The sequence below is a fragment of the Pseudophryne corroboree genome, chromosome 7 (assembly GCF_028390025.1).
Source record: "Pseudophryne corroboree isolate aPseCor3 chromosome 7, aPseCor3.hap2, whole genome shotgun sequence".
Taxonomy (NCBI): domain Eukaryota; kingdom Metazoa; phylum Chordata; class Amphibia; order Anura; family Myobatrachidae; genus Pseudophryne; species Pseudophryne corroboree.
The window spans coordinates 85,691,033-85,763,121 of NC_086450.1; the positions used below are offsets into that span (position 1 = coordinate 85,691,033).

A 72,089-nucleotide genomic window follows, 5' to 3' on the forward strand; every position below is an offset into this window, starting at 1 on the left:
CAGGAACTGCAGACATGACAAGTCCTACGGCAGGTTGCCCATCAGCATGCACACAGATCTCAATGATATATATTGGCAGCGCTGACCTGATATGTCGGGAGATACTTGTTCAGTCATATCTGCTGTACACTTCCACCAATCCTCTACAGATACATTGTTGAATGAATCATATTACAGGGGTGGGGAACCTCAGGCCCTAGGGCCGTATAAGGCCCTCAAAGCCACTTGATCCGGCCCACCTAAACGAGAGATGACCAGCGCCCGCTGAGATTTTACCACCAGCGGGCGCCCAGCTCCTCAGCAGCAGCCGGAGGCAGGAGCTCACTGCTGAGCTCCAGCTTCTGGCTCAGGCAGTGTACATATGTGGCTGTGCGGCACTATGGGAGAGACGTCATGACATCTCTCAGTTTCGTGGAGAGTGAGGGCAGCGGTCCGGAAGCAGGAGCAGGGCTGGTGAGCATTGTGTTTTTTTTCCGTGCGCACGTGTGTGTAAGCGGCACTACTAGGGGGCATAACAAGTGACTGGAGGCAGGCTAATTTTTAAGTTGATAATTTTTGTATGGCCCCGAAGGATTTTATAAATATCCGAATGGCCCTTGGTAGAAAAAAGGTTCCCCACCCCTGATATATTACAGTGTTTACCCAGCCTTTGGCTTCTTCCCAGACTTTATCTGATCTAGAGTATAATGTTACACATAACTTATCCAGGCAACATGGTAATGGGAATTTTCTTTTGTACCAATAGTCTATTGGACACTTTCAGTGCTATACAGATGGGGCAACCCCATTCCTCATGTCCAGCAGCCAAGGAAGGAAATCTTAAAACCTAAAACACACAAACCAAAGTCAGATACAATGGGTAGTAATGCCTACTAAATCATCCACGTTGTGGAATATGACAATGGGATGAGGAGACAGGGAAACTGCAACTGTATTTTGCTGCATATCTAATCATAAAGGAGCGGTAAGCAGACAGGATGCATGTCCTACCACAGGCTAAGCCCATCTAATTACCACTGTGCCATCTGGGGACGAAGCATCAAAGCATTTGCTACCTGGTAGTTTGATAGACATTGCAATCTGCCCACAACGCCTTAAAATGTACACTCAGTGTGCCAGACTGTCTCATTGACACTTCCTAGGATGAAGGTGCAACGAGTAACCATTGTGGAGGGAGTCGCAAGAAATCCTTTATCGGATATAGGTGACCTGTGGGAGAACACTGCCAGCTCCAAACAAATCTACCAAACGATTAAAACGACTTCAAAAGGAGGGAAAGACTAGGCACCCAAACACAACTGTTCAATGTGCCCCTAGCTGGTCCATCAAGGTTAAAGAGTGAACACAGGTGACTTCAGAACAGAAAAGTACAGCTACCATGCTCAAGTCTGCTGTGCGAGAGAAGTAGTCACAGGTAGACACTGGATGAGTACAACCTCAGTGTCCTAAGGGAGTTCTGTCCACTTGATATTTACTTTGAGTGCCATGGTCTTATGAAAGGGAACGCAGGCAGATCTAGTCAAAGGCATTAAGACAAATCAAGCCAGCTGGTCAAATGAATGTACTTCTGTGCCAACCACCACCAAAGTCACCTTCCTAAAAACTTGGAGGGTGGGAAAAGATTTAAAAATAGTGTCACATCAGTGCACCTGTATTCCATTTCATAGACCCAAAGACTAGGGATAGGTAGACCATCGACATAAGATGGGAGATATCTGGTCAACAGTTACACATAACCCTGGAGCAGCTTCTTCTTGATGCTGGCCACATCGCAACCTGTTAGCTAGACACATCCCTTTTAGGTATCAGAAAGCTAACCCATTCATGTGTCGCCCCTTTGTATGTGCCTAGACCTTTGGGTACACTAAGGGGTCTATTCAGTTATAGTCGGAACTGCCGTCTAGTCGGAAAGACGGCATTTTCCGACTATTAGGTCAAATCGTGACAGGTCGGCAATTCCGGCGTGGATTGTCAGATTAGCAGCAGATGCATGCGTTTTTTAAGTCCCGTTTTTGACAATGTCAAACTTTAAATAAAAAATAAAATTAAAAAAATATCATTTTTGGATGCAAATTGAATACGGGAATGTTGGATCCTTTCCGTCGGAAAGGATCAGACATCAAATGAATATACCCCCAAGTCTCTAAACTGTGAGATATAGCTGTGACAGGCTACTTGGAGGCTACTTAACCCAGACTGTATCAAGTGGTTGGCCCACAATTGACCTGAAGCTGGACTATACTGACAAGTCAATTGATCTGCACCTTAGCTGCCTTTTGAGGAACCTCCACGTGCCATAGCATGCTTTTCTGCAAGGTGGCAGTGGGTCTAGTGGTCTCAAGGCACACTCCAGGGACAGCTGAGGTGGTCTTATTCTGGGTATGAGTCAAATAAGGACTAAAAACCATTAAAGTTTAAAGCATCATGCACCTACCTGTGCTATTTAAGTATAAAAAGAGGTGGGTGAGGGTAGCTAGAAATTCCATCCAGTGCTGTGTTTCATGATTGGAAACAAATCACTGGTCCTCAGCTACTTTTAAGTAGTCTGTATTTCTATATAATTTCAGTTCAATAGTCATCTATAAGCTTTCCTCAGTAGGATGAATAATTCTTCTACTTGAGTATCAAGTTACCACCAAAAACAAGAGCAAAATCTCCAAGAGTTAAGACAAACATATTGAAGAGGAGAGAATCTAATCAAAGAATGAACTGGATGGATCAGTTTAAGGTTCTAGCAGTATAACTAGCTCATTACCTCAAATTACCTGTAACTATTGATTTAGACACAGCTAATATGCAAGATGGGTAATTTAATTGCCCAACTAGGCATAATTTAGAAGTCATGTCACATCAACCCTGGTCAAAATATAACATTCTATTAATAGAATTAGCCTAAAAAGTCTTAATATCCCTTATCAACCTTCTACTTAACACATACACCCAAAATGGTGTTTTAAAGGATTAAGATGCATTTCAGGTCTTCTATATTCTGCCATGATATGCCCTTAGGTGGGCTACCACAAAAGCTGCATTTACTATCTACTTTTGGGAGAGGGTAATTATACCTGCTATACTGCATACAAAATACATTTCAGGGTAACACTATGCAGCTGTTATTTGTGGTGGCACAAAACCAGCATGGTTTTGGAGGCTTAAGTGTACTAATAATGGTTGTCTTAACTGTCCATGAGGACTACTCTCCATGGATGAACACTGTGCTGAAAGAACTCGAGGCAAGCTTACAGATACAAGCCAGTTTATTAGAAAACATACAAGAGGGGGCCAAAAAAAAAAATCTTACGCTGGTTGAGAACGTATCAATTCTGATAAAACTTAAATATGATCATGCAAGAAGTTTCTGGCTAGTTCTATATGGAAAGTTATATAATAACTTTGGCAAAGTAGTGTCAAACTAAACTCAGAGGTTGTCCAAATTAAGGGGGGGGGGAGTTAAACACCAAACCCAATACACATACTTTTGTCATTACATCTATTATCATCATCACTACAGGTACAGCAACAGAAGAGTGACTACTATGGTCTAATACATTCATACAAAATGGCACACGAGGATACTTTACAAAACATTTTAAACATGGAGATCGCAATTAATATTTTAGGCTACCAATCATTGTGCCGACAGGAAGCAAAAACTCTTGACGTCTGACCAGACTGAACCAGACAGTGTTGCTTCGGATAAGAGTAAAACAAATCCGTAAGACATTTCACTAGTTTGCTCGCCTAACATCAGAGACAAAGCTACGTTTACGAAGATGTGGGTTTACAGAAGTTGGAGCTGCAGCCCATAGCAACCAAGTTCCAGCGATCATATACCACATAAATGGTAATCCGAATATGTTTGATATGGCCAACACCTTGACTTTAGTAAATCAAAGTATCTTAATACATTTTGGAACTGGAGAACAAAAAAAAAAAAAAAACCCCAGCAGCCAGTTGTATCACTTGAAATACCACTGGCAAAAGGTTCACTCTGGTCACCAAGTTGCACCTTTGGATACTTCCAGGTGCACGTTGTTAATCTGACTAACTCATGTATAATAAAAAAAAAGCATATTTATTTTAGTTGAGCAATGCTTTGTGCCCTGATAAGTGAAGATACTGAACTACACAAAAGTTGTTTAAAAGTTAAAAATTCCTTAATTCTTTATTCCTGGTTTCACTAGCACAATTTACAGGGCAATACCTGACGTAATGGGGATATGGGAGGAAAAACTACAACAGATAAAAAGACCTCAGGAATGTACATCTAATCAACACTACATTGCATTAATCATCAGCTGCACTGTTTGCAAACTGTGGCTATTACAGTCCTGAACAAGAAATGCCTCCTCTGTATAAGCTGCGGTAACTTTTCTGACTATGGATCATCGCTGCTCCTGAAGATTTTACAGTTCCTCTAATGCACATGGACGACTGTCTCAAAGTAACCTGCAGCTTTCCTGACAACTCCTCGCTCTCTTGCTAAGAACTGTAGCCTGTTGAATGATATAGGACAAGAAGGTTATTACTCAAGTGATTCTTCAGCCAAATCCTATTAGCACAAGACAGAAACAGCCATTAGAAGTTACCTTTTTTTTTCTGTTGTAGATTCAAAACCTTCTGCTGCCGTAGCTGCCACCACCGCTGCCTCCTCCACCACCAGATCCATAGCCACCTACAGAACAGTAAGGTATTAGCTCTAAAAAGGTTTAATTTCCAAAGCCGAAACAAAATCTGAACACTACACACCACCATAGGGGCCGCTGGCACTTCCACTTCCAGAGCTTCTTCCGCTGAAACTTCCTCCTCCACCACCTCCCTTCATGGGACCATAACTGGACTGCTGCTGGCCACCATAGTTTCCAAAGTCATTGTAGTTGCCTGCAAATTGACAAGATTGGTACAAACAGATTTTAAATTAAAAACACATGCCGAGGAATAGAAGGCTTTCAAAAATATATACATACTATTTTTTATTTTTAAACACGTCAACATCTGCACGTGGCTTACTAAACTTCATAAAATTTCAGGCCCAACTTACCGCCACCACCACCGCCAAAGTTTCCGCCTTCATTGTAACCATCATATCCAGAACTGCTGCCGCCACCACCACCACCATATCCGCCTCCCTGGTTTCCATAGCCTGGGCTTCCTCCGTAACCTCTGCCACCATACCCACCAGGGCCACCACCATAATTACCTCCACCTAGATAGAAAGAATAGTACATGATAGGCATTAGGTGAATGTACAGCATCCTGGAAGGGAGTTAAAACAATGGACTTTCCCAATATTATTGAATTTGGAACGGAGCTAGTGGATTAAAGTTCTTTGAAAGCCTAGCGTGGCCAATGGCTGTTAAAGCTATACCCAATAGACAAATGATATCCCAGACTGCTTCAATTAGCTTACATCAGTGGGTGGCCATGGGGTAAGGATGGGTTTTGATGGGGGTGGAAAGAATTTTTATTTACACCCCCATTTGTGATTAAACAAATTCTTAAAATAAGAATTTACTTACCGATAATTCTATTTCTCATAGTCCGTAGTGGATGCTGGGACTCCGTCAGGACCATGGGGAATAGCGGGCTCCGCAGGAGACAGGGCACATCTAAATAAAGCTTTTAGGATCACATGGTGCGTACTGGCTCCTCCCCCTATGACCCTCCTCCAAGCCTCAGTTAGGTACTGTGCCCGGACGAGCGTACACAATAAGGAAGGATCTTGAATCCCGGGTAAGACTCATACCAGCCACACCAATCACACCGTACAACTTGTGATCTGAACCCAGTTAACAGTATGATAACAACAAATGAAGTAGCCTCTGAAAAGATGGCTCACAACAATAGTAATAACCCGATTTTTGTAACAATAACTATGTACAAACATTGCAGACAATCCGCACTTGGGATGGGCGCCCAGCATCCACTACGGACTATGAGAAATAGAATTATCGGTAAGTAAATTCTTATTTTCTCTAACGTCCTAGTGGATGCTGGGACTCCGTCAGGACCATGGGGATTATACCAAAGCTCCCAAACGGGCGGGAGAGTGCGGATGACTCTGCAGCACCGAATGAGAGAACTCCAGGTCCTCCTTAGCCAGAGTATCAAATTTGTAAAATTTTTACAAACGTGTTCTCCCCTGACCACGTAGCTGCTCGGCAAAGTTGTAATGCCGAGACCCCTCGGGCAGCCGCCCAAGATGAGCCCACTTTCCTTGTGGAGTGGGCCTTTACAGATTTAGGCTGTGGCAGGCCTGCCACAGAATGTGCAAATTGGATTGTGCTACAGATCCAACGTGCAATCGTCTGTTTAGACGCAGGAGCACCCATCTTGTTGGGTGCATACAATATAAACAACGAGTCAGATTTTCTGACTTCAGCTGTCCTTGAAATATATATTTTTAATGCTCTGACAACGTCCAGTAACTTGGAGACCTCCAAGTCGCTAGTAGCCGCAGGCACCACAATAGGCTGGTTCAAGTGAAAAGCCGAAACCACCTTAGGGAGAAAATGAGGACGTGTCCGCAGTTCTGCCCTGTCCGAATGGAAAATCAGATATGGGCTTTTGTACGATAAAGCCGCCAACTCTGAAACTCTCCTGGCTGAAGCCAGGGCCAATAACATGGTTACCTTCCATGTAAGGTATTTTAAATCTACCGATTTTAGAGGCTCAAACCAATGAGATTTGAGAAAATTCAAAACTACGTTCAAATCCCACGGTGCCACTGGAGGCACCATTGGGGGTTGTATATGTAGTACACCTTTGACAAAAGTTTGTACTTCAGGAACTGACGCCAATTCCTTCTGGAAGAAGATTGATAAGGCCGAAATTTGAACTTTAATGGACCCTAATTTTAGGCCCATAGACAATCCTGCTTGCAGGAAATGTAAGAATCGACCCAATTGAAATTCTTCCGTTGGGGCCTTTTTGGCCTCACACCACGCAACATATTTTCGCCAAATGCGGTGATAATGTTGTACAGTCACTTCCTTCCTAGCCTTCATCAAGGTAGGAATAACTTCCTCTGGAATGCCCTTTTCTTTTAGAATCCGGCTTTCAACCGCCATGCCGTCAAACGCAGACGCGGTAAGTCTTGGAACATACAAGGTCCCTGCTGAAGCAGATCCCTTCTTAGAGGTAGAGGCCACGGATCCTCCGTGAGCATCTCTTGAAGTTCCGGATACCAAGTTCTTCTTGGCCAGTCCGGAGCCACTAGTATTGTTCTTACTCCCCTTTTCCGTATAATTCTCAGTACCTTTGGTATGAGAGGCAGAGGAGGGAACACATACACTGACTGGTACACCCACGGTGTTACCAGAGCGTCCACAGCTATTGCCTGAGGGTCTCTTGACCTGGCGCAATATCTGTCCAATTTTTTGTTGAGGCGAGACGCCATCATGTCCACCTTTGGTTTTTCCCAACGGTTCACAATCATGTGGAAGACTTCTGGATGGAGTCCCCACTCTCCCGGGTGAAGGTCGTGTCTGCTGAGGAAATCTGCTTCCCAGTTGTCCACTCCCGGGATGAACACTGCTGACAGTGCTATGACATGATTTTCCGCCCAGCGCAGAATCCTTGCCGCTTCTGTCATTGCTCTTCTGCTTCTCGTGCCGCCTTGTCGGTTTACGTGGGCGACTGCCGTGATGTTGTCCGACTGGATCAACACCGGCTGACCCTGAAGCAGCGGTTTTGCCAAGCTTAGAGCATTGTAGATCGCTCTTAGCTCCAGTATATTTATGTGAAGGGACGTCTCCAGGTTTGACCACACGCCCTGGAAGTTCCTTCCCTGTGTGACTGCTCCCCAGCCTCGTAGGCTGGCATCCGTAGTCACCAGGACCCAGTCCTGTATGCCGAATCTGCGGCCCTCTAACAGATGGGCACTCTGCAACCACCACAGGAGAGACAACCTTGTTCTTGGTGACAGTGTTATCCGCTGATGCATGTGCAGATGCGATCCGGACCATTTGTCCAGCAGATCCCACTGAAATGTTCGTGCATGGAATCTGCCAAATGGAATTGCTTCGTAAGAAGCCACCATCTTTCCCAGGACTCTTGTGCATTGATGTACTGACACAGTTCCTGGTTTTAGGAGGTTCCTGACAAGTTCGGATAACTCCCTTGCTTTCTCCTCCGGGAGAAACACCTTTTTCTGAACCGTGTCCAGAATCATTCCCAGGAACAGCAGACGTGTTGTCGGGGTCAATTGAGATTTTGGAAGATTCAGAATCCACCCGTGTTGCTGAAGCACTACCTGGGTTAGTGCTACACCGACTTCCAGCTGTTCTCTGGACTTTGCCCTTATCAGGAGATCGTCCAAGTAAGGGATAATTAATACGCCTTTTCTTCGTAGAAGAACCATCATTTCGGTCATTACCTTGGTAAAGACCCGAGGAGCCGTGGACAAACCAAACGGCAGCGTTTGAAACTGATAATGACAGTCTTGTATCACGAACCTGAGATACCCTTGGTGTGAGGGGTAAATTGGGACATGCAGATAAGCATCTTTTATGTCCAGGGACACCATGAAGTCCCCTTCCTCCAGATTCGCTATCACTGCTCTGAGTGACTCCATCTTGAACTTGGATTTTTGTATGTACAGGTTCATGGATTTCAGGTTTAGAATAGGTCTTACCGAACCGTCTGGCTTTGGTACCACAAATAGTGTGGAATAATACCCCTTTCCCTGTTGTAGGAGGGGTACCTTGACTATCACCTGCTGAGAATACAGCTTGTGAATGGCTTCCAATACCGACGTCCTTTCTGAGGGAGACGTTGGTAAAGCAGACTTTAGGAACCGGCGAAGGGGGAGACCTTTCGAACTCCAACATGTAACCCTGAGATATTATCTGCAGGATCCACGGGTCCACTTGTGAGCGAGCCCACTGATTGCTGAAAATCTTGAGTCGACCCCCCACCGCTCCTGAGTCCGCTTGTAAAGCCCCAGCGTCATGCTGATGGCTTTGTAGAACCCGGGGCGGGCTTCTGGTCCTGGGCAGGGGCTGCTTGCTGCCCTCTCTTACCCTTTCCTCTGCTTCGCGGCAGATAAGACTGTCCTTTTGGTCGCTTGTTTTTATAGGAGCGAAAGGACTGCGGCTGAAAAGACGGTGTCTTTTTCTGTTGGGAGGGGGTCTGAGGTAAAAAAGTGTATTTGCCGGCAGTTGCCATGGCCACCAGGTCCGAAAGACCGACCCCAAATAATTCCTCTCCTTTATATGGCAATACTTCCATATGCCTTTTGGAATCCGCATCACCTGACCACTGTCGCGTCCATAAACTTCTTCTGGCAGATATGGACATCGCGCTTACCCTTGATGCTAGAGTACAAATATCCCTCTGAGCATCTCGCATATAAAGAAACGCATCCTTTAATTGCTCTAGAGTCAATAAAATACTGTCCCTATCCAGGGTATCAATATTTTCAGTCAGGGAATCCAACCACACTACCCCAGCACTGCACATCCAGGCTGAGGCTATTGCCGGTCGCAGTATAACACCAGTATGTGTGTATATATACTCTTCAGTGTAGTTTCCAGCCTCCTATCTGCTGGATCCTTGAGGGCGGCCGTATCAGGAGACGGCAACGCCACTTGCTTTGATAAACGTGTGAGCGCCTTATCCACCCTAGGGGGTGTTTCCCAGCGCGCCCTAACCTCTGGTGGGAAAGGGAATAATGCCAATAACTTCTTGGAAATTAGCAGTTTTCTATCTGGGTTAACCCACGCTTCATCACACACGTCATTCAATTCCTCTGATTCTGGAAAAGCTACAGGTAGTTTTTTCACCCCCCACATAATACCCCTTTTTGAGGTACCAGCAGTATCAGAGATCTGCAAAGCCTCCTTCATTGCCGTGATCATATAACGTGTGGCCCTATTGGAAAATACGTTTGTTTCTTCACCGTCGACACTAGATTAATCTGTGTCGGTACCCGTGTCGACTGACTGAGGTAAGGGACGTTTTACAGCCCCTGACGGTGTCTGAGACGCCTGAGCCGGTACTAACTGGTTTTCCGGCCGTCTCATTTCGTCAACTGACTTTTGTAATGTGCTAACATTATCACGTAATTCCATAACTAAAGCCATCCATTCCGGTGTCGACTCCCTAGGGGGTGACATCACCATTACCGGCAATTGCTCTGCCTCCACACCAACATCGTCCTCATACATGTCGACACACACGTACCGACACACAGCAGCCACACAGGGAATGCTCTAATCGAAGACAGGACCCTCTTAGCCCTTTGGGGAGACAGAGGGAGAGTTTGCCAGCACACACCAAAAGCGCTATAAATGTATATAAACAACCCTAGAAGGTGTTGTTTTTGATATAGGCGCTTTTAATATATCAATATCGCCAAATTATGCCCCCCTTCTCTTTGTTACCCTGTTTCTGTAGTGCAGTGCAGGGGAGAATCCTGGGAGCCTTCCTCACCAGCGGAGCTGAGCAGGAAAATGGCGCTGAGTGCTGAGGAGAATAAGCTCCGCCCCTTTTTCAGCGGGCCTTTCTCCCGGGTTTTAAGAAAACTGGCCTGGGTTAAATACATACATATAGCCTTAATGGCTATATGTGATGTATTTTTCGCCACTAAAGGTATTTAATATTGCTGCCCAGGGCGCCCCCAGCAGCGCCCTGCACCCTCCGTGACTGAATCAGTGAGACGTGTAGCAACAATGGCGCACAGCTGCAGTGCTGTGCGCTACCTTCATGAAGACTGAGGAGTCTTCTGCCGCCTGCTTTCCGGACCTCCGATCTTCAGCGTCTGTAAGGGGGGTCGGCGGCGCGGCTCCGGGACGAACCCCAGGATGACCTGTGTTCCGACTCCCTCTGGAGCTAAGTGTCCAGTAGCCTAAGACTCCAATCCATCCTGCACGCAGGTGAGTTGGAAATCTCTCCCCTAAGTCCCTCGATGCAGTGATCCTGTTGCCAGCAGGATTCACTGAGATTTAAACCTAAAAAAACTTTGTCTAAGCAGCTCTTTAGGAGAGCCACCTAGATTGCACCCTTCTCGGACAGGCACAAAAACCTAACTGAGGCTTGGAGGAGGGTCATAGGGGGAGGAGCCAGTACGCACCATGTGATCCTAAAAGCTTTATTTAGATGTGCCCTGTCTCCTGCGGAGCCCGCTATTCCCCATGGTCCTGACGGAGTCCCAGCATCCACTAGGACGTTAGAGAAAAATAGTGAAGTTTTGATATCTACTCAAACTCGTATCCAAAAAGTACACACTCTTGATTGGCTGCAGCCACAGCGGCCCCAGACTACGACAGGGTCCTTCCCTTCGACTAAGGGCTTACTAGAATGTCTAGCAGGGCTCTGTTTTGTGCCATATGCCGCTCTGACACTGACAAATTACACAATATCCACCCGTTTCTTGGCATGAGATGGGTGACCCAATTTTTTTTTTTGGTCTGTGCACATTCCGGTCGCAGCCTCCCAAGGTGGCAAGAATAAATGTGCAAAGAGGTTCTCGTTTAGGCGCCCAACTGGACTTTTCAAATAACGGCAAGTACTTTGTCAGGTTTAGCTGCTTTACATGGCTAAACCCGGTGCCTTTGGGGCTTTCAAAAGTAATGGGCACCCGATTGGAGCAACAATTGAATTGCTCTGATGGGCGCCCATTACATTGGGCACCCAATAAAACAATTGAATGCCCCCCCCCCCACCGAGGAGAGGCGCGCAAGTGAGCACCACTCCATTGAGTGATAATCAGTACCTACTGAGAAACTGCAGAAGCACTGTTCTAGAAAATCACTAGTTCTACAGTAGAAGGAATAAACTAGACTATTTCACATTGTTTCATAACCAAGAGCTTCACAAAGATGAACATAACAGATTTCTTATTTAGCTTCCTCCATGAGGAAGGAGAACTCTTACCATCTCCACCAAAGCCATTGTATCCATCTCCACCACCACCGTAGCCACCTCTGCCGCCACCACCATATCCACCTGCAGGCAAAAATTGATCGTGACATTTGAATTTCTTCTACAAGAACATGGGCTACAAGTGCGCACAGCCTGGGTCGGTAGTCTTACCTCCTCCCCCTCCTCTGTTACTAAAACCACCACTGCCGCCGCCGCCCCCACCACCACCTCTTCCTCCTCCAAAGTTTCCTCCACTGCTTCCATAATTTCCACCTCCACCTCTACCCATGAAGTTGCTTCCACCACCTCCGCGTCCTAACAGACAAGAAAAGCATGGTCTCCAAAACGGCTAATTAACTGCCAACTAAAGTGCCCATTGGTAGAGCAGATTACCTCTCTGGGTGCTGGCTGTTTGCATCTCCTGCTTTGAAAGTGCTTTTTTCACTTCACAATTGTGTCCATTAATGGTGTGGTATTTCTGAACTGAAAGACAGAGACATAACTTTTATACAGAGAGACTGTATAGATAGAACATACGCTAAACTTTTAATAGCTTAGCAGAACATTAATTTCATATGTACAGATGTGACCACTTACATCTAGCCTCCCTTCACGTTAAATAGCCCTTCTAGTCACGTCATGCCCTGGCATCGCTCTGTAGTGTTGAGCGCCGTTACGTGCAACTTTTCCCATTCATTTGCGTCTTATTTGCAGAAGTATGCCAATAGGACGCACAAGCAGCTTATGCCGATTAAATTAATATGCGGCATGCTTATATTGTGTGTGCAACCATGGCTATATCTGCATACAAAATGGTACCGTGTTTCCCTAGAAAACACTAACGTACCATTTTGTATGCAGTTAGTCGCACAGAATATATGCCTGCCGTATATCACTTTAATCCAGAGGTTCCCAAACGCGGTCCTCAAGGCACCCCAACGGTCCAGGTTTTAAGTGTATCCGTGCTTGGCCACAGGTGACTTAATTAGCACCTAAGTCAATTTGATGTAACCATCTGTGCTGGACCATGGATATACCTAAATCCTGGACTGTTGGGGTGCCTTGAGGACTGCGTTTGGGAACCTCTGCTTTCATCAGTAGAGTCGGCTTTGCGTCCAGCGCGCATAGAGATGCGACTAACACGCATTTTCGGCAAAATTAAAAATGACACCCGATGCTAGTAGAGTTGCACAGGACCTGTCTGCTCACTCACGCCAGGCATCTCCTGCTACGTGGCATATTGAGGAAAGATGTAAGAGGACACATCTGTATACAAACAGACATAGTTTGAAAACGTTTTTCCTTTGAAATTAAAGTATTTCACAGTGTTGTAAAACAGATTCTGACAAACTCTCAATCTAATTTAACAACTCAACCAGTGAGCTAGGACAATGCAGCAGTCCCAATGAAGAATACAGGTGTTCATCTATAAATGAAGCCATCAGGCTGGCCAGGGTGCCATGAAGACTACAAGGCAAACTTAGAACACAGGTAAAAATATTTCACTCACCGACAATCTTATCAACTGTGTCATGGTCATCGAAAGTGACAAAAGCAAACCCCCTTTTCTTTCCACTCTGACGATCTTCCATAACTTCAATGGTTTCAATCTTGCCGTAAGTTTCAAAATAGTCTCTCAAATGGTACTCTTCTGTGTCTTCCTTAATGCCACCCACAAATATTTTCTTTACAGTGAGATGTGCACCGGGTCTAACGGAATCCTATGAACGACGACATTTGTTATTTTTGCGAAACCAATGTTACAAGGTAAGAAACAAAAAAAGATTTCCTGGTGTATTACCTCTCTGGAAACTGCTCTTTTGGGCTCAACAACGCGACCATCCACTTTGTGTGGTCGAGCAGACATGGCAGCATCAACCTCTTCTACGCATGAGTAGGTGACAAAGCCAAAGCCCCTGGAGCGCTTTGTTTGCGGGTCTCTCATAACCTGAAAATAAGGCTGGTTTTAGTAACGATAACATGACAGTGATTGGAATAGCAAGGCATTGATGCATGACACTTATGTTGCAAAAAGGGCAAAGGAGCAGGTCTTTGGAACACTGCATTAAAGCACCAATAACCTTTTACCAGGCAGCAGACTTAGGTGGTGTCAATACACCAATGAGAACAGCTGAAGCAGGATAAACCAGCTATTTACTGCAGGGAGCAGAGGCACCATAATGGTAGGAAAAATTACATGGGAAGGGGATTTGGGTATTACATACTTGCTAGATGGCAATAATGTCACATAACAGCAGATACCGATGGGGTTATGGGGAGTAGTGCATAAGCTTTGAATTTAGTACCTGGCCTCAAAGAGCTCCAACTACACCACCACAATTAGCAGAGACTGATAATGGGGCAGATGTATTAACCTGGAGAAAGGCATAAGGAAGTGATAAACCAGTGATATGTGCAAGGTGATAAACGCACCAGCCAATCAGCTCCAATATGTAAATTAACAGGATCTGATTGGCTGGTGCCTTTATCACCTTGCACATGTCACTGGTTTATCACTTCCTTATGCCGTCTCCAGGTTAATACATCTGCACCAATGTTTGATACAGCAGAGTGGCTCCACAAGACAGATGACTGGTGCAACTGTCTAAGAACACAATTATAATACTAACAATGCTAATTCAACCACTCCAAATGCATATTATGAGAGCTTAATAACTTACTACACAGTCTGTGAGCTTTCCCCATTGTTCGAAGTGTTCCCTCAGGCTGTCATCTGTAGTTTCAAAACTCAGGCCACCGATAAACAGCTTCCTCAACTGTTCTGGCTCCTTTGGTTCATGTCCCTGCATGGCAGAAGACAAATACAATTAAAGATTTTTGAAAATAAACATTGTGCTAGTATACACAAATAAGGTCACATACAAACGATTTTACTAGCAGAAACATGTTTGCTTATGTTAATTATAAAAAAATGTCCGTTCCTATGCCTGCCATCCCAAGATGTTCCAGCCAGTATGAATGCAATAGTCATATGTGAGGAGAACCAGGCCTTGTACACAACATCCAGTTTCATGTCAGGAGTTTAAGTTAGCAGGGGCAAGTTTCTCTTGAACTACAGATACTCCGGCATGAGAACCTTATGGTTGTATTGCGCTTTGATTAGTGCACAACAATTCCATGGAGCCATTCATGGGGTCAGTACAAAACAAGACGTGACATATCAGGAACTGTTTTAAGCTTTACTATAGTGCACATGTTTTCAAACTGTCCTCAGAAACCCACACAGTGCATGTTTGCACATCTCCTCACAGAATCACAGGTGATATAATTACTCCAGCTGTGGACCTTTTAAAATGTTTCAGTGAGTAATACACACACCTGTGCACCTGCTGGGTTACCTGAAAAATGTTGACTGCTTGGGGTCCGGAGTAATGAGCTTCAGAGCCTATGCTATATAGTGTAACAAGAGTAGATGTCTTTAAAAAGACCAAATACAGATCACTGTACCAACACTACAACAGCTGTTTAGGCGCAGCAAGTAAGTGCACACAGCTCTTTGATAGAACCTTGGTTTCTTTACAAACTACATAGCACACATGGTACTTCTATAGGCAAAACTAAATATAACCGTACCTGCGGCTCTAACAGTTTACAGTGCGATTCTGATCTTTTACAGTGTATTTGCAAACTTAGCTTCTATAGCCCTTTTGCACCCTCAAACCAAGCCTGCTTATTATAAACTCTCATTACCACTAGTTCTAAGTGTCTTCGAAAGATATCAGAAAACGCTTTTGTCAGGTGCAGTAAGAATTCCTACTCTATTACACCTAAAAAAAATTTTTTGGGGTGGGGGCAATCACAATATTGGCTTGGAAACAATGTAAACTTACCGAATCTTCCGAAGTCGTCCAGTGTTCCTAATACAATACAGAAAAGATTTTATTTTGACAGAAACATGATCGCCTCACCTGTACAGTATGAGCATATAAACCAGTCACTGACCCTAGCTGTGCAGCCTTCTATAAATCCAAAGCCTTTAGCGAGAGATAGAGATAGATTATATATAGATATAGATATCTATATCTAATTTTATTGTTCATGCTAGGCTGTTTCAGCAGGGCGCCGCAAAACTGCCTGATTTTTGTAAGGGCAAACTCCGCCCCCAGCGTGTAAAGATGCCGTGCGCATGGCATCCATTCATGTTGTGGCAGAGAACTTGGAGGAAGCCTAGCACCTCCGTAGGTACTGGGCACGCCCCCAACAGTGCCGCCGGCTGCTGTAATAACGTCTGCAGGACGCACCGCCTACTTAAATGACGTTTCATGGCCACGCATGTGCCCCCGTCTGGCACCCTGCCTTTTACATTTTTCAGAGGGAACACTAATTTTAATAAATGTAGAAGGCAGGGTGCCAGACAGGGGCACATGCGTGGCCATGAAACGTCATTTAAGTAGGCGGTGCGGCCCGCAGACGTTATTACAGCAGCCGGCGGCACTGTTGGGGGCGTGCCCAGTACCTACGGAGGTGCTAGGCTTCCTCCAAGTTCTCTGCCACAACATGAATGGATGCCATGCGCACGGCATCTTTACACGCTGGGGGCGGAGTTTGCCCTTACAAAAATAAGGCAGGGTTGCGGCGCCCTGCTAAAACAGCCTAGCATGAACAATAAAATATTATATATATATATATATATATATATATATATATATATATATATATATATATATATATACATACATATACACACACACACACACACACACACACACAAGATATACTTAAGATACCCATTGCAGAATAGGGGAAGTTATCCTATATTTATATGGCGCCACAGGGGTTCCGCAGCACCCAAATACAGAGTACATAACCAAAACAGGAAAACAGCAACTAACAGTTGAAGACAATACAGGTTGAGTATCCCTTATCCAAATATTCCGAAATACGGACTTTTTTGAGTGAGAGTGAGATAGTGAAACCTTTGTTTTTTGATGGCTCAATGTGCACAAACTTTGTTTAATACACAAAGTTATTACAAATATTGTATTAAATGACCTTTAGGCTGTGTGTATTAGGTGTATATGAAACATAAATGAACTGTGTGAATGTAGACACACTTTGTTTAATGCACAAAGTTATAAAAAATATTGGCTATAATTACCTTCAGGCTGTGTGTATAAGGAGTATATGTAACATAAATGCATTCTGTGCTTAGATTTAGGTCCCATCACCATGATATCTCATTATGGTATGCAATTATTCCAAAATACGGAAAAATCCGATATCCAAAATATCTCTGGTCCCAAGCATTTTGGATAAGGGATACTCAACCTGTATAAGACAAGCACATGGTAAATAGCTACAGCAGCAGATGACACTGACATAAGTATCAGGGTGACAGGTACTTGCCATTGAAGGTTTAAGTAAGAAAAGGATAAGTTATGCAGTATACACCAATTAAGGACGCACTATAGCCTTGAGAAGACATTTGTAGGGGCAGGAGATAGCTGGAAAATAAGATTTTACTTACCGATAAATCTATTTCTCGGAGTCCGTAGTGGATGCTGGGGTTCCTGAAAGGACCATGGGGAATAGCGGCTCCGCAGGAGACAGGGCACAAAAAGTAAAGCTTTTCCAGATCAGGTGGTGTGCACTGGCTCCTCCCCCTATGACCCTCCTCCAGACTCCAGTTAGGTACTGTGCCCGGACGAGCGTACACAATAAGGGAGGATTTTGAATCCCGGGTAAGACTCATACCAGCCACACCAATCACACCGTACAACTTGTGATCTAAACCCAGTTAACAGTATGATAACAAAAGGAGCCTCTGAAAGACGGCTTCCTACAACAATAACCCGATTTTTGTAACAATAACTATGTACAAGTATTGCAGAATAATCCGCACTTGGGATGGGCGCCCAGCATCCACTACGGACTCCGAGAAATAGATTTATCGGTAAGTAAAATCTTATTTTCTCTATCGTCCTAGTGGATGCTGGGGTTCCTGAAAGGACCATGGGGATTATACCAAAGCTCCCAAACGGGCGGGAGAGTGCGGATGACTCTGCAGCACCGAATGAGAGAACTCCAAGTCCTCTTTTGCCAGGGTATCAAATTTGTAAAATTTTACAAACGTGTTCTCCCCCGACCACGTAGCTGCTCGGCAGAGTTGTAATGCCGAGACCCCTCGGGCAGCCGCCCAAGATGAGCCCACCTTCCTTGTGGAATGGGCATTTACATATTTTTTGCTGTGGCAAGCCTGCCACAGAATGTACAAGCTGAATTGTACTACAAATCCAACGAGCAATAGTCTGCTTAGAAGCAGGAGCACCCAGCTTGTTGGGTGCATACAGGATAAACAGCAAGTCAGATTTCCTGACTCCAGCCGACCTGGAAACTATATTTTCAGGGCCCTGACAACATCCAGCAACTTGGAGTCCTCCAAGTCCCTAGTAGCCGCAGGCACCACAATAAGCTGGTTCAGGTGAAACGCTGACACCACCTTAGGGAGAAACTGGGGACGAGTCCACAGCTTTGCTCTGTCCGAATGGACAATCAGATATGGCTTTGTGAGATAAAGCCGCCAATTCTGACACTCGCCTGGCCGAGGCCAGGACCAACAGCATGGTCACTTTCCATGTGAGATATATCAAATCCACAGATTTGAGTTGTTTAAAACAATGTGATTTTAGGAATCCCAAACTACGTTGAGATCGCCCAGTGCCACTGGAGACATCAAAAAGGGGTTGTATATGCAGTACTCCCTTAACAACTTCCGGACTTCAGGAACTGAAGCCAATTTCTTTCTGGAAGAAAATCGACCGGTCGAAATTTGAACCTTAATGGACCCCAATTTGAGACCCATATACACTCCTGCTTGCAGGAAATGTAGGAATTAACCTAGTTGAAATTCTTCCGTGGAGCCTTCCTGGCCTCACACCATGGAACATATTTTCACCTAAGCGGTGATAATGTTGTGCGGTCACCTCCTTCCTGGCTCTGACCAGGGTAGGGATGACCTCTTCCGGAATGCCTTTTTCCCTTAGGATCCGGCGTTCACCCGCCCTGGCGTCAACGCAGCTGCGGTAAGTCATGGAACAGACATGATTCTTGCTGAATCAAGATCCTTTCTAGTATCTCTTGAAGTTCCGGGTACCAAGTTCTTCTTGCCCCAAACCGGAACCACGAGTATAGTTCTTACTCCTCTCCTTCCTATCATTCTCCATACACTGGGTATGAAAGGCAGAGGAGGGAACACATACACCGACTGGTACACCCACGGTGTTACCAGAGCGTCCCAGCTATTGCCTGAGGGTCTCTAGACCTGGCGCTTCATGTGGGACGCCATCATAACCACCTTTGGTCTTTCCCAACGGTTTACAAACATGTGGAAACTTCCAGATGAAGTTCCCACTTTTCCGGGTGGAATTCATTTATGCTGAGGAAATCTTCTTAGTTGTCCACTCCCGGAATGAACACTGCTGACAGTGTTATCACATGATCTTTCGCCCAGCGAAGAATCCTTGCTGTCATTGCCCTCCTGCTTCTTGTGCCGCCCCGTCTGTTTACGTGGGCGACTGCCATGATGATGTCCTACTGGATCAGCACCGGTTGACTTTGAAGCAGAGGTCTTCCTAGGCTCAGAGCATCGTAAATTGCCCTTAGCTCCAGTATATTCATGTGGAGAGAAATCTCCAGACTTGACCACACTTCCTTGGAAATTTCTTCCTTGTGTGACTGTTCCCCAGCCTCTCAGGCTGGCATCCGTGGTCACCAGAACACAGTCCTGAATGCTGAATGTGCTGCCCTCTAGAAGATGAGCACTCTGCAGCCCCCACAGAAGAGACACCCTTGTCCTTGGAGACAGGGTTATCCGCTGATGCATCTGAAGATGCGATCCGGACCATTCGTCCAGCAAATCCCCCTGAAAAGTTTTTGCGTGAGATCTGCCGAATGGAATCGCTTCGTAAGAAGCCACCATTTTTCCCAGGACTCCTGTGCATTGATGCACTGATACTTGGCCTGGATTTAGGAGGTTTCTGACTAGGTCGGATAACTCCCTGGCTTTCCCCTCCAGGAGAAATACCTCTTTCTGGACTATGCCCAGAATCATTCCTAGGAACAGCAGACGTATCATCGGAAAACAGCTGCGATTTTTGGAATATTTAGAATCCACTCGTGCTGTCGTAGAACTACTTTAGATAGTTCTTTTCCGACCTCCAACTGTTCTCTGGAAACTTGTCCCTTTCAGGATATCGTCCAAGTAAGGGATAATTTAGATGCCTTTCTTCTTTTAAGAATCATCTTTTCGGCCATTACCTTGGTAAAGGCCCGGGGTGCCGTGGATAATTCAACGGCAGCGTCTGAAACTGATATTGACAGTTCTGTATCACGAACCAGAGGTACCCTTGTTGAGAAGGGCAAATTTGGACATGGAGGTAATCCTTGATGTCCAGGGACACCATATAGTCCCCTTTTTTCCGGTTCTCTATCACTGCTCTGAGTGACTCCATCTTGATTTGAACCTTTTTATGTAAGTGTTCAAAGATTTCAGATTTAGACTATGTCTCACCAAGCCGTCTGGCTTCAGTACCACAATATAGTGTGGAGGACTAATACCCTTTTCCTTGTTGTAGGAGGGGTACTTTGATTATCACCTGCTGGAAATACAGCTTGTGAATTTTTTCCCAATACTGCCTCCTTGTCGGAGGGAGCCGTTGGTAAAGCAGGCTTCAGGAACCTGCGAGGAAAAAATGTCTCGACTCTCCAATCTGTACCCCTGGGATAATACTTGTATGATCTAGGGGTCAACTTGCGAGTGATCCCACTGCGCGCTGAGACTCTTGAGACTACCCCCCCACTGGTGGAGGGCTTCTTTTCCTGGGAAGGGGCTGCCTGCTGCAGTCTACTTCCCTTTCCTCTATGTCTGGGCAGATATGACTGGCCTTTTGCCCGCTTGCCCACATGGGAACGGAAGGATTGAGGCTGAAAAGACAGTGTCTTTTTCTGCTGAGATGTAACTTGGGGTAAAAAAGGTTGGATTTCCCAGCTGTGGCCGTGGCCCCCAGGTCCGACGGACCGACCCCAAATAACTCCTTCCCTTTATACGGCAATACTTCCATGTGCCGTATGGGATCTGTATCACCTGACCACTGTCGTGTCCATGACATCTTCTGGGAGATATGGACAACGCACTTATCTTGATGCCAGAGTGCAAATATCCCTCTGTGCATCTCGCATACATATATATAGAATGCATCCTATTAAATGCTCTATATCAATAAAATATTTTTAGTCAGGGAATTCGACCAAGCCAACCCAGCACTGCATCTCCAGGCTGATGGCGATCGCTGGTCGCAGTATAACCACCGTCTGTGTGTATATACTTTTTAGGATATTTTTCCAGCTGCCTATCAGCTGGCTCCTTGAGGGCGGCCGTATTTGGAGACGGTAACGCCACTTGATAAGCGTGTGAGGGCCTTATCCACCCTAATGGGTGTTTCCCAACGCGCCCTAACTTCTGGCGGGAAAAGGTATAACGCCAATATTTGCTATCGGGGTAAACCCACGCATCATCACACACTTCATTTTATTTTATCTGATTCAGGAAAAACTACAGGTAGTTTTTTCACTTCCACATAATACCCTTTTTTGTGGTACTTGTAGTATCAGAAATATGTAACAGCTCCTTCATTGCCCTTAACGTGTGGCCCTAATGAGGAATACGTTTGTTTATTCACCGTCTACACTGGATTCAGTGTCCGTGTCTGTGTCTGTGTCGACCGACTGAGGTAAATGGGCGTTTTTTATAAAAAACCCCTGACGGTGTTTCTGAGACGCCTGGACCGTTACTAATTGTTTGTCGGCCGTCTCATGTCGTCAACCGACCTTGCAGCGTGTTGACATTCTCACGTAATTCCCTAAATAAGCCATCCATTCCGGTGTCGACTCCCTAGAGAGTGACATCACCATTACAGGCAATTTCTCCGCCTCCTCCAGCATCGTCCTCATACATGTCGACACACACGTACCGACACACAGCACACACACCTGGAATGCTCTGACAGAGGACAGGACCCCACTAGCCCTTTGGAGAGACAGAGGGAGAGTTTGCCAGCACACACCAAAAAACGCTATAATTACATAGGGACAACCTTATATAAGTGTTTCTCCCTAATAGCATCTTTATATATATATTTATATCGCCAATTTGTGCCCCCCCTCTCTGTTTAAACCCTGTTTCTGTAGTGCAGTGCAGGGGAGAGCCTGGGAGCCTTCTCTCCAGCCTTTCTGTGAGAGAAAAAATGGCGCTGTGTGCTGAGGAGATAGGCCCCGCCCCTTTTACGGCGGGCTCGTCTCCCGCTCTTTAGTGAAGTTTGGCAGGGGTTAAATATCTCCATATAGCCTCTGGGGGCTATATGTGAGGTATTTTTAGCCAGTATATAGGTTTACATTTGCCTCCCAGGGCGCCCCCCCCCCCCAGCGCCCTGCACCCTCAGTGACAGCGTGTGAAGTGTGCTGAGAGGAAAATGGCGCACAGCTGCAGTGCTGTGCGCCACCTTTAGAAGACTGTCAGTCTTCAGCCGCCGATTCTGGACCTCTTCTAACTTCAGCATCTGCAAGGGGGCCGGCGGCGCGGCTCCGGTGACCATCCAGGCTGTACCTGTGATCGTCCCTCTGGAGCTAATGTCCAGTAGCCAAGAAGCCAATCCATCCTGCACGCAGGTGAGTTCATCTCGTTGCAGTGATCCTGTTGCCAGCAGGACTCACTGTAAAATAAAAAACCTAAGCTAAACTTTCTCTAAGCAGCTCTTTAGGAGAGCCACCTAGATTGCACCCTTCTCGGCCGGGAACAAAAATCTAACTGGAGTCTGGAGGAGGGTCATAGGGGGAGGAGCCAGTGCACACCACCTGATCTGGAAAAGCTTTACTTTTTGTGCCCTGTCTCCTGCGGAGCCGCTATTCCCCATGGTCCTTTCAGGAACCCCAGCATCCACTAGGACGATAGAGAAATAAGATTTGCTGCACTTTCTGGAATAGTGGAAACTACCACTCATACCTAAATAGATAACATTGTCAGCCTCCAGGTGGCTAGAGATGTTAAGGGATAGGGAAAACTAAGTATTATACATCCCAATTTCAGACCCCCATAACCCCTAGTTTGGTATATATAGAAATGTCCCAATGTACTCCGATTCAATACATTAACATGGGAAGGGTACCAGAGATAAAAGTCAGCTGGCAAAGTGAGGCCTGTTCTCACTGCTGTAATACAAAGTAGTAAATTCTGCAATCCCACTTCTTTAATCAACAAAAAAACACTGAATTAATGAAAGTGTAACATTTGTTTATGAAATCAGTCCCTAAATATCACCGATTCATATGACCAGAGGTTATCCTGTGCAAAGAAACCCACCAGGACCCCTCATAATACAAGCTTACTACATACATATATTCTCATTATGTTTGTTATGAAAGAGTTACCCTACAGACAGGGGACAAGCCGCTTAGCAGACCAACTGGATGTTTAGGACTAAGACACCTTTATTTCCATATCAAGCCATCGCAAAGGTCTAATAAGAGGCACAGCAAGTGCGGGATCAGAGGGCTAATGAGATAGTTGGAGCTTTACCAACAGTACAGCATGTGGGCCAGATAAGTCCTGGGGGGCAGTGTGGGACATCACGTGACTAGACAGAAAAGGGAATTAGGGGTTTCCTGCAATTAAATCACAGCAAAGACTCATGAGAGCGAACCCTGGGAATGACAGTAGGCTACTGTAAATCCCATAAATTTATAGAAGCACTGCAGTGTAGCTGCGTGGCCATCCAGCATGTTATGGCGCATGTCATGTAGCAGTGTCCCAGCACATATCACTTAGCATGTTATAGCACACAGCCACCACTAGCATGTTATAGCACACAGCCACCACTAGCATGTTATAGCACACAGCCACCACTAGCATGTTATAGCACACAGCCACCATTAGTTGCCAGCGACAAAAATAAAATATATGGTCCGATTAAAAACAAAACCAAGTGTTTCAGATGTGAATCAGAGCTGATTGCCATTAACACAGGGTCAGAGAGAGACATGGAGTTGCATTACAGAGCCTCCCCCGGCCGGGCACAGCCATGTGCTGCAGGGATGCAGCGCCCTAAGCCCAGTACAACCCTCCCGAGCCGTGCGCTGCACACACCCCACACACACACACACACCCACCCACCAACCATGCCCCGGGGATAAGAGGACGCGCAGGGCCGGAGAGCAGCGCGGTCACCCCGAGCCGGCTCCATCTTGCTTCCTGATCGCCGCCATTTGCTGTGCACAAAGGGGGGATGGGGAGACGGCGCCATCACTGCTGCTAGGCCGCGGCACCCGCAGTGGTTACAGCCCGCCACAGTGTCGGCACCTTCCCGCGGGTCACTCTAGGGCGGACTACAGGTCCCAGCATGGCTGAGAGCGTCACGCCGGGACTGACTAAGCGCTGCCCCTAGGTAACAGCTACCTATCACCCAACCCGCCGGTCACTACTGGCAGCCGTACTCTATGCCGGAGGTTGCGGCCTACCGAGGGCATTCTGCCAGCAGGCCCGGTCCCTGGCGCCAAGCGTGAATCAGCGCCCGAGCCCCCTCCTACCCCCGGCTCTGTGCCACGTAGCGCACCCCAACCGGCACTCACCTCCATTCCTGGCCGGGGCATGGCGCCTAGCTTACTCTCACTGCGACCTCCGCTGCTGAGGAGAAGAGAAAGGACGAGGCACGTTCCCCGCTCACGTTACGGACGCTGGCTCCGCCCCCCTCTCGCTCTGCCGCTGCTGCAGGCCCGCCCACCGCAGGGTCCCGCCATTGTCCGGAGGCCGGGGACCGTGACGTCACGTGCTGGCTCCAGTCCTACCCACCTCATCGGTGCTTATAGCAATGTATTATAACACAGTGGGGGTCATTCCGAGTTGATCGTAGCCCTGAAAAATTTTGGTGGGCTACGATCGCGACAATAGACATGGTGGGGGACGCCCATCACAGGGCTATCCCGCCGTTCATGTAAGTGCAGACCCTCCAACATGACCCGCCCCACTAGGTACAAAATGCTCTGTTTCTGGACTTCCCTCTTAATTTATGATTTCCATCACCTGTGTTGAACTAGTTGAATGATAGGAAAGCTGTTTCTTCACAGGTGATGGCAATAAAAAATTAAGAGGGAAGTCCAGAAACAGAGCATTTTGTACCTAGTGGGGCGGGTCACGTTGGAGGGTATGTAAGTGCCCCCCCCCCCCCCCCCCCCCCCCGCAGAAGTGCAAAAGCTTTGCACTTTAGGAGTAAGGGCCCGTGCACACGGTGAGATTCGGGCTATGGGGGTCATTCGCTCGCTAGCAGTTTTTAGCAGCCGTGCAAACGCTAGGCCGCCGCCCTCTGGGAGTGCATTTTAGCTTAGCAGAAGTGCAAACGAAAGGATCGCAGAGCGGCTACAAAAAAAAAAATTGGGCAGTTTTAGAGTAGCTCCAGACCTACTCAGCGCTTGTGATCACTTCAGACCATTCAGTTCCGGATTTGACGTCACAAACACTTCCTGCGTTCGCCCAGCCACGCCTGCTTTTTTCCTGGCACGCCTGCGTTTTTTTAGAGCACCCCCATGAAAACCGGATACAAAAAGAGATAAACACATAACATCAAGCGCTGAGAATTGGTAAAAAATAAATAAAAAACCAAACCTTCCCTTTAAATCTGAAGAGAAAGATTTCTATGGAAGGCGTTTCCCTTTGGTTCTGAATTGGAGAATCCACTCCTCCATTCACATTAAGAATGATGACATGTAAAGAAAAATACAATACAATGGTGTAGTACGTCTTCACAGGATAACACTTCACCCCAGTGATGTTGATTAGGGAGAGGGTAAGTGTTGAACCTCCACCAGATCTTCACGCAATTAAACCTTTCAACTTAGTGAAGGACAGATCGTACCCCAACTCACAATAAAAAATGGGTGTTACAGATGTATAAAGGTATCTTTATATAGATGTAAAGCTGCTAATCTGATGGGTGTACCCCAACTCACAGTGACTAGGGGTGGGTACAGCATATAAAGGTTTCTTTTGATGTGGTACTTCAAATCACAGCGTACCCCAACTCACAATTCAACAGGTTTTCGTAAGCATATCACGGTTTCTTTCATTCTCCAGATAGCCAAACAATGTGGTTGACATAAAAAAGGGTTTATTCCATAAAAATGGTAATTTCCAGAAAAGTTCATAAAATATTCCCACGAGGAATAAACGTGACAAAAACATTAAAAAAGAGCAGTAATGGACAATCACACCACCTGGTTTGGACACCTGGTATATATCACCTGGTCAAACAGGTTCCGGAGTTCCTTCCTGATCAGGGCATCCAGGGTCCAAAATCCAGATGGGGTGATAGCGGTAAAAAGCTCCTGTCTGCTGCCAATGCGTTTCAATCTCAAGGCCTTGACAAAGATCTCTTGTAGAGATTGAAACGCTTCGCATATGCTAGTTCATAAACTAACACCCCCTATGGGACCCCCAATGCCGGTACAACCGTATGTGGTCCCTGCAGCTAACCCGCCGTGGGCGGACGATTTATTTGCTCAAAGAAGTTGAACCAGTCCCTGACTACTAAAAAGTCTGACCAACGCTCGCCTAAGTCCAAGAGGTCCTCTAAGCGAGCGCTCGTCTCCTCACAATCCACTGCTGTCACTGACACCTCGTCTGATGAAGACAGCACATACACTGACCCCACAGGTTCTGACTCAGATACGGCTGATGGGGAGGGTAGTTCACATGTAGATGTTCCTGATCTTTTGGAGGCTAGTAAATTAATTCTGCAGATTACAGATTATCCCGAGCCATCCGTTCCTCCTAAGAAACCAGATAGGTTCAAGCGTCAGAAGGTGATTAAACAAGTTTTACCTCACTCTGACCACCTAGTGGATATACGTCAGGAACCCTGGCAAAGCCCGGGTACGAAGTTTGTGCCTCAAAAGAAGATGCTGGCTCGCTATCCCCTCGCGCCAGAGCTGTCTAAGAATTGGGAAACGCCTCCTCCAGTAGACTCACATGTGGCTAGGATGGTGGTTTCCTCAGCTCTACCTGTCACTACCGTTACGTCTCTAAAAGAGCCTACGGATAAACGTGTCGAGGGCTGTCTAAAAGCGATTTACACCCTCACGGGTGCTGCACAAAGGCCCACTATTGCAGCTACATGGGCGGCAGAGACTATTGAAGCATGGGCCTTGGAGTTAGAGCCTGAAATCTCCTCTGACCATGCTAGACAATGCTTGTCATATATTGTCACAGCTTCTCGCTATATTAAAGAGGCGGCTTCTGATGCCGGTATCCTAGCAGCCAAGGCCTCTACTACGTCAGTCCTGGCTCGCAGGATATTGTGGCTGAGATCCTAGTCTGTGGATCTGGACTCTAGAAAAACCCTGGAGATACTCCCTTTCAAGGGGGATATTCTGTTTGGGGAGGACTTAAATAAGATAGTGGCTGACTTGGCTACTGCCAAAACTGCCTGTCTGCCTAATACAGCTCCTTCTGTGTCGAAGGCCAAAGGCACGTCCTTTTGCCCCTTTCGTCCTTCAGGTAAAGCAAAAGGTCAGGCGTACCATAAGCAGGCCCGCACTTCCAAACCTGGTAAGCTGAAGCCCAAAAGAGCCTGGGCTGCCCGTCAGCCAGCAGCCAAGACCGATAAGCCTGCCGCATGACGGGGCGGGCCTCCCGCTGGGGGATCCCAGGGTGGGGGGCTGGCTTCTAGGGTATACCCAGGAATGGTTGAAGACCACTTCAGATGCCTGGGTACGGGAAGTCGGCACTCGAGGTTACGCCATAGCCTTCAAAAACCGACCCCCTCATCGATTTTGCCAGACAGACGTCCTGTCGGACCAGACAAAGGCAAACACTCTGCATTCGGTGGTACAGACCCTCCTGGATACAGGAGTCGTAGTACAGGTGCCTCTTGCTCAGAGGGGCCGGGGGTACTATTCTCCGCTGTTTCTAGTCCCGAAACTGAATGGGTTTGTGAAGCTTTCCAAGTTCCGTATGGAAACCCTTCGCTCTATAGTTCTGGCCTTGGAACCTGGGGACTACATGGTCTCCCTGGACATACAGGATGCTTACCTGCATATTCCTATAGCAGTGTCACATCAACAATACCTGAGGTTCGGATTAGCAACCTCCATTACCAGTTTCGGGCGTTACCTTTTGGTTTAACAACGGCTCCGCGAGTCTTCACCAAAGTTATGGCGGTCATGACGGTGGTACTCTGCCGTCAAGGGGTCAGGATACTGCCGTATCTGGACGACTTGTTAATCCTGGCAAACTCCCCAGATCTTCTCCTGCGTCATCTGGATAGGACGGTCCGGTTTCTACAAGCCCACGGGTGGCTCATCAACTGGAAGAAATCCTCCCTGGTCCCTGCTCAGAGCATGGTGCATCTGGGAGCGCTGTTGGACACTTACAACCAGAGGTTGTTCTTGTCTCGGGAGAAAGTCCTGAAACTTCAGGACAGGATTCGTTGCTTCCTTTCTCGTCCGCAAGTGTCGATACATTCGGCAATGCAGGTGCTGGGCCTCATGGTGTCAGCATTCGACATGGTGGAGTATGCTCAATTCCATTCTCGCCCCCTCCAGAAGCTGATTCTAGCCAAGTGGGACGGCCTGCCTCACCGGATCAGGTCTCACATGATCTCTTTGACTCCTGAGGTCCGTCTGTCGCTGCTCTGGTGGTTCCTGGACCGAGAATTGTGCAGAGGCCGTCCCTTCTGGATATCCAACTGGGTCCTGTTGACGACAGATGCCATGCTAAGAGGTTGGGGCGCGGTGCTGGAGCAGCACTCCTTGCAGGGTCGGTGGACCAAGGAGGAATCTCTCCTCTCGATCAACATTCTGGAATTGCGGGCGGTCTTCAATGCGTTGAAACAAGAAAACAAACAAAGTGGGAGCGCTGCTAGTATTGCTAAAAAACCAACCTTCTTCTCTCATATAATTAATACTCATTAGCGGTGTAAATGATAAAATGACCTTTAATTAATACCATAAAAAAAACAAAAAGAGAAAAAGAAAGAAAGAAATAAAAAGGAAAAAACAATAATAATAAAACCAATAATAAAATGTATTACTGAGATGGAATACCAGACCAGAGATATTTTATCTGATTCACCTGAAACATATAAAAGTCCTGTGCAGGCTATAATAGTATTGATAGCCGGCCTCATCCATCATTTTTATGGGACAAACAGAGTATGAACTGGTGGAGAAATTTAATATAATTTAAGGATAATTAGCAATATAATATAATATAATTAAATATATGAAGTATGATAGAAAATTATATAGTGAATCCATACATGGGTTTCGATCATGGTCTAAGTGAATTTCTGGATTATACGTATAATTACACATATATATATTTTCTCTAACGTCCTAAGTGGATGCTGGGGACTCCGTCAGGACCATGGGGAATAGCGGCTCCGCAGGAGACAGGGCACAAAAATAAAGCTTTAGGATTAGGTGGTGTGTACTGGCTCCTCCCCCTATGACCCTCCTCCAAGCCTCAGTTAGGTTTTTGTGCCTGTCCGAGCAGGGTGCAATCTAGGTGGCTCTCCTAAAGAGCTGCTTAGAAAAAGTTTTTTAAGGTTTTTTATTTTCAGTGAGTCCTGCTGGCAACAGGCTCACTGCATCGAGGGACTTAGGGGAGAGAATTTCAACTCACCTGCGTGCAGGATGGATTGGATTCTTAGGCTACTGGACACCATTAGCTCCAGAGCGAGTCGGAACACAGGTCTCACCCTGGGGTTCGTCCCGGAGCCGCGCCGCCGACCCCCCTTACAGATGCTGAAGATTGAAGATCCGGAAACAGGCGGCAGAAGGCTCTTCAGTCTTCATGAAGGTAGCGCACAGCACTGCAGCTGTGCGCCATTGTTGTCACACACTTCACACCAAGCGGTCACGGAGGGTGCAGGGCGCTGCTGGGGGCGCCCTGGGCAGCAATATTTAATACCTTTATGGCAAAAGAATACATCACATATAGCCATAGAGGCTATATGTATGTATTTAACCCATGCCAGATATCTAAAACTCCGGGAGAAAAGCCCGCCGAAATAGGGGGCGGGGCTTATTATCCTCAGCACACAGCGCCATTTTCCTGCTCAGCTCCGCTGTGAGGAAGGCTCCCAGGACTCTCCCCTGCACTGCACTACAGAAACAGGGTAAAACAGAGAGGGGGGGCATTTTTTGGCGATATTTTGATATATTTAAGCTGCTATAAGGAACAACACTTATATAAGGTTGTTCCCATATATATTATAGCGCTTGGGTGTGTGCTGGCAAACTCTCCCTCTGTCTCCCCAAAGGGCTAGTGGGGTCCTGTCTTCGATAAGAGCATTCCCTGTGTGTCTGCTGTGTGTCGGTACGTGTGTGTCGACATGTATGAGGACGATGTTGGTGTGGAGGCAGAGCAATTGCCGATAATGGTGATGTCACCCCCCAGGGAGTCGACACCGGAATGGATGGCTTTGTTTATGGAATTACGTGATAATGTCAACACATTACAAAAATCAGTTGACGACATGAGACGGCCGGCAAACCAGTTAGTACCTGCCCAGGCGTCTCAGACACCGTCAGGGGCTGTAAAGCGCCCTTTACCTCAGTCGGTCGACACAGACCCAGACACTGAATCTAGTGTCGACGGTGATGAAACAAACGTATTTTCAAGTAGGGCCACACGTTATATGATCACGGCAATGAAGGAGGCTTTGCATATCTCTGATACTGCAAGTACCACAAAAAGGGGTATTATGTGGGGGGTGAAAAAACTACCTGTAGTTTTTCCTGAATCAGAGGAATTAAATGATGTATGTGATGAAGCGTGGGTTAACCCAGATAGAAAAGTGCTAATTTCAAAAAAGTTATTAGCATTATACCCTTTCCCGCCAGAGGTTAGGGCGCGCTGGGAAACACCCCCTAGGGTGGATAAGGCGCTCACACGCTTATCAAAACAAGTGGCGTTACCGTCTCCTGATACGGCCGCCCTCAGGGATCCAGCTGATAGGAGACTGGAAACTACCCTAAGAAGTATATACACACATACTGGTGTTATACTGCGACCAGCCATCGCCTCAGCCTGGATGTGCAGTGCTGGGGTCGTCTGGTTGGATTCCCTGACTGAAAATATTGATACCCTGGATAGGGACAGTATTTTATTGACTATAGAGCAATTAAAGGATGCTTTCCTTTATATGCGAGATGCTCAGAGAGATATTTGCACTCTGGCATCGAGAGTAAATGCGATGTCCATATCTGCCAGAAGGAGTTTATGGACGCGACAGTGGTCAGGTGATGCGGATTCCAAACGACATATGGAAGTATTGCCGTATAAAGGGGAGGAATTATTTGGCATCGGTCTATTGGATCTGGTGGCCACGGCAACTGCCGGAAAATCCACCTTTTTACCTCAGACCCCCTCCCAACAGAAAAAGACACCGTCTTTTCAGCCGCAGTCCTTTCGGTCCTATAAGAACAAGCGGACAAAAGGACAGTCATATCTGCCTCGGGGCAGAGGAAGGGGTAAGAGAGGGCAGCAAGCAGCCCCTGCCCAGGAACAGAAGCCCTCCCAGGGTTCTGCAAAGCCCTCAGCATGACGCTGGGGCCTTACAAGCGGACTCAGGAGCGGTGGGGGGTCGACTCAAGAATTTCAGCGCACAGTGGGCTTGCTCACAGGTGGACCCCTGGATTCTGCAGGTAGTATCTCAGGGTTACAGGTTGGAATTCGAGAAGTCTCCCCCTCGCCGGTTCCTAAAGTCTGCTTTGCCAACGTCTCCCTCAGACAGGGCGACGGTATTGGAAGCCATTCACAAGCTGTTTTCTCAGCAGGTGATAGTCAAGGTACCCCTCCTACAACAGGGAAAGGGGTATTACTCCACGCTATTTGTGGTACCGAAGCCGGACGGCTCGGTAAGACCTATTCTAAATCTGAAATCTTTGAACCTGTACATACAAAAATTCAAGTTCAAGATGGAGTCACTCAGAGCAGTGATAGCGAATCTGGAAGAAGGGGACTTTATGGTGTCCCTGGACATAAAGGATGCTTACCTGCATGTCCCAATTTGCCCTTCACATCAAGGGTACCTCAGGTTCGTGGTGCAAAACTGTCATTATCAGTTTCAGACGCTGCCGTTTGGATTGTCCACGGCACCTCGGGTCTTTACCAAGGTAATGGCCGAAATGATGATTCTTCTGCGAAGAAGAGGCGTATTAATTATCCCTTACTTGGACGATCTCCTGATAAGGGCAAGGTCCAGAGAACAGCTGGAGGACGGAGTAGCACTAACCCAACTAGTGCTGCAACAACACGGGTGGATTCTGAATTTTCCAAAATCTCAGTTGACCCCGACGACACGTCTGCTGTTCCTGGGAATGATTCTGGACACGGTTCAGAAAAAGGTGTTTCTTCCGGAGGAGAAAGCCAGGGAGTTATCCGAACTTGTCAGGAACCTCCTAAAACCAGGGAAAGTGTCTGTGCATCAATGCACAAGAGTCCTGGGAAAGATGGTGGCTTCTTACGAAGCGATTCCATTCGGCAGATTCCACGCACGAACTTTTCAGTGGGATCTGCTGGACAAATGGTCCGGATCACATCTGCAGATGCATCAGCGGATAACCTTATCGCCACGGACAAGGGTGTCTCTTCTGTGGTGGTTGCAGAGTGCTCATCTGTTAGAGGGCCGCAGATTCGGCATACAGGACTGGGTCCTGGTGACCACGGATGCCAGTCTGAGAGGCTGGGGAGCGGTCACACAGCGAAGAAACTTCCAGGGCGTATGGTCAAGCCTGGAGATGTCTCTTCACATAAATATACTGGAGCTAAGAGCGATTTACAATGCTCTAAGTCTGGCAAAACCCCTGCTTTAGGGTCAGCCGGTGTTGATCCAGTCGGACAACATCACGGCAGTCGCCCACGTAAACAGACAGGGCGGCACAAGAAGCAGGACAGCAATGGCAGAAGCTGCAAGGATTCTTCGCTGGGCGGAAGATCATGTGATAGCACTGTCAGCAGTATTCATTCCGGGAGTGGACAACTGGGAAGCAGACTTCCTCAGCAGACACGATCTACACCCGGGAGAGTGGGGACTTCATCCAGAAGTCTTCCACATGATTGTGAACCGTTGGGAAAAACCAATGGTGGATATGATGGCGTCCCGCCTCAACAAAAAACTGGACAGGTATTGCGCCAGGTCAAGAGACCCTCAGGCAATAGCTGTGGACGTTCTGGTAACACCGTGGGTGTTCCAGTCAGTGTATGTGTTCCCTCCTCTGCCTCTCATACCAAAAGTACTGAGAATTATACGGCAAAAGGGAGTAAGAACGATACTAGTGGCTCCGGATTGGACAAAGAAAAACTTGGTACCCGGAACTTCAAGAGATGCTCACGGAGGATCCGTGGCCTCTACCTCTAAGACGGGACCTGCTTCAGCAGGGACCGTGTCTATTCCAAGACTTACCGCGGCTGCGTTTGACGGCATGGCGGTTGAACGCCGAATTCTAAGGGAAAAAGGCATTCCGGAAGAGGTCATTCCTACACTGGTAAAAGCCAGGAAGGAGGTGACTGCACAACATTATCACCGCATTTGGAGAAAATATGTTGCGTGGTGTGAGGCCAGGAAGGCCCCCACGGAGGAATTTCAACTGGGTCGATTCCTACATTTCCTGCAAACAGGATTATCTATGGGCCTCAAATTGGGGTCCATTAAGGTTCAAATTTCGGCCCTGTCGATTTTCTTCCAGAAAGAATTGGCTTCAGTTCCTGAAGTCCAGACTTTTGTAAAAGGAGTACTACATATACAGCCCCGGTTGTGCCCCCAGTGGCACCGTGGGATCTTAATGTAGTCTTGGATTTTCTCAAATCCCATTGGTTTGAGCCGCTCAAATCGGTGGAGTTGAAGTATCTTACATGGAAAGTAACCATGCTACTGGCCCTGGCTTCAGCCAGGAGAGTATCAGAATTGGCGGCTTTATCATATAAGAGCCCATATCTGATTTTCCATACGGACAGGGCAGAACTGCGGACGCGTCCTCATTTTCTGCCTAAGGTGGTGTCAGCGTTTCACCTGAACCAGCCTATTGTGGTGCCTGCGGCTACTAACGATTTGGAGGATTCCAAGTTGTTGGACGTGGTCCGGGCATTGAAAATATATATTTCAATAACGGCGGGAGTCAGAAAGTCTGACTCACTGTTCATATTGTATGCACCCAACAAGATGGGTGCTCCTGCTTCTAAGCAGACGATTGCTCGTTGGATTTGTAGCACAATTCAACTTGCACATTCTGTGGCAGGCTTGCCACAACCTAAATCTGTCAAGGCCCATTCCACAAGGAAAGTGGGCTCATCCTGGGCGGCTGCCCGGGGGGTCTCGGCATTACAACTCTGCCGAGCTGCTACTGTTATGCACACCAGTGCCTGCAGGAAAGTACTGGTGTCAGAACTGTTATGCACTCCAGTGTCTGCAGGAATGTACTGGTGTTTGAACTGTTATGCAAAACAAATGGACTCACAGACAAACTGGGGAATATGACATAACGTACACAGAAGGTGATAGGGTAACAAAATACACACAAAGTGAACAGAGAAGCCCAGAGGCTAAGGAACTGGGTATCTCCCTTGTATTAGAACTGCTCAGATGTAAAAAGCAAGATGTTGTGTTTTAATACGTAGAGAACCTGAAATGCTGTTGCTAAGGGCAACAGCAAAACCCTAAAGGGTTACCAACGGGTGTGGCAGTAAACTCCTTGGTCAGAGATGGAATGATAGACACAAGGAGAGTCTCCACAATCCTATTTCTCACTTGCAGTGCACAGGTTTTAGCTTACTGCCACTAAACTGACCCCTGACACCTAGCACAGTGAGACAGGATTAGACAGGCAAGTCTTAGAATACAGCCGCAAACTTGCTAGGTTCACAGAGTAGTAACAGAACCCCAGCAAGCTAAACGACTGACTCCAGTCTTACTGCTAGGTCTGGATTGGCAGAGTGTAATACCAAATCCCCAGGCCTATTTGCAGTAAGCAACAAACAAATACAAAGCTACACAGTACTGGCTAACTTTCATGAACTGACTAACCAACAAAGATTCAGCAGCATCTGCTTACCCTGAAAAGAGGCCTTATAAAGCAGGTGCTGTCCACGCCCCACTCAGACCTCACAGACTGTGAGCACAAAAACCAGCACCGGATCCCCTGCCGTGCACAGAGCCTATAACCACTGCACAGCAAAAGACCCGAACCGGAGTATCAGCTGCGCTCAGGTTACTCCACTAGCACTTGTCTCCCGGTTGCCATGACGACGTGGCAGCACAGGGCAGGAGACCCTAACAGTACCCCCCCTCTGACGAGGGGTCAAAGAACCCCTACCACCGGGTTTATCGGGGAACTGCGAGAAGAAAGAGCGTATCAGTCTGGGGGCATGAAGATCACAACTGCGCACCCACGACCGCTCCTCCGGGCCATACCCCTTCCAGTGCACCAAAAATGACAGCCGACCCCGAACCACCTTGGAGTCAAGAATCCTTTCAACAACAAACTCCCTCTGGCCACGTATCAGAAGAGGGGAAGGTCTTCCACTGGAAGAAGGATTACTAATCGCCCGTTTTAAAAGGGAACAATGAAATGTTTTATTGATACCCAAAGAACGGGGCAGATCTAACTGAAATGCCACCGGATTGATAACCCTGGTGATCTTATAAGGGCCGATGAACCGGGGCCCTAACTTATGAGATGGCTGTCTCAACTTCAAATTCTTGGTAGACAACCAGACGAAGTCTCCTAATTTGAAGCTGCAGGGTCTTTTCCGCTTATCAAAAACCCTTTTGGTCACTAATGACACAGACACAAGGGCTTTCTTCACTTTCCGCCAAATACCTCTAAGGACCGAAACCACAGAGGAACCACCAGGCGTGGAGTCCAGGGGGTCAAAAGAATTGGCCTTAGGATGATGCCCATACACACAAAGGAAGGGAGAGATCCCTGTAGCAGAGTGAGCCGCGTTGTTATAGGCAAACTCCGCCATGGACAGATGAGCAACCCAGTCAGTCTGACACTTGGAGACATAACACCTGAGGAACTGCTCCAAGGACTGGTTCACCCTTTCAGTCTGCCCATTAGACTGCGGATGGTAGCCTGACGACAAGCTGACAGAAATCTGGAGATCGGAACAAAATGCCCTCCAGAATTTGGCCACAAACTGGGATCCGCGGTCAGAGACCACATCAAGTGGCAACCCGTGGAGACGCACAACATGCAGCATAAATAATTCAGACAGGCGTCTGGCTGATGGCAGCCCAACCAGTGGAACGAAGTGCGCCATCTTCGAAAACCTGTCAACGACAACCCAGATGGCTGTCATCCCCGAGGATTTGGGCAAGTCCACCACAAAATCCATTGAAATGTGGGTCCATGGCTTAGATGGGATAGAGAGTGGATGTAATGGGCCAACAGGAACCCCTCTAGGAGTCTTATTTCGGGCACAGATGTCACATGCCCGAACCCACTGATCCACATCCTTAGCCACCGAGGGCCACCACACCGCCCTAGATAGCAACTCCCGAGTTCTGGCAATACCCGGGTGACCTGCCGACTTCTTGGCATGGAATTCCAGGAACACTCGCTGTCTTAACCTAGGAGGCACAAACAAAAGACCTACCGGAAGGTCTGGAGGAGCCTGCTCCTGTGCTCTAAGGACTAATGATAAGAGGTCCTGGGTAATGCCCACTTTAATACATGATGGGGAAACAATGGGCAACGGCTCCTCGGTGGTCTCCTGGATTGGAGCAAAACTCCGCGAGAGCGCATCAGCCTTGATGTTTTTTGACCCAGGGCGATATGTTATCAAAAAATTAAAGCGAGCAAAAAACAAAGCCCATCGTGCCTGCCTGGCATTGAGACGCTTCGCTGACTCTAAATATGCCAGATTCTTATGGTCAGTGAGAATTGAGACCACAAATTTAGCCCCCTCAAGCCAGTGTCTCCACTCCTCCAGTGCATCCTTAATAGCCAACAATTCCCGGTTACCCACGTCATAATTCATCTCGGCAGGCGAAAATTTACGGGAAAAGTAAGCACAGGGATGAAGGCGATTATCAGACACTCCCATCTGAGAAAGCACTGCCCCAATACCCATCTCAGAGGCATCCACCTCCACTACAAAAGGACGCTCTGGATCTGGGTGTCGCAGCACCTTGGCCGAAACAAATGCCCTTTTGAGACGGGCAAAAGCCGCTTTAGCCTCACAAGACCAGTGAGCAACATCCGCCCCTTTCTTAGTGAGTGCCACCAAGGGCGCCACTATAGACGAAAATCCAGCGATAAATCGTCTATAAAAATTCGCAAAGCCCAGGAAACGCTGAAGCGCCTTCAAACTAGTGGGCTGCACCCAATCCAGGACTGCCTGTACCTTGGAACCCTCCATTTGGAAACCTTCTGGGGAGATAATATATCCTAGAAATGCGATTTGCTGAACTTCAAATTCGCACTTCTCCAGCTTCGCCCCAAGCCGGTGGTCTCTGAGTTTCTGGAGGACTAAGCGTACATGCTTCCGATGTTCCTCCAGGGAATGGGAGAAGATTAGGATGTCATCTAAGTATACAACTAAGAATCTATCCAAATATTCCCTGAGCACATCATTCATGAAATCCTGGAAGACTGCCGGGGCATTACAGAGCCCAAAAGGCATCACCAAATATTCATAATGCCCTGAGTGGGTATTAAAGGCAGTCTTCCATTCATCCCCCTCTCTTATTCGGATTAGATTGTACGCACCGCGTAGGTCAATCTTAGAAAAAATGGTGGCAGTACGAAGCTGGTCAAACAAGACCGAAATGAGAGGCAGTGGGTATGAGTTTTTAATCGTGATACGGTTCAATTCCCTGAAGTCGATGCAGGGTCACAACGAACCGTCCTTTTTACCCACGAAGAAGAACCCCGACCCAACTGGAGACTGTGAAGGTCTGATAAATCCCTTAGCCAAGTTCTCCTGAATGTACTCTGCCATAGCCTGAGTCTCAGGACGTGACAGGGAGTACAACCTGCTCTTGGGAAGCTTAGCATTTGGCAACAAATCAATGGCACAGTCATAGGGGCGATGGGGAGGTAGTACCTCTGCAACTTTTTTGGAGAACACGTCCGCAAAATCTGCATAACACCCTGGCAATCCTGGCAAACTTAGCTGCGAGAGCCTGACTGGAAGGCTCAAGCAACTCCTGAAACAATCAGTACCCCAACTAAGAATCTCCCCAGAGACCCAGTCAAATTGAGGATTGTGGGCCCTTAACCAGGGTAACCCCAACACCAATGGGGCAAAAGTACAGACAGTCACATAAAAGGACAATTTTTCAGAGTGTGTGGCTCCAATAAACAAAGAAATCTGGCTAGTGCAAGAGGTAATTTTACCTTGGGATAATGGTTCCCCGTTTAACCCACAAATCTCAATTTCCGATGCCAAGGGTACTAAGGGAACAGAGTGTTTCAGGGCGAATTGGCGGTCCATAAAAACCCCGTCGGCCCCACTGTCCACAAAGGCCTCAGTCTTGACAGTTTGACCGAGGATCTTCAAGGTCACCGGAATGATAAAAGTCTTCTTGGGAAATTCTGACTTCTGGCCTGACAGGATATTTCCCATCACCCTCAGGCCCTGAAGTTTTCCGGCTTTTCTGGGCATGATACTACCACATGACCTTTATTCCCACAGTACAAACACAACCCCTGCTGTCTCCTCCGCGTCTTCTCACGCGAGGAGAGGCGGGTAGCCCCAATCTGCATAGGCTCCTCAGAAAATTCCTCAGAGTCTGAGGTTCCCTTGGGAAGGAAGGAAATCTCAGTCTCCCTTTCAAGCCTACGCTCTCTCAGCCGTCTATCCACCCGGATGGATAACTGCATGAGCTGATCCAAGCTATCAGGCAAGGGATATTGTACCAGTTGGTCCTTTATCTGGTTAGAAAGACCTCTTCGGTACTGGTGTCTCAGGGCTGGGTCATTCCACTGGGTATCATGGGCCAACCTCCGAAACTCCGTACAGTAAACCTCAACTGGCCTTCGCCCTTGCTTAAGGATCGAAATCTGAGCCTCGGCTGAGGCCGTCTTGTCAGGGTCATCATACAACATGCCCAGTGCCGTAAAAAAAGCATCAACACTTTTAAGCGACGGACAGTCAGGCTGCAACCCATATGCCCAGACCTGTGGGTCTCCTTGTAGCAAGGAAATCACTATGCCCACCCGCTGAATCTCCGACCCAGAAGACTGAGGCCTAAGCCGGAAGTATAGCTTGCAGCTCTCCTTGAAACAAAAGAACTGCGAGCGATCTCCAGAAAAACGATCCGGGAGATTTACTTTCGGCTCCTTAACCCCTGCAGGTGCTGCTGCTGCGGGAGATCCGCCAGCAGCCTGGGAGGTGTGCATTTTAATGGACAAATCATTAAATTGTCGAGTCAGGACCTGCACCTGATCGACCACCTGTTGCAACGTATTTTGAGGGGTATGCTCCATATTCCCACAAAATTTCAACAGGAGTATTAGGCTGCTGAATATGTTATGCACACCAGTGCCTGCAGGAAAGTACTGGTGTCAGAACTGTTATGCACTCCAGTGTCTGCAGGAATGTACTGGTGTTTGAACTGTTATGCAAAACAAATGGACTCACAGACAAACTGGGGAATATGACATAACGTACACAGAAGGTGATAGGGTAACAAAATACACACAAAGTGAACAGAGAAGCCCAGAGGCTAAGGAACTGGGTATCTCCCTTGTATTAGAACTGCTCAGATGTAAAAAGCAAGATGTTGTGTTTTAATACGTAGAGAACCTGAAATGCTGTTGCTAAGGGCAACAGCAAAACCCTAAAGGGTTACCAACGGGTGTGGCAGTAAACTCCTTGGTCAGAGATGGAATGATAGACACAAGGAGAGTCTCCACAATCCTATTTCTCACTTGCAGTGCACAGGTTTTAGCTTACTGCCACTAAACTGACCCCTGACACCTAGCACAGTGAGACAGGATTAGACAGGCAAGTCTTAGAATACAGCCGCAAACTTGCTAGGTTCACAGAGTAGTAACAGAACCCCAGCAAGCTAAACGACTGACTCCAGTCTTACTGCTAGGTCTGGATTGGCAGAGTGTAATACCAAATCCCCAGGCCTATTTGCAGTAAGCAACAAACAAATACAAAGCTACACAGTACTGGCTAACTTTCATGAACTGACTAACCAACAAAGATTCAGCAGCATCTGCTTACCCTGAAAAGAGGCCTTATAAAGCAGGTGCTGTCCACGCCCCACTCAGACCTCACAGACTGTGAGCACAAAAACCAGCACCGGATCCCCTGCCGTGCACAGAGCCTATAACCACTGCACAGCAAAAGACCCGAACCGGAGTATCAGCTGCGCTCAGGTTACTCCACTAGCACTTGTCTCCCGGTTGCCATGACGACGTGGCAGCACAGGGCAGGAGACCCTAACAGCTACTTGGTCAGGGGCAAACACGTTTGCAAAATTCTACAAATTTGATACCCTGGCTGAGGAGGACCTTGAGTTCTCTCATTCGGTGCTGCAGAGTCATCCGCACTCTCCCGCCCGTTTGGGAGCTTTGGTATAATCCCCATGGTCCTGACGGAGTCCCCAGCATCCACTTAGGACGTTAGAGAAAATAAGAATTTACTTACCGATAATTCTATTTCTCGTAGTCCGTAGTGGATGCTGGGCGCCCATCCCAAGTGCGGATTGTCTGCAATACTTGTACATAGTTATTGTTACAAACAAATTCGGGTTGTTATTGTTGTGAGCCGTCTGTTCAGAGGCTCCTACGTTTGTCATACTGTTAACTGGGTTCAGATCACAAGTTATACGGTGTGATTGGTGTGGCTGGTATGAGTCTTACCCGGGATTCAATATCCTTCCTTATTGTGTACGCTCGTCCGGGCACAGTATCCTAACTGAGGCTTGGAGGAGGGTCATAGGGGGAGGAGCCAGTACACACCACCTAATCCTAAAGCTTTATTTTTGTGCCCTGTCTCCTGCGGAGCCGCTATTCCCCATGGTCCTGACGGAGTCCCCAGAATCCACTACGGACTACGAGAAATAGAATTATCGGTAAGTAAATTCTTATTTTTTTATAAGATAATTATCTATGTAAGTTATATTATAGTTTTCTATGTAAAGATAAAAATATTACATTAGCGGTGTCTGTTTTAATATTATTTTACAATTCTTCATTATTATTATTTATTTTTACCCATACATATACATATATATTTTTAATATATGGTATGGAGGTCATGTTTAAAATATGGAATTAAGGAATATCAGTGTAAGATATGAAGCATATGATGGATGAGGCCGGCTATCAATTTAATCATCTTAATTGTGAACAAGCACGGGTAACAAACCAAAAAGATGGCCACCATAATCTATATAGGGCCAATCATGTTAAACGAAAGCTTAATGAAATAAATGAGGCTTGAACCGCAAATGAACGGAAGCAGTCACATAAGGGCGGCACTGGTAACACAGGGCTGAGACCGCTATAAAAGACCGACACTGACAGCTCTTAAGATGTCTGAGGAAGCAGCCGAGGTAACAGGTGGAGAAATGCGTAACAAGAGATCACCGGAGTGCCGCTGTGCACATCACCAGCACACAGTACTGACGTCAGCGAAGAGAACGGGACCACGGAGCACGCACGGACAAAAATCCTCATCCCTTGTTGTAAAACGCTGGCAGGTCCAGTAGGAGACAAATAGAGGAACAGCACCAGTGCCGTGGGACCCAGGTAACCTCAATATAGAGACTGTGTGATCAAGGGATCCTTATTTCTATAAAGGAAATTGCATTTAGCTGGATCCGTACTGCTACATCGTGATATATGTGGATGAAGCCAATATAAAAGTATCAATATCTTCATGCAAAAATGAAACAATGTTTTCTTTTGGCCAGCAACAAGTAATTATCTGGACTACCCTATGAGACTACGCTATTAAGCAAGGGCATTGTGCAATACTATTATAGCCTGCACAGGACTTTTATATGTTTCAGGTGAATCAGATAAAATATCTCTGGTCTGGTATTCCATCTCAGTAATACATTTTATTATTGGTTTTATTATTATTGTTTTTTCTTTTTTCTTTCTTTCTTTCTTTCTTTCTTTCTTTCTTTCTTTCTTTCTTTCTTTCTTTCTTTCTTTCTTTCTTTCTTTCTTTTTCTCTTTTTGTTTTTTTATGGTATTAATTAAAGGTCATTTTATCATTTACACCGCTAATGAGTATTAATTATATGAGTGAAGAAGGTTGGTTTTTTAGCAATACTAGCAGCGCTACCACTTTGTTTGTTTTCTTGTTTCTATCCTAATCACGAGGGGCGCAAAACATCCCTCACTTTGGGTAGCAGCAGCAGTATTACTATTAGATACCCCTAAGAAGGGAAATATTAGAAAGTTATTTCTCCACCAGTAAGTCAGCGCAATACCTTATTTTAAAAAAAATATTCAATGCGTTGAACCTAGCCCAGCATTTGATTCAGAACCGTCCTGTTAAAGTACAATCGGACAACGCCACCACAGTGGCTTACAGAAATCATCAAGGCGGCACTCGAAGCCGTTTGGCAATGAAGAAAGCCTCACGGATTCTACGTTGGGCAGAATGCCATCTACCGGCAATATCGGGCAATATTCATTCCGGGAGTCATGAATTGGAAAGCGGACTCTCTCAGTCGTCAGGACGTGCATGCCGGCAAGTGGGGCCTCCATCCAGAAGTGTTTCAACTGCTAGTGGAAAAGTGGGGCCTTCCAGATGTGGATCTGATGGCGTCTCGACACAATCACAAGGTTCCGGTCTTCGGAGCAATGACAAGGGATCCTCAAGCAGCATTCATGGATGCGCTGGCAGTGCCGTGGAGGTTTGGGCTGCCGTACATGTTCCCTCCGGTGTCACTCCTGCCCAGGGTAATTCGGAAGTTCAAGCAAGAAAAAGGAAATCTGCTTCTCATAGCTACGGCGTGGCCCAGACGGCACTGGTTCTCAGACCTGCAAGGCCTATTGTCAGAGCGTCCACTTCTACTTCCACAATGCCTAGACCTCCTCGTTCAGGGCCCCTGTGTCTACCAGGACCTAGCCCGGCTGTCTTTGACGGCGTGGCTCTTGAAGCTTCCATCTTAAGAGCTAAGGGTTTTTCTGAAGAGGTCATTAAAACTATGTTGCGGGCCCGGAAACCGACCTCTGCTCGGATTTACCATCGGGTCTGGCATTCCTACTTTGTTTGGTGCGTATCTAATCATTATGACGCTTCCAAGTTTAGTACAGCCAAACTTTTGGCTTTTCTACAGCAGGGCCTAGATTTAGGCCTGTGTCTGGCCTCCCTCAAGGTTCATATTTCTGCCTTGTCGGTGTGGTTTCAGAGAAAAATTGCGACTTTACCTGATGTTCATACTTTCACTCAGGGTGTGTTGCGTATCCCACCGCCCTATGTCCCGCCTGTGGCTCCTTGGGACTTGTCGGTGGTTTTGGAGGCGTTGCAGGAGCCTCCATTTGAACCTCTTGGTTCAGCTGACCTTAAGTGGCTTTCCCTGAAGGTGGTGTTCTTGCTGGCTATTGCCTCTGCTAGAAGAGTGTTGGATTTGGGTGGCTTGTCTTGTAGTTCCCCATATCTGATTTTTCACCGTGACCGGGCGGTTCTTAGGACTCGTCCCGGATATTTACCTAAGGTGGTTTCTTCGTTCCACCTTAATCAGGAGATTGTGGTTCCAGCTTTTGTCTCTCCTGATTTGTCTCCCAAAGAGCGGTCTTTGGATGTGGTACGGGCTCTCCGTATCTATGTGAAGAGAACTGCTTCTATTCGAAAGTCTGATTCTCTCTTTGTTTTGTTTGGATTTCACAAACGTGGCTGGCCTGCTCACAAGCAGACCCTGGCCAGGTGGATTAGAATGGTGATTGCGCATGCTTATGTGAAGGCTGGTCTGTCAGCTCCTGTTCACATTACGGCCCATTCTACTCGGTCTGTTGGACTTTCTTGGGCGGCCCAACGTGGTGCGACCCTTGACCAATTGTGCAAGGTGGCTATGTGGTCCTCCGGGAACACGTTCATAAGGTTCTATGCCTTCGATACTGCCACTTCCCAGGATGCTTCCTTTGGACGCCGGGTTCTTGTACCCGCTACAGTGCGTCCCCTCCCATAAGGAACTGCTTTAGGACATCCCCATTGTCCAGACTTGTGGAGCCCAGTGTACCCCGCAGCAGAAAACGAGTTTTATGGTAAGAACTTACCCTTGTTAAAACTCTTTCTGCGAGGTACACTGGGCTCCACAAGGCGCCCAGCCTGACGCACTTAGCTTCTTTGGGTTGATATGGCATTAGCCGCTGACACTTCTCTTGTCGTGAGAGTGTGGTGTATGTGGCTACTAACCGTTGTCGTCTCTTTTCCTGCTACTGCATTGGACTGGTTAACTAAACTGAGCTCCTGTGCTGGGAGGCGGGGTGATATAGGAGGCGGCGCTATGCATCTTGGGAAGAAGGTCAAAGCTTTGAGCCTGTTTGTGCCTCGGATCAAGATCCTACTCTACACCCCATTGTCCAGCCTCGTGGAGCCCAGTGTACCTCGCAGAAAGAGTTTTAACAAGGGTAAGTTCTTACCATAAAACTCGTTTTTTTAATGTTTTTGTCACATTTATTCCTTGTGGGAATATTTTATGAACTTTTCTGGAAATTACCATTTTTATGGAATAAACCCTTTTTTATGTCAACCACATTGTTTGGCTATCTGGAGAATGAACGAAACCGTGATATGCTTACGAAAACCTGTTGAATTGTGAGTTGGGGTACGCTGTGATTTGAAGTACCACATCAAAAGAAACCTTTATATGCTTCACCTACACCTAGTCACTGTGAGTTGGGGTATGCCCATCAGATTAGCAGCTTTACATCTATATAAAGATACCTTTATACGGCTGTAACACCCATTTCTCTAACGTCCTAGTGGATGCTGGGGACTCCGTAAGGACCATGGGGAATAGACGGGCTCCGCAGGAGACAGGGCACTTTAAGAAAGAATTTGGATTCTGGTGTGCTCTGGCTCCTCCCTCTATGTCCCTCCTCCAGACCTCAGTTTTGAATCTGTGCCCGGACGAGCTGGGTGCTACTTAGTGAGCTCTCCTGAGCTTGCTATAAGAAAGTATTTTGTTAGGTTTTTTTATTTTCAGAGAGATCTGCTGGCAACAGACTCTCTGCAGCGTGGGACTGAGGGGAGAGAAGCAGCCCTACTCACTGAAGATAGGTCCTGCTTCTTAGGCTACTGGACACCATTAGCTCCAGAGGGATCGTACACAGGATCTCACCCTTTGTCGTCCGATCCCGGAGCCGCGCCGCCGTCCCCCTCGCAGAGCCGGAAGACAGAAGCCGGTGAAAGAAGCAAGAAGACTTCGAAATCGGCGGCAGAAGACTCCAGTCTTCACTGAGGTAGCGCACAGCACTGCAGCTGTGCGCCATTGCCCCCACATTAAACCCACATACTCCGGTCACTGTAGGGTGCAGGGCGCAGGGGGGTGGGGGGCCGCCCTGGGCAGCAATTAGAGACCTCTTGGCAAAAGTTGGGCATATATACAGTTGGGCACTGTATATATGCATGAGCCCCCGCCATAATTTTACACAGAAACGTGGGACAGAAGCCCGCCGCTGAGGGGGCGGGGCTTCTTCCTCAGCACTCACCAGCGCCATTTTCTCTCCACAGCTCCGCTGAGAGGAAGCTCCCCAGGCTCTCCTCTGCAGATACACGGTAGAAGAGGGTAAAAAGAGAGGGGGGGGGGGGGCACATAAATTAGGCGCAAAAACATTATATACAGCAGCTACTGGGTTAACACTAAGTTACTGTGTGATTCCTGGGACATATAGCGCTGGGGTGTGTGCTGGCATACTCTCTCTCTGTCTCTCCAAAAGGCCTTGTGGGGGAACTGTCTTCAAAAAGAGCATCCCCTGTGTGTGTGTGGTGTGTCGGTACGCTTGTGTCGACATGTTTGACGAGGAAGGCTATGTGGAAGCAGAGCGGGAGCAAATGAATGTGGGGTCGCCGCCGACGGCGCCGACCCCTGATTGGATGAATATGTGGAAGGTTTTAAATGATAATGTTAATTCCTTGCATAAAAGGTTGGATAAAGCTGAAACCTTAGGACAGTCGGGGTCTCAGCCCATGCCTGATCCTATGTCGCAGAGGCCGTCAGGGTCTCAGAAGCGCCCACTATCTAAAATTGTTGACACAGATATCGACACGGATTCTGACTCCAGTGTCGATGGCGATGATGCAAAGTTACAGCCTAAATTGGCTAAAGCCATCCGTTATATGATTATAGCAATAAAGGATGTGTTGCACATCACAGAGGAAACCCCAGTCCCTGATAAGAGGGTTCATATGTATGGGGAAAAAAGGCAGGTGGTGACCTTTCCCCCCTCACATGAACTAAATGAGTTATGTGAAAAGGCTTGGGAATCTCCAGATAAAAAACTGCAGATTTCCAAACGGATGCTTATGGCGTATCATTTCCCGCCAACGGACAGGTTACGCTGGGAATCCTCCCCTAGGGTGGACAACGCTCTCACACGCTTATCCAAAAGGGTAGCCCTGCCGTCACAGGATACGGCCACCCTAAAAGATGCTGCGGATAGAAAGCAAGAGGGTACCCTGAAGTCCATTTATATACATTCAGGTACCTTACTAAGGCTGGCAATTGCGTCGGCATGGGTGTGTAGTGCTGTAGCAGCATGGACGGATACCTTATCTGAGGAACTTGATACCTTGGACAAGGATACTATATTAATGACCCTGGGGCATATAAAAGATGCTGTCCTATATATGAGAGATGCTCAAAGAGACATTAGCCTTCTGGGCTCTAGAATAATTGCAATGTCGATTTCTGCCAGAAGGGTCCTGTGGACTCGGCAATGGACAGGCGATGCCGACTCAAAAAGGCACATGGAGGTTTTACCTTACAAGGGTGAGGAGTTGTTTGGGGAAGGTCTCTCGGACCTGGTCTCCACAGCTACTGCTGGAAAGTCAATTTTTTTGCCATATGTTCCCTCACAACCTAAGAAAGCACCGTATTACCAAATGCAGTCCTTTCGATCACAAAAAGGCAAGAAAGTCCGAGGTGCGTCCTTTCTTGCCAGAGGCAGGGGCAGAGGAAAGAAGCTGCACAACACAGCTAGTTCCCAGGAACAGAAGTCCTCCCCGGCTTCCACTAAATCCACCGCATGACGCTGGGGCTCCACAGGCTGAGCTAGGCCCGGTGGGGGCGCGTCTCTGAAATTTCAGCCACAAGTGGGTTCACTTCCAGGTGGATCCCTGGCGATAGAGATTGTGTCTCAGGGATACAAGCTGGAATTCGAAGAGATGCCCCCTCACCGATACCTCAAATCGGCCCTGCCAGCTTCCCCCTTAGAGAGGGAAATAGTGTTAGCTGCAATTCACAAATTGTATCTTCAGCAGGTGGTGGTCAAGGTTCCCCTCCTTCAACAAGGAAAGGGTTATTATTCGACCATGTTTGTGGTACCTAAACCGGACGGTTCGGTCAGACCCATATTAAATTTAAAATCCCTGAACATATACCTGAAAAGGTTCAAGTTCAAGATGGAATCGCTCAGAGCGGTCATCGCATGTCAATCACTTTGCGGCTGCCATTGCGACTGAAATGCTTCGCTAGACCTTGTGTAAAAATACATCGGACGTTGAGAAATTATGTTGTGCATACGCATGCGCAGAAGTGCCGGTTTTTTACTTAATCGCAGCGCAGCGAACATTTTCAGCTTACGATCAACTCGGAATAACCTCAATGCCCGATTCTCATTATGCGACAGGGGCTAGGTCGGCACATAGTCAGTATCGCAAGCATATAATGAGTGTGCTTGCGATACTGACTAGTGTCAATTTTTACTATTTCTATAGATATAGTCAGAATTGACTTGCCTGCATAGTCTATCTATTCTTGCGCGCATCGGCATCGAATCGGAATCGCAAGGTGATTTTCACCTTGCCATCTGCACTAACTTTTCTTACGATTTTGACTATAGCGTCAGAATCGTAAGAAAAAATCTCACCGTGTCTACACACCCTAACTACCGGCCATCGCAGCTTTAGAGTGGACCTACTCATCGCTCCCTGACCCGCAGTGGCTGCGTGTGATGTCACGCAGCCGCCGCGGCCCGCCCCCCGCACGGTCCGGCTACGCCTGCGTTGGCAGGACCGCGCCCCCATAATGGCGGCCAAATGCTGCCGCGTGAACCCCTCTCGCCCAGCGACCGCCTCTGCCTGTCAATCAGGCAGAGGCAATCGCAGGGAAACGACAGCCGCCTGGCATGCGGCGACGCGTACGCAATTCCTACCCGATTGCTGTGCTGCGATAAACAGCAGCAAGCGATCGGGTCGGAATGACCCCCAGTATGCACGTCACAGCATGTGGCATATTTAGCAGGGGTCTGGGACCTTTTTTACCTTTTACCCCAAAACATATTTAGGTACACAGACATTACCCCCTTGAATTGAAAGGAAGGAAATCATATATTATTGTGTATATATACTGGTTATCACTGTTTATATGGCATTTCAGAGATACTGTGTATATATATATATATATATATATATATTGTAACTCCAAGTCTATCACACTTCTGTGAAATAAAACTGTCCACTTAGGAAGCAACACTGATTGACAATCAATTTCACATGCTGTTGTGCAAATGGAATAGACAACAGGTGGCTATTATAGGCAATTAGCAAGACACCCCCAATAAAGGAGTTGTTCTGCAGGTGGTGACCACAGACCACTTCTCAGCTCCTATGCTTTCTGGCTGATGTTTTGGTCACTTTTGAAAGCTGGCGGTGCTTTTACTCTAGTGGTAGCATGAGACAGAGTCTACAACCCACACAAGTGGCTCAGGTAGTGCAGCTCATCCAGGATGGCACATCAATGCGAACTGTGGCAAGAAGGTTTGCTGTGTCTGTCAGCGTAGTGTCCAGAGCATGGAGGCGCTACCAGGAGACAGGCCAGTACATCAGGAGATGTGGGACGAGGCCGTAGGAGGGCAACAACCCAGCAGCAGGACCGCTACCTCCGCCTTTGTGCAAGGAGGAACAGGAGGAGCACTGCCAGAGCCCTGCAAAATGACCTCCAGCAAGCCACAAATGTGCATGTGTCTACTCAAATGATCAGAAACAGACTCCACGAGGGTGGTATGAGGGCCCGACGTCCACAGGTGGGGGTTGTGCTTACAGCCCAACACCGTGCAGGACGTTTGGCATTTGCCAGAGAACACCAAGATTGGCAAATTCACCACTGGTGCCCTGTGCTCTTCACAGATGAAAGCAGGTTCTCACTGAGCACATGTGACAGACGTGACGCGAAGGAGAATGTTCTGCTGCCTGCAACATCCTCCAGCATGACCGGTTTGGCAGTGGGTCAGTAATGGTGTGGGGTGGCATTTCTTTGGGTGGGCGCACAGCCCTCCATGTGCTCGCCAGAGGTAGCCTGACTGCCATTAGGTACCGAGATGAGATCCTCAGACCCCTTGTGAGACCATATGCTGGTACGGTTGGCCCTGGGTTCCTCCTAATGCAAGACAATGCTAGACCTCATGTGGCTGGAGTGTGTCAGCAGTTACTGCAAGACAAAGGCATTGATGCTATGGACTTGCCCGCCCGTTCCCCAGACCTGAATCCAATTGAGCACATCTGGGACATCATGTCTCGCTCCATCCACCAACGCCATGTTGCACCACAGACTGTCCAGGAGTTGGTGGATGCTTTAGTCCAGGTCTGGGAGGAGATCCCTCAGGAGACCATCCGACACCTTATCAGGAGCATGCCCAGGCGTTGTAGGAAGGTCATACAGGCACGTGGAGGCCACACACACTACTGAGCCTCATTTTGACTTGTTTTAAGGACATTACATCAAAGTTGGATCAGCCTGTAGTGTGTTTTTCCACTTTAATTTTGAGTGTGACTCCAAATCCAGACTTCCATGGGTTAATAAATTTGATTTCCATTGATAATTTTTGTGTGATTTTGTTGTCAGCACATTCAACTATGTAAAGAACAAAGTATTTAATAAGAATATTTCATTCATTCAGATCTAGGATGTGTTATTTTAGTGTTCCCATTATTTTTTTGAGCAGTGTATATATATATATATATAGAGAGAGAGAGAGAGAGAGAGAGAGAGAGAGAGATACAGGTTGAGTATCCCTTATCCAAAATGCTTGGGACCAGAGGTATTTTGGATATTTTTGCATACCATAATGAGATATCATGGTGATGGGTCCTAAGTATAAGCACAGAATGCATTTATGTTACAAATACACCTTATACACACAGCCTGAAGGTAATTTTAGCCAGTATTATAACTTTGTGCATTAAACAAAGTGTGTTTACATTCACACGGGTGTAGTATGGCTGACCGGCGGTCTCCTGACCGCCAGTCAGCTTACCGACGCCGGGATCCCGGCAGCATACCAACGCCGGGATCCCGGCGGGGAGGGGCGAGTGCAGCAAGCCCCTTGCGGGCTCGCTGCGCTCGCCACGCTGCGGGCTCGGTGCGCTCGCCACGCTGCCGGCTCGGTGGCGACCTGCGGTCGCCACGGGTTCTAATCCCACTCTATGGGTGTCGTGGACACCCACGAGTGGAAATAGTCCCTGTTGGTCGGCATGCCGACCATCGGGATACTGAGCCGGCGGGATGGTGGAGGAGGTCATGTGACTGTCGGTCAGCAGACCGCCGGTCACATGAATATCAGCCCATTCACACAATTCATGAATGTTTCATATACACCTTATACACACAGCCTGAAGGTCATTTAATACAATATTTTTAATAACTTTGTGTATTAAACAAAGTATGTGTACATTGAGCCATCAAAAAACAAAGGTTTCACTATCTCAGTCTCACTCAAAAAAGTCCGTATTACGGAATATTCCGTATTTCAGAATATTTGTATATTAGATACTCAACCTGTATGTATGTATATACTGTATATATATATATATATATATATATAGTGGATGTAGTGCCCAGCACTCCTGGTCCTATAGTGTATAAATGCCTGGGTGCCCTCCACAGCAATGGGTATAAACAATCAAGGAAAAAATTGGCGTCACTCCAGGTCTTAAGGTGGTAAATCTTCAATCAGAAAAATGTAGAAACATCACAAAAAAACAACGTTTCGGGGCCCGTATCCCCTTTGTCAAGGTGTGTATGACAAAGGGGCTACGGGCCCCGAAACGTTGTTTTTTTGTGATGTTTCTACATTTTTCTGATTGAAGATTTACCACCTTAAGACCTGGAGTGATGCCAATTTTTTCCTTGATTATATATATATATATATATATATATATATAAAAAATGATCAGCAATTATTTTTTGGCAATGAATGGGTTAATTGACACCTGGATGGCACCAGCCTCCCTGCTTCGTGGGTCTTGCAGGGGGGACGCAACCTCTCTCAGGGTTAATGGTCCCGTTCCCCACTGACAGGACACTAGCTCCTGAGGGAACAATTCGCAAGCCCCACCACTGCGAGCGTACATTCCCGCAGCACGCCGCCACCCCTAACAGAGCCAGAAGATTGAAGAGTGGTGAGTACTAAGCCGGCGTCTCGGTTAGCGGGTCACCGGCCATTATGGTGGCATGAGGGTACGGAGACTCGCGGCTTCTAAACGGGGCAGACTGCGTCTCCAGCTGTGTAAGGACACAGACGCTGAACAGCGGACACAGTACCCAGACTGGCAACATAGCCATAAAAGGAGTCTGTCTCCATTTTATGCACTTAGACACAAACAGCCAGTATAAAAAAGAGCGGGAAGACCGCGCACCATTGAAGGTGCGGGGCTTCACTATGAGCGGATCCATCATCTCACCAGCGCCATTTTCCCTCTGCAGCTAACAGACGCTGACTGACAGGTATGTGCAGCTCCTCTGGAGAGACTCCAGATTACCTCAGCGGTACCAAGTGGTCATAGCATGGGGGGACTGATTATTAGTGTTCTAAGTCCCTAATCTAGGTACTTAGGCCCTCATTCCGAGTCGTTCGCTCGGTATTTTTCATCGCATCGCAGTGAAATTCCGCTTAGTGCGCATGCGCAATATTCGCACTGCGACTGCGCCAAGTATCTTTGCTATGAAGATAGTATTTTTACTCACGGCTTTTTCATCGCTCCGGCGAACGTAATGTGATTGACAGGAAATGGGTGTTACTGGGCGGAAACAGGCCGTTTTATGGGCGTGTGGCTGAAAACGCTACCGTTTCCGGAAAAAACGCAGGAGTGGCCGGAGAAACGGGGGAGTGTCTGGGCGAACGCTGGGTGTGTTTGTGACGTCAAACCAGGAACGACAAGCACTGAACTGATCGCACAGGCAGAGTAAGTCTGGAGCTACTCTAAAACTGCTAAGTAGTTTGTGATCGCAATATTGCGAATACATCGGTCGCAATTTTAAGATGCTAAGATACACTTCCAGTAGGCGGCGGCTTAGCGTGTGTAACTCTGCTAAATTCGCCTTGCGACCGATCAACTCGGAATGAGGGCCCTAGTCTGTGACCCAGCTAAGCTTTGCATTAGCGTTAAGGGCGCCATGTGCTGGTTCCATACTCCCTGTGTGTCTCCCTCGAAGGGCTCTTTGTGGGTTAATTGTGCATTTAACCTTTTCGTGTGTGTGTGTGTGTGTGTGTGTGTGTGTGCTCTGTCACTATTACAGTATGTCAGGCAAAGAGTGTGTTTCATATAAGGCACAGTGTTCCTCTTCCCCAGGGGGTTCACTAGTGTGTACTCAATGTAGTGTCCCTTTCCAGGCTAGTGTGGCAGAACCAGCATGGCTGGACTCCATTAGGGGAATGATTTCTACAATCTCTACTAAGTTATCTCGGAATGAGAAAGAGACGCAATACTTAAGACAATCTTTGACTGAGTTTATGAAAAGAAACTCAGTACCCAAACCAGCATCTCAGTCCCCTGCCATTAGTCCGCAAAAACGCACTTTGGCCCATATCCTGCAGCCTGACTCGGATGATGAGAGGTCAGAAATGGAGGAGGGTGAGGTGGACTTGGAGGTGGGGGAGGGTACTCTGTCACAGGGAATGGAGGCTCTCATGGAAGCTATCAGAGAAGTTCTAAATATCCCTGATAAGGTGACCGAAGAGAGTAAGGAATCTTATTTTAATATAAAAAAGAAATCCTCAGCCACTTTTCCTGTGCCAGAGGAACTAAATGCCCTGTTTGAAGAACCGTGGGTTAATCCTGATAGGACATTTCAAATCCGTAAACGGTTGTTATCATCCTGTCCTTTTTCTCCTGAGGATAGGAAAAAATATGGAAAAATCCACCGATAGTGGATGCATCAGTATCCAGGCTTTCACAAAAAATTGTATTGCCTGTCCAGCGTGCAGCCTCCTTAAAAGATGCGGCTGATCGTAAAATTGAGACTATGCTCAAATCCTTGTATACAGCTGCTGGGGTGGCTCAGAGACCCATTATAGCATGTGGGTGGATTACAGGAGCCATTACAAAATGGTCGGGTAACCTGATTGAAGGTTGCCTCAGGAGGAGGTTATCTTGTTCCTGCAGCATATACGGGACTTTGTGAATTTTATTGTGGAAGCCTTAAAAGAAAGAAATAGGCTTGCTTAATGCATGCACTACGGCTATGGCAGTGTCTGCACACAGGGGTCTATGGCTACGTCAGTGGACTGCGAATGTGGACTCCAGGAAAGGCGTGGAAAGCTACTGCGGGTAAGTCTACATACCTTCCTTCTCCAGATCCCCCAGCTAGGAAGGTCTACTCAGGTCCCAACTTACAGTCCTTTCTCTTATGTCCTAGAGGATGCTGGGGTCCACATTAGTACCATGGGGTATAGACAGGTCCACCAGGAGCCAATGGCACTTTAAGAGTTTGAGAGTGTGGACTGGCTCTTTTCTAGTTAAAGTTAGTTTAGAGTTTATTTTTTTACAGGAGGCTGTTGGCAACAGCCTGCTTGCAGCGTGGGACTAAGGCCACTGACTCCGCTGACTGGACACTGAGCTCCAGAGGGGTCGGATCGTTCTCCGCCACAGGGGACCGCTCGCCCCAGCAACATGCCGCCAACCCCTTACAGAGCTGAAGAGTGGTGAGTGAGACACTGACCCCCCCTAGCAAGCAGTATTAACTGCGCTCCTGTGAAGGTCCAGAGGCACATGGTGTGGCGATGTGAGGGGCGCCCTGGGCCAGCGCTTACCCCCACACTGGTCAGCAAGTCTGTTGGGGTCTGCGGATCTCAGGCAGCACATTTCTCCGCAGGCCAGTATAATCTGTGAAGAGCGGGAAGACAGCGCCATTAAGGGGACGGAGCTTCTCCTCAGAGCGGACCCAGCAGCGTTCCAGCGCCATTTTCCTTCCTGCACAGCGCTGGATGGAAGAACAGGGGTTGTAGAATGGAGGGGAGGCTGTAAAACGACTGTGTCTCCTATTAAGGGACACAGTCTGCGCTGATAAAGGGTCTCCCTTTACTGAAAGCGCTGTGGTGTGGGTTGGCTCCAATCTCTGTGTCTCTCTTGCCATTCTTGGTGGGGAAACTCTGTCTGTCCCCACCTGAGTGTGTGTGGAGTGTTTGGTGGTCTCCTTTAGCTATGTCCAGGGACACTGTGTCATATGCTGCAGAGGATTTATCCTCCCAGGATGATCCCATTCCATGTAATCAGGATAGCACTTGTTTAGCACAGATACCAGCAAGGGAACCAGAATGGTTTTCCTCTATCAAATCTTGGATTTCTCAGATTTCTGACGTAGTACTGAATCTGCAACCCAGGTATTACAGAGCTCTATGGCAGTATGGCCTGTTTCAGGTACCTCAGGACGCCCCACTATATACCCCCACAAACGTGCGCTTGTGCATGTCACACAAGACGACACGGATACCGATTCTGACACTACAGATGGTGATGGGGATGTGTTGCGGGGAGCCGCATCTCTTGCAAAGGGGGTGCAATTGTTGATAGAGGCTATCAGGGAATTGTTAAATGTTAATGATACCACACCTGAGCAGGTTGAGGAGGCTTTTTTCACTGAAAATAAAAAAGCCTCGCTAACCTTCCCTGCGTCAAAGGAATTGAATGCTATATTTGAAAAAGCATTGGAAAACCCTGAGAAAAAATTCCAGGTCCCTAAAAGGGTCCAGGTGGCATTTCCTTTCCCTGGGGAGGATAGGAAAAAATGGGAAAACCCGCCAATTGTTGACGCCTCTGTGTCCAGACTCTCAAAGAAGGTGGTTTTACCTGTTCCAGGATCTACCGCCTTAAAGGAGCCGACTGATAGGAAAATTGATAATACGCTTAAATCAATGTATACTGCTTCGGGGGCCATATTACGTCCCACTATTGCTACTGCATGGATTGCAAAGGCAATAGTAAAGTGGTCGGCTACCTTACTTGAGGATTTGGATACGATGGATAGGATTGACGTTGCATTGTATTTACGCAACATACATGATTCTGCAGGTTTTATTATGATAGAATCCATGAAAGACCTGGGTTCCATGGCTGCGGGAATATCTTCCATGTCTGTTTCAACGCGTCGGGGACTGTGGCTGTGCCAGTGGTCAGCCGACGCAGAATCCAGAAGAAGTGTGGAGTCCCTACCCTATACAGGTCAGGCTCTCTTTGGGGAAGCTCTAGACGCGTGGATATCCACCGCTACAGCGGGTAAGTCTCCGTTTCTTCCCTCAGCAGCACCTGCTCCGAAGAAATCTTTCTCTTCAGCTGCAACGCAGTCCTTTCGGCCTAACAAGCCTAGAAATGCCAGTACATCCAATACCTTCTTCTCCTAAGTCCTCCGCATGACGGTGGACTGCACGCCCCGGTGGTGGGGCCAGTGGGAGTGAGATTCAGACACTTCAGTCATGTCTGGGTATCGTCCGGCATGGATCCCTGGGTGATAGATATTGTGTCTCAGGGATACAGGCTGAAATTTCAAAGTCTCCCTCCTCATCGCTTTTTCAAGTCAGGCTTACCAACTCTGTTGGAGGACAGCACTGTACTGCAAGATGCTGTCCAAAAGCTGGTGGAGACACAGGTCATTGTGCCAGTGCCACCTCACATGCTGTCCAAGGGTTACTATTCTAACCTTTTTGTGGTACCAAAACCGGATGATTCGGCCAGGCCCATTCTGAACCTAAAATCATTGAACCCCTTTCTAAAGGAGTTCAAGTTCAAGATGGAGTCTCTCAGGGCGGTAATATCAAGTCTGGAAGAGGGGGAATTCCTGGTATCACTGGATATCAAGGATGCGTACCTCCACATTCCGATCTGGTTGCCGCATCAGGCTTATCTCCGCTTTGCATTGCTGGACTGTCATTTCCAGTTTCAGGCCCTGCCATTCAGCCTCTCCACAGCACCGAGGGTGTTTACCAAGGTGATGGCGGAAATTATGATTCTCCTCCGCAAGCAAGGGGTGAACATCATTCCATATCTGGACGATCTGCTGATAAAGGCATCGTCCAAGGAGAAGCTACTGCAGTCCATTTTTCTCACAACACGACTGCTCCAGAGTCACGGTTGGATTCTGATCCTCCCGAAATCACATCTGTAACCAACCCAGAGGTTGTCTTTTCTGGGAATGATCCTGGATACGGAAGTGCAGAGGGTGTTTCTTCCGCAGGAAAAGGCGTTGGTGATACAAGCTATGGTCCGGGATGTCCTGAAGCCACCCCGGGTGTCGGTTCATCAATGCTTTCACCTATTGGAAAAGATCTCTTACAAGGCTCTCCAGTACGGGAGGTTCCACGCTCGGACCTTCCAAATGGATCTCATGGACAAGTGGTCGGGATCTCACCTCCACATGCACCAGAAAATTTGTCTGTCGCCAAAGGCCAGGATTTCACTCCTCTAGTGGTTTCAATTGCCTCACCACCTGGAGGGCCGCAGGTTTGGGATTCAGGACTGGGTCCTTCTAACCACGGATGCGAGCCTTCGGGGCTGGGGAGCAGTCACTCAAAGAGTAACCTTCCAAGGACGGTGGTCAAGCCTGGAAACCGGCCTGCCCATAAACATCCTGGAACTAAGAGCGGTCTACAACACTCTTCTTCAGGCGGCCCCTCTTCTGAGAAATCGGGCCATTCAAGTGCAGTCGGACAATGTAACAGTGGCTTACATAAACCGACAAGGCGGAATGAAGAGCAGAGCTGCAATGTCAGAGGTCACAAGAATACTCCTCTGGACAGAAAGGCACGCGTTAGCGCTGTCAGCCATCTTCATTCTGGGAGTAGACAACTGGGAAGCAGACTTCCTCAGCAGACACGATCTCCAATGGAAGTGGGGACTCCATCCAGAGGTGTTCAAAGAAATAACAGACCTTTGGGGTTTGCCCCAAATAGACATGATGGCCTCTCGTCTCAACAAGAAGCTTTGGCGTTATTGTTCCAGGTTGAGGGACCCACAGGCAGTGGCAGTGGACGCCCTGGTGTCTCCGTGGGTGTTCCAGTCAGTGTACGTGTTTCCACCACTCCCACTCATCCCAAGAATCCTAAAGCTCATAAGGAGGACAAGGGTTCAAGCGATCCTCATTGCCCCAGACTGGCCAAGAAGGGCTTGGTATGTAGACCTTCTGAATCTACTGCAAGAAGAGCCAAGGCCTCTTCCTCTTCGGGAGGACCTGCTGCAGCAGGGGCCGTTTGCCTATCAAGACTTACCACGGCTATGTTTGACGGCATGAAAGTTGAGCGCCTGATTCTTGCTCTTAAGGGCATTCCGAAGAAGGTTATTCCTACCCTCATACAGGCTAGGAAAGGGGTAACGTCTAAACATTACTATCGTATTTGGAAAAAATATGTCTCTTGGTGTGAGTCCAAGAAGTTTCCTACGGTGGAGTTTCAACTGGGACGTTTCCTCCTCTTCCTGCAAGCAGGAGTGGATATAGGTCTGAGGTTGGGCTCTGTGAAGGTCCAGATTTCAGCCCTATCTATTTTCTTTCAGAAACAATTGGCTGCCCTCCCTGAGGTTCAGACCTTTTTGAAGGGAGTTCTGCATATCCAACCTCCCTTTGTCCCGCCTACGGCTACTTGGGACCTTAACGTGGTGTTGCAGTTCTTCCAGTCGGATTGGTTTGAACTTCTACAGGAGGTAGAGGTCAAATTTCTTACATGGAAGGTGGTCACTTTGTTGGCCTTAGCTTCTGCTAGATGTGTGTCTGAGCTGGGGGCTTTATCCTGTAAAAGCCCAAACTTGATCTTCCACGAAGATAGAGCTGAGCTCCGGACTCGTCATCAGTTTCTTCTGAAGGTTGTGTCAGAATTTCATATTAACCAACCTATTGTGGTGCCAGTGGCTACTGACTCCTCAATTACATCAAAGTCCTTGGATGTCGTAAGGGCTCTGAAGATATATGTGAAAAGAAGTTCTCGTCACAAAAAGTCGGACTCTCTGTTTGTCCTATATGATCCCAAGAGAATTGGGTGTCCTGCTTCTAAGCAGCATTTCTCGCTGGATTAGGTTCACTATCCAGCACGCTTATTCTACGGCAGGACTGCCGTGTCCAAAATCATTTAAGGCCCACTCTACTCGTAAGGTGGGGTCTTCCTGGGCGGCTCAGCAGTGCAATGCCGAGCTGCTACTTGGTCTGGGTCGAACATGTTTGCAAAGCTTTACAAGTTCGATACCTTGGTCTCTGATGATCAGTTCAATCAGTTCTGCAGGAGCCTCCGCAATCTCCCTCCCGTTCTGGGAGCTTTGGTACATCCCCATGGTACTAATGTAGACCCCAGCATCCTCTAGGACCTAAGAGAAAATAGGATTTTGGTACCTACCAGTAAATCCTTTTCTCGTAGTCCGTAGAGGATGCTGGGCGCCCGCCCAGCGCTTTGTTTTCCTGCAAATGTTATTTGGTTCAGTACAACTTCGTTTTAGATGAGTACTACATTGTTACTTGGTAAGTAATGTTTCAGCAGTTGCTGAGTAGTTCAATCTAGTTGACTTGACGTGCCTTGTATGTGTGAGCTGGTATGAATCTCACCACTATCTGTGTATAATCCTTCTCTTGAAGTATGTTGTCTCCTCGGGCACAGTTTCTAGACTGAGTCTGGTAGGAAGGGCATAGAGGGAGGAGCCATCCCACACTCTCAAACTCTTAAAGCGCCAATGGCTCCTGGTGGACCAGTCTATACCCCGTGGTACTAATGTGGACCCCAGCATCCTCTACGCACTACGAGAAAAGGATTTACCGGTAGCTACCAAAATCTTATTTTTTTCATCAGAATTGAATTAAATAGTTCTTAAACGTTGACATAAGAACGGGGAACTATGGGTTTATTCAACTAGCTCCGGTAATTTACCCCAGAAAATTGATTTGCAGGGTCTATTCAATTAGCTCCAATACATAGCATTAACCAGGGATTATGCTTCGGGTGCATGCATAATCCCTGATGAGGCACCTGAAGCATAATCCCTGATAAACAGCCCTCAGAGTTGGTGATAACACATAGGTCCGGATACTTATCCCGGATCCCATGTGTTATCGTAGAAAACAGGCCATTCTCCTCCTGAAAAAAAAACAAAAAAACAGCCTTTATTTGAATAGCCCAAAAATGATCATCAGTCAAAAATTCATCAGCCCATTTTTTTTTGTGAGAAATTATTGGGGCTAACTGAATACGGAGTCTTCATTTTAAACCATCTTGAGTGCCGCCCCTGGAGCTGTGGATATATGTATACCGTTCTTACCTTGGAATGGTAATAGATGGCACCGACGCAGTTACTTGTGTGGAACAATGGAGTGCCAGCATGCTAAGCTTTATAAATATATTTCTGCTGCTGGGTACACTGGGCTCCACAGGGAATGCCATTGGGGTGTAGAGTAGGACCTTGATCCGACAGGCTAAAAGGCTAAAAGCTTTGACTGTTCACAGAATGCATATCTCTGCCTCCTCTATAACCCCACCTCTGTGCACAGGAGCTCAGTTTTGTAGTTGGTGCCATGCAGTGCAGGCATGCAACAGGGGGGCTGCTCCAGCAGCCCTGCAAAGAGCTTTTAAAGTGAAAAATGAAGACTTCAAGGGCTGCAGCAGAGGCACTGTAAATGTTAGATGTCAGACATCTCCTGCTGCAGCTCAATCACCTCCCCCAGCGGCGCTGTACACTCCCGCGCCATGGTTGCCGGGTACCTACAGCGGAGGCTCCGGTTTCTCTCAAGTTAGTCACACACCACTGCTGCTCTCCAGGATTGCATGGCCGCACTCAGGGAGGAGGGAAGTGGGTCCCTCAGACGGGACCCGCTGGAAATCGCGATCCCGCGCGGCTGGTGGGAGACGGGCTGCGCGTGCTGGTGTGGACACTGTGGCAGTACAGGGACCCCACTAGACCAAAAAAATGTTTATTATATAGCCCACAGTCAGGGCCGGCCCAAGCTTATTTTTTTTAGTAAGCAAAAATCTATTTTGGCGCCCCTTGATGGGATAAAAGGGGTGTGGTCTTACGAGAAAGGGGTGTGGCTACACAATTGTACTCCCTGTGGTACAGGGTGATAGTGGGTGACAGGGAGATAATAGGTTACTGGTGAGGCAGCGGTGACAGGGAGATAATGGGTGACTGAGGAAGGGTGACATTGAGATAGTGGATGACTGATGTCCCCAGTGCAGATACACATGTCCCTACAGTGCCAGCTATGCCCCCAGTGCAGATACACATGTCCCCACAGTGCCAGCTATGCCCCCAGTGCAGATACACATGTCCCTACAGTGCCAGCTATGCCCCCAGTGCCAGATACACATGTCCCCACAGTGCCAGCTATGCCCCCAGTGCAGGTACACATATCCCCACAGTGCCAGCTATGCCCCCAGTGCAGATACACATATCCCCACAGTGCCAGCTATGCCCCCAGTGCAGATACACATATCCCCACAGTGCCAGCTATGCCCCCAGTGCAGATACACATGTCCCCACAGTGCCAGCTATGCCCCCAGTGCAGGTACACATATCCCCACAGTGCCAGCTATGCCCCCAGTGCAGATACACATATCCCCACAGTGCCAGCTATGCCCCCAGTGCAGATACACATATCCCCACAGTGCCAGCTATGCCCCCAGTGCAGATACACATATCCCCACAGTGCCCAGCTATGCCCCCAGTGCAGATACACATATCCCCACAGTGCCAGCTATGCCCCCAGTGCAGATACACATATCCCCACAGTGCCAGCTATGCCCCCAGTGCAGATACACATATCCCCACAGTGCCAGCTATGCCCCCAGTGCAGATACACATATCCCCACAGTGCCAGCTATGCCCCCAGTGCAGATACACATATCCCCACAGTGCCAGCTATGCCCCCAGTGCAGATACACATATACCCACAGTGCCAGCTATGCCCCCAGTGCAGATACATATATACCCACAGTGCCAGATATGCTCCCTGTGCAGATACACATATCCCAACAGTGCCAGCTATGCCCCCAGTGCAGATACACATATCCCCACAGTGCCAGCTATGCCCCCAGTGCAGATACATATATACCCACAGTGCCAGATATGCTCCCTGTGCAGATACACATATCCCAACAGTGCCAGCTATGCCCCCAGTGCAGATACATATATACCCACAGTGCCAGATATGCTCCCTGTGCAGATACACATATCCCCACAGTGCCAGCTTTGCCCCCAGTGCAGATACATATATACCCACAGTGCCAGATAATCAGATATGCCCCCAGTGCAGATACACATATCCCCACAGTGCCAGCTATGCCCCCAGTGCAGATACATATATACCCACAGTGCCAGATATGCTCCCTGTGCAGATACACATATCTCCACAGTGCCAGATATGCCCCCAGTGCAGATACACATGCCTCCACAGTGCCAGATATGGCCCCAGTGCAGATACACATGCCCCCACAGTGCCTCCCACAGTGCCAGATATGCCCCCAGTGCTGCTACACATGCCCCCACAGTGCCAGATATGCCCCCAGTGCAGATACACGTGCCTCCCACAGTGCCAGATATGCCCCCAGTGCTGCTACACATGATACACATATCTCTGATTGGCTCACGGGCCGGCATCGAATTTCAGATACACAACGCCGCTGGAGACGTCAGTGCGCGCCGGGCAGCGGTGGCCGGGAGCGGATCGAGCCGCTTGCTAGCCACCGCTGCTGTAGAGAGTGAGTCACTGTGACTCACTCTCTGCAGCATCGCCCTCTGCGGCCCTGCCCACAGTACCTGGTGGTGAAGTCCAGCAGGGGGATAAGGCTTTGACCTGTAGCCCCTCCCCCAGCCCCAGGACGCCATTTAAAGTAAAAGTTCCCGCCCTGGAGCAGCATATCTCTCTCTCCCTCACTCCCTGTCAGCGTTTGGGCGCCATTAGGTCAAGCTGAGCTGATACTGGGACTGTTTGGGCAAATCCTCCTCTGTAAAGCCGCCTGCATGTCAGCGCTGTGCATTTTACAGGACACTTAAGTATCCTACATGTCTGCTGACAGTGTCAGTTAAGAAAGCGTGCATTTAGTCAGGGTTATATAGTACAAGTACCCTGTGATATACATCCAGTCTTTACTGTGCATTGTTATATCTATTGAGTGTATAGCTATACTTAGTATTACTTTGTATTGCTAGTCCAGTGCAGTTTTATTGCATGTCATAATTTCTGTATTGTACAATGGGGGTCATTCCGAGTTGATCGTAGCCCTGCAAAATTTTGCAGGGCTACGATCATGACAATAGACATGCGGGGGGATGCCCAGCACAGGGCTATCCCGCACCGCATGTCACTGACGCCCCCCCCCTTCCCGCAGAAGTGCAAAAGCATCGCACAGCGGTACAACCGCTCATGGTTCCCGCGGTTAACCCGCCATGCAGGGCCGTAACTACGTGTGTGCCAAGTGGGCTTGGCACACAGCGCAGTTGCCCTGAGGGCGCACGGCCAGCGGCATGTAATGAGTCAAATTGACTCATTACATGCCGCCTCTGAAGTCCGCGCCGTGCGCCGCAGCCGCGCTGGAGGAGAGAGAAGCGCCGGAGGCAGCTGAGAAGGAGGAGGAGGGAGGGGGACTGGAGCCGCAGCAGCGCTATTTCATTGGTAGTAAGCGCCGCTGCAGCATCCCCCTCTCCTTCCGTATAGGCTGCCCGGCGCTGCTGTGGATGCTGGGATGCGGTTCCTCCATCCCAGCATCCACAGCAGCGCCGGGCAACCAATACGGAAGGAGAGGGGGATGCTGCAGCGGCGCTTACTACCAATGACATAGCGCTGCTGCGGCTTCAGTCCCCCTCCCTCCTCCTCCTTGTCCGATGCCTGCACACTGCACAGAGGGAGATGCCAGCACGAGGAGCCTGTCAGCGGGGAGAAGGTAAGTATATCCCTCTCTCTCTCTCTCTCTCTTTCTCTCTCTCTCTCTCTGGGGGACACCGTCTGCCATAATGTGTAAAAAGGGGTCCTGGCTGCTGCAATGTGTAAAAAGGGGGACTGGCTGCCGCAATGTGTAAAAATGGGTCCTGGCTGCCGCAATGTGTAAAAAGGGGGCCTGGCTGCCGCAATGTGTAAAAAGGGGGCCTGGCTGCCGCAATGTGTAAAAAGGGGGCCTGGCTGCCGCAATGTGTAAAAAGGGGTCCTGGCTGCCGCAATGTGTAAAAAGGGGGACTGGCTGCCGCAATGTGTAAAAAGGGGTCCTGGCTGCCGCAATGTGTAAAAAGGGGGCCTGGCTGCCGCAATGTGTGAAAAAAGGGGTCCTGGCTGCCGCAATGTGTAAAAAGGGGGACTGGCTGCCGCAATGTGTAAAAAGGGGGCCTGGCTGCCGCAATGTGTAAAAAGGGGTCCTGGCTGACGCAATGTGTAAAAAGGGGGACTGGCTGCCGCAATGTGTAAAAATGGGTCCTGGCTGCCGCAATGTGTAAAAAGGGGGCCTGGCTGCCGCAATGTGTAAAAAGGGGTCCTGGCTGCCGCAATGTGTAAAAAGGGGGACTGGCTGCCGCAATGTGTAAAAAGGGGTCCTGGCTGCCGCAATGTGTAAAAAGGGGGACTGGCTGCCACAATGTGTAAAAAGGGGTCCTGGCTGCCGCAATGTGTAAAAAGGGGGCCTGGCTGCCGCAATGTGTAAAAAGGGGTCCTGGCTGCCGCAATGTGTAAAAAGGGGGCCTGGCTGCCGCAATGTGTAAAAAGGGGTCCTGGCTGCCGCAATGTGTAAAAAGGGGTCCTGGCTGACGCAATGTGTAAAAAGGGGTCCTGGCTGACGCAATGTGTAAAAAGGGGTCCTGGCTGCCGCAATGTGTAAAAAGGGGTCCTGGCTGCCGCAATGTGTAAAAAGGGGGACTGGCTGCCGCAATGTGTAAAAAGGGGGACTGTCTGCCGCAATGTGTAAAAAGGGGGACTGTCTGCTGTAATGTGTAAAAAGGGGGACGCTGTCTGCTGTAATGTATAAAAGGGGCTCTACCTGGTGTAGTGGCGCTACTGTGCAGCGTAATTTGAATAATGGAGACTACTGTGCACCGTAGTATGAATTGCTATTATTTTGTGGCCACGCCCCTTCCCCATGAAGCCACGCCCCTATATATTTTTCAAGCGCCTACGGCGCGCACTGCCCCTATCTTGCATGGGGGGGCGCCAATGCCGTTTCTTGCACACAGCGCTAAAATGCCTAGTTACGGCACTGCTGCCATGGGCAGATCAACTGTCTGCTCAGTTACAGCAATTGAACCAATCACTGACTACTCAGAAGTCTAACCCTCGCCTGCCTAAGACCAAGGGGTCCTCTAAGTGGGCCATTACTTCCTCACAAGTTACCAACGTCCTGGACACCTCGTCTGATGAGGATGGCGTTTATACTGACCCCACAGATTCTGATTCTGACGCTTCTGATGGGGACTCTGTTTCACAGGTGGATGTTCCTGACTTGTTGGAGGCTATCAGGCTCATTCTTCAAATTACTGATGACCCAGAGCCTGATACCCAGAGCTGCCCCTTAGAAACCGTTTTTAAAAAAAAGGACACACAGAGAGCGCAAACAGACTAAATGGATTAAAATATTTAATAATAAAATCAGGACTCAAAAGGTCCAATGATAGTTAGAAAAATGCTCAGCACTGCAGCAGCTCCGTCAGCCGCTCTCCATATGTTGGTATTGCGGCAATGATAAATGCTTACCGCTTCCAAGTGAGTATGAGACTGTCGGCGCTGGGCGTCCTCGTGCGCTGGCTGGTTATGCTGCTCACTCGTGGCGGGTGGATGTCGGCCACGGCCCCCGTTTGGCAAAGGAGGCCACTTGCAGGTGGCTTAGAATCCAAGATCTTAGTGCGGTGCAATGCAGTGCGGTAACAGATGATATCCGTGGCAGCTACAGGAGTCCCGAAGCCTGAACCCTGACGCGTTTCTCAACCAAAAGGCACTGGTTGTTTCTTCAGAAACCGGACAGATTTAAACGTCAGAAAGTGGTTAAACAAGTTTTACCTCATTCTGATCATTTAGTTGACATACGTCAGGAGTCCTGGGAAAATCCAGGAAAGAAATTCACACCTCACATGAAGATGGTGGCTCGCTATCCCCTTGCTGCAGAGCTAAGTAAAAATTGTGAAACACCCCCGCCAGGGGATTCGCAGGTGGCGCGGCTAGTAGTATCCTCAGCTCTGCCAGTAACTACCGTCACGTGTCTGAAAGAACCGACGGATAAGCATGTGGAGGGTTGTTTAAAGGTAATTAACACCCTAGCAGGTGCTGTGCATTGGCCCACCATTGCAGCGACATGGGCTGCAGAGGCTATTGAAGCGTAGGCTCAGGAGTTGGAAGCTGAGATGTCTCCCAACGCTTCTGATCATGCTAGACAATGCTTATCGTATATTGTCACAGCTTCTCATTACATTAAAATGGCGGCTTCTGATGCTGGTATTCTGGTGGCCAAGGCTTCTACTACGTCCATTTTGGCTCGCCGGATTCTATGGTTGCAGTCCTGGTCTGTGGATCTGGACTCTAAGAAAACCCCGGAGGTACTCCCTTTTAAGGGAGACATCCTTTTCGGAGAAGACCTCAACAAGATAGTGGCTGACTTAGCTTCTGCTAAAACAACTTGTTTACCTAGTACTGCTCCTTCGGTACCGAAGGCTGAGTACTCCCTTTCGCTTCTTTCATCCTTCAGGGAAAGCAAAAAGTCAAGCGTACCCGAAACAGGCTTGCACTTCCAAACACAATAAGCCCAAACCCAAATGGGCCTGGGCTGCCCGTCAGCCTGCTTCCAAGACTGACAAGCCTGCCGCATGACTGGGCGGGCCTCCCTCTGGGGGATCCCAGGGTATGGGTCCGACTTCTAGGGTTTACCCAGGAATGGTTGAAGATCACTTCCGATGCCTGGGTATGGGAAGTCGTCACTCAAGGTTACGCCGTATCCTTCAAAAATCGCCCCCCTCATCGATTTTGCCTGACAGACGTCCCTTCGGATCAGGTGAAGGCAAAAACTCTTCATTCAGTGGTACAGTCCCTCCTGGACACAGGAGTGGTAGTACAGGTGCCTCTGGCTCAGAGAGGCAAGGGGTACTATTCACCGCTGTTTCTAGTACCGAAACTGAATGGGTCATCCGGCCCATTCTTAACCTCAAGTCCTTGAACAAATTTGTGAGGGTCTCCAAGTTTCGTATGGAAACTCTTAGCTCTATTGTTCTGGCATTGGAACCTGGGGATTATATGGTCTCCCTGGCCATACAAGATGCTTACCTGCATATTCCCATTGCAATGTCGCATCAGCAATACCTAAGGTTTGCGATTGGCAACCTCCATTACCAATATCGGGCGTTACCTTTTGGTTTGACCATGGCTCCGCGAGTCTTCACCAAGGTCATGGCAGTAATGACGACTTGTTGATCCTGGCAAATTCCCCAGAAATTCTCCTACGCCATTTGGATCTGACTATCCAGTTTCTGTAAGCCCACGGGTGGCTCATCAACTGGAAGAAATCTTCCCTGGTCCCTGCTCAGAGCATGGTGCACCTGGGGACGTTGTTGGACACTCACAACCAGAGGTTGTTCTTGTCTCAGGAGAAAGTCCTGAAGCTTCAGGACAGGATTCGATGCTTCCTATCTCATCGGCAAGTGTCGATACATTCGGCAATGCAAGTGCTAGGTCTCATGGTGTTGGCTTTCAACATGGTGGAGTACGCTCAATTCCATTTCCGCCCTCTGCAGAAGCTGATTCTTGCCAAGTGGGACGGCCTGCCTCACCGGATCAGGTCTCAAATGATCTCCTTGTATCCGGAGGTCCGTCTGTCACTGAGCTGGTGGCTTCAGGACCAACGATTGAGCAGGGGTCGTCACTTCTGGATCTCCAACTGGGTCCTTCTGATGACGGACGCCAGTCTGAGAGGTTGGGGCGCGGTGTTGGAGCAACACTCCCTTCAGGGTCGGTGGACAAAGGAGGAGTCTCTTCTCCCGATAAACATTCTGGAATTATGGGCGGTGTTCAACTCATTGAACTTGGTCCAGCATTTAATAATGAAAAGACCTGTTCAAGTACAGTCGGACAATGCCACCATGGTGGCATACATCAATCATCAAGGTGGCACTCGAAGCCGCATGGCAATGAGGGAAGTATCAAGGATTCTTCAGTGGGCGGAACGCCATCTGCCAGCCATATCGGCAGTGTTCATTCCAGGGGTCCTAAACTCGGAAGCGGACTTTCTCAGTCATCAGGACGTACACGCCGGAGAGTGGATCCTCCATCCAGAAGTGTTCCAACTCCTTGTGGACAGGTGGGGCCTTCCAGATGTGGACCTGATGGCGTCTCGACACAATCACAAGGTTCCGGTCTTTGGAGCAAGGACAAGAGATCCTCTAGCAGCATTCATGGCCGCACTGGCAATTACATGGAACATTCAGCTGCCATAAGTGTTCCCCCCGGTGTCACTGCTGCCCAGAGTAATAAGGAAGTTCAAGCAAGAAGGAGGATTCCTACTTCTGACTGCTCCCGCGTTGCCCAGACGGCATTGGTTCTCAGACCTTCAGTGTCTCTCGATAGAGCGTCCCCTTCTACTTCCACAGCACCCAGATCTCCTTGTTCAGGGCCCCTGTGTATATCAGGATTTAGCCCGGTTGGCTTTGACGGCATGGCTCTTGAGGCTTCCGTCTTGAGGGCCAAAGGATTTTCTGAGGCGGTCATTCAAACCATGTTGAAAGCCCGGAAACCGGCTTCTGCTCGGATTTACCATAGCGTCTGTAATTCTTACTTTGCTTGGTGCGCATCTAACAATCATGACGCTTACAAGTTTAGTATGGCCAAACTTTTGTCCTTTCTACAACAGGGCGTGGACTTGGGCCTTCGTCTGGCCTCCATCAATGTTCATATTTCTGCCTTGTCGGTTTGGTTCCAGAGAAAAATTGCAACGTTACCTGATGTACATACGTTCACTCAGGGTGTGTTGCGGATTCAACCTCCCTATGTCCTGCCTGTGGCCCCTTGGGACTTGTCAGTAGTTTTTGAGGCATTGCAAGGGTCTCCGTTTGAGCCTCTTGAATCTGCAGACCTTAAGTGGCTTTCTCTTAAGGTGTTGTTTCTGCTGGTTATTGCCTTTGCTAGATGGGTGTCGGATTTGGGTGCCTTATCTTGTAGATCACCATATCTGATTTTTCACCATGAGCGGGTGGTTCTTAGAACATGTCCCGGGTATTTACCTAAGGTGGTGTCTTATTTCCACCTTAATCAGGAGATTGTGGTTCCGGCCTTTGCCTCTCCTGAATTGTCTTCCAAAGAGCAGTCTTTGGATGTGGTACGGTCTCTCCATATCTACGTGAAGAGAACTGCCTCCATCAGGAAGTTGGATTCTCTCTTTGTTCTGTTTGGTTTTGACAAACGTGGCTGGCCTGCTCACAAGCAGACCCTAGCCAAATGGTGATTGCACATTCTTATGTACAGGCTGGCCTTCCAGCTCCTGTTACCATAAATGCCCATTCTACTTGGTTGGTTGGACCTTCTTGGGCGGCCCACCGTGGTGCGACCCTTGAACAATTGTGCAAGGTGGCTACGTGGTCCTCAGTGAACACGCTCATAATGTTCTATGCCTTTGATACGTCCGCCTCCCAGGATGCTTCCTTTGGACGCCGGGTTCTTGTGCTCGCTACAGTGCATCCCCTCCCATAAGGAACTGCTTTAGGACATCCCCAATGTCATTCCCTGTGGAGCCCAGTGTACCCCGCAGCAGAAAACAAGATTTATGATAAGAACTTACCTCTGTTAAATCTCTTTCTGCGAGGTACACTGGGCTCCACAGGGCGCCCACACTGACGCACTTAGCTTCTTTGGGTTAGTATGGCATTAGCCGCTGACACTTTCTCCTGTCGTGAGAGTGTGGTGTATGTGTCTACTAACAGTTGTCGTCTCTTTTGCCTGCTACTGCATTGGACTGATTAACTAAAACTGAGCTCCTGTGCATGGAGGCTGGGTTATAGAGGAGGTGGCGCTATGCATTCTGGGAACAGTCAAAGCTCTTAGCCTGTTGGTGCCTCGGATCAAGATCCTACTCTACACTTCAATGTCATTCCCTGTGGAGCCCAGTCTACCTCGCAGAAAGAGATTTAACAACAAAGCAGACTTTTAAGGGCAGATGTTTTAAGCCTGGAGAAGTGATAAAGCAGTGGTAAATGCAATGTGATAAAGCACCAGCTGATCAGCTCCTGTCAATTTACATATTGGAGCTGATTGGCTGGTGCATTATCACCTTGCATTTCTCCTGCACTTCTCCAGGCTTAATACATCTGCCCCTTATACCCCTTTTCCACTAGCTCAAAAAATACGGGTAAATGCACGGGGGCGCGCATTTACCCGTGTTTTTTGCTAGTGGAAACGGCTCCCTCTGCAAAACCCCGGATCAAGTGATCTGAGAATCCTAGCTTGTTCAACCCGGTAAGCTGTGCAGTGTAAACGGATTCCGTGTCGATACGACGTGGCTCCCGTTCACAGTGTATGGAAGGCCGGCGCTGGGAGATAATGTGTTCTCCCAGCGCCGCCCCTGCCGCGTCACCAACATATGCCGGGTTGGTGAGTGCAGTGGGAAAGGGGGCTCTGATGCGGGTCGCAGCCGAGTAGCACCCGTGTCAGGCTCTCGGCTGCGACCCGCATCACTAGTGGAAAAGGGGTGTTAGTTAGAGAAGGGTACTTAGTGCTAACAACTGTAATGGTGTAATAAAAGCCTGTAATGCTGGACAGGAATTTGCTCATTGCCTGGGGAGCAAGCTACTGGCTTGCAGAGAGAGAGAGAAAGAGAGAGAGAGAGACACACACCATTACTACCTGAAGTGAGTGCTTTGTTGAATTGCTGTTTGGTGAGTTGGACAGTAGGTTGATCTTCTCACACTTAGGCGAGATGTACTAAGCAGTGATAAAAGTGGAGAAGGGAGCCAGAGGAGAAGTTGCCTATGGCAACCAATCAGCATTGAAGTAACATTTATAAATTGCATATTATTGAAAAGTAACAGTTGAAAAGTAACAGTTAAAAAAACAGTTGAACAAACATTGAACAACATCAAGAAAGATTTCAGGAACATTATGTGGACTCACCAAACCTCTGCAATGAAATCACCAGGCCTATGCCCACTAACCCTCTGGCAGAGAACATCAGCAGTGCCTTACAGGCTTACCCCTCAAGGTGAGCAGGGAGCACTGGAGGGGGGAGAGCACCTAGGCCAGGCCCAGCAGGGTAATTTTCATTGATTTTGGTGTGTTCCCCACATTCTCATACCCCCCGTACTGCTCCTATTAGACCAGGATAATTTCCCTCCTTTCGTTATGTACCTACAAAGGTTATCTCACCATGTGCTTTCTTCTTTAAAAAAAACCCCCAAAAAACAACACTTTTACTGCATACTTCCAACCCTCCGTGTGGTACAGGTTGAGTATCCCATATTCAAATATTCAGAAATACGGAATATTCCGAAATACGGAGTTTTTTGAGTGAGAGTGAGATAGTGAAACCTTTGTTTTTTGATGGCTCAATGTACACAAACTTTGTTTAATACACAAAGTTATTAAAAATATTGTATTAAATGACCTTCAGGCTGTGTGTATAAGGTGTATATGAAACATAAATGAATTGTGTGAATGTAGACACACTTTGTTTAATGCACAAAGTTATAAAAAATATTGGCTAAAATGACCTTCAGGCTGTGTATAAGGTGTATATGTAACATAAATGCATTCTGTGCTTAGATTTAGGTCCCATCACCATGATATCTCATTATGGTATGCAATTATTCCGAAATACGGAAAAATCCCATATCCAAAATACCTCTGGTCCCAAGCATTTTGGATAAGGGAGACTCAACCTGTATTTCTGTGAGGTGTGCCTCCACTGATTGCATACCCTGCCAGCAGCATCTAACACAGTGCACCCCAAATGGGGGCCTCTGGTGGTTCCTCTGCGGGCAGGATGTGCCTCACGTGGATTGTTCATACAGGTTATATCATACGACTACACAAGTGCCCGTTCTCCCATGTATGCATTGGGCCCATGTATGGCTTACCTCCCAGTGTAACCTCTCTAGTGCGCCCAATATGGCTGCCTCATCTGGTATGCTTGTGGATGGGATGAAAATACATGGACCAGATGGTTTTGTTTGTACCCTACTCTGAATGTTAGGATGCTGCAATCACCCCCATTTTGTGTCACCTCTTCTAGGGATGGACTATTCCACCCAGGGTAATCCTACACTGTGCGCCGAAGATGGTTGCCGCACCTGGTGCCCTGTGAGGGTGGAATACACAGCTGATAATGTTGATATTATCTTAGACCGCAAAGCTATACCCCTGAGTACACAATTACCGTTGAGCCGCTATGGCCGCTAGACTACGTGCATGTGCTACGCACTTTGCACGCTATTTGCGTACAGAGTCCTGCACGTGGTACGCTCTTGGCGTACACACGCTGCGCTGAGTGTACGGAGTACACACAGCGAGCGCACACACGATGGATAACCTTTAAACCTTGTTAATGATACAATGTATGATATGCTTATACTTTAAACCTTTAACAGCAAAGTACTGTAATGATGTAATACCTTTAAACCTTAAGTAGCGCTAGTGATACAAAGTACTCGCAGTGCGTACACCTTAACAATGCTTATACTCCTTAAACAGGTTAAACTACTTTAAAGCCCATGCAGGAAAGTGAAAACACAACACTGGTTTGTAGTTGCAACCACTAGGTTCTAAGGCCTCCGTGGATTAATTCCAAAAGGTAAACAATGCAATTTATACACTACAGACTAACAAGTA

The 72,089-nt window shown here is 48.0% G+C and overlaps 1 protein-coding gene across 3 annotated transcripts; it reads right to left on the minus strand.

The window, feature by feature from the left end:
* Positions 1-4,135: 4,135 nt before the first annotated feature.
* HNRNPA3 (heterogeneous nuclear ribonucleoprotein A3) lies at positions 4,136-24,634 on the minus strand. 3 transcript variants are annotated; one of them, XM_063933395.1, is made up of 12 exons: positions 24,505-24,634; positions 15,717-15,743; positions 14,547-14,669; positions 13,667-13,813; positions 13,376-13,586; positions 12,259-12,348; positions 12,037-12,180; positions 11,878-11,949; positions 5,042-5,206; positions 4,750-4,881; positions 4,590-4,675; positions 4,136-4,496 (listed from the first exon to the last, which is right to left on the minus strand). In XM_063933395.1, exons 1-11 carry the CDS (start codon positions 24,523-24,525, stop codon positions 4,611-4,613), a joined length of 1,197 nt encoding a protein of 398 aa, XP_063789465.1. In that variant the 5' UTR covers positions 24,526-24,634; the 3' UTR covers positions 4,136-4,496; positions 4,590-4,610. The 3 variants fall into 3 exon arrangements, with proteins under 3 accessions (XP_063789465.1, XP_063789464.1, XP_063789466.1); XM_063933394.1 differs by lacking the exon at positions 24,505-24,634 and adding an exon at positions 24,054-24,134; XM_063933396.1 differs by lacking the exons at positions 12,037-12,180; positions 24,505-24,634 and adding an exon at positions 24,054-24,134.
* Between the last annotated feature and the right edge of the window lie 47,455 nt (positions 24,635-72,089).

Coding starts and splice junctions, on each gene's coding strand:
- HNRNPA3 (XM_063933394.1), bottom strand. CDS start 24,119: ATGGAGCCGGCTCGGGGTGACCGCGCTGCTCTCCGGCCCTGCGCGTCC. Junction 13,814..14,546: donor GAAAGCTCACAGACTGTGTA/GTAAGTTATTAA, acceptor CCTTATTTTCAG/GTTATGAGAGACCCGCAAAC. Junction 12,349..13,375: donor CACAGTTGATAAGATTGTCG/GTGAGTGAAATA, acceptor TCTGTCTTTCAG/TTCAGAAATACCACACCATT.